The sequence below is a fragment of the Rhinoderma darwinii genome, chromosome 4 (assembly GCF_050947455.1).
Source record: "Rhinoderma darwinii isolate aRhiDar2 chromosome 4, aRhiDar2.hap1, whole genome shotgun sequence".
Taxonomy (NCBI): Eukaryota; Metazoa; Chordata; class Amphibia; order Anura; family Rhinodermatidae; genus Rhinoderma; species Rhinoderma darwinii.
Genome location: NC_134690.1, coordinates 126148055 through 126220143, shown reverse-complemented (window position 1 = coordinate 126220143; position 72089 = coordinate 126148055). Strand labels below are relative to the sequence as shown.

General features: G+C 41.4%; 1 protein-coding gene across 2 annotated transcripts; it reads right to left on the bottom strand.

Annotated features, from left to right (window-relative positions):
• Positions 1–18459: 18459 nt before the first annotated feature.
• MFSD1 (major facilitator superfamily domain containing 1) lies at positions 18460–70253 on the bottom strand. 2 transcript variants are annotated; one of them, XM_075861552.1, is made up of 17 exons: positions 70049–70252; positions 59450–59502; positions 58548–58660; positions 57696–57738; positions 56385–56452; positions 54771–54879; positions 44381–44483; positions 39755–39853; positions 39332–39443; positions 38347–38403; positions 38095–38251; positions 36675–36772; positions 36439–36551; positions 36183–36230; positions 33948–34008; positions 22397–22499; positions 18460–19955 (listed from the first exon to the last, which is right to left on the bottom strand). In XM_075861552.1, the coding sequence occupies exons 1-17, from the start codon at positions 70200–70202 to the stop codon at positions 19896–19898; spliced, it is 1551 nt and encodes a 516-aa protein (XP_075717667.1). In that variant the 5' UTR covers positions 70203–70252; the 3' UTR covers positions 18460–19895. The 2 variants fall into 2 exon arrangements, with proteins under 2 accessions (XP_075717667.1, XP_075717668.1); XM_075861553.1 differs by lacking the exons at positions 18460–19955; positions 22397–22499 and adding an exon at positions 28493–28776 and having other exon boundaries at positions 70049–70253.
• Between the last annotated feature and the right edge of the window lie 1836 nt (positions 70254–72089).

Sequence of the window (72089 nt, the reverse complement as noted above, 5' to 3'; positions counted from 1 at the left end):
CCTTCAGGGTTGTTAAAGGGCTGGTGTATTGGTGGATTTCACTTGCTTGTGTCAACCACCATTACTACCACCTTTATAATCAGGGTCACTAGGGTTATGCCTAGTTCCCCTACCTTTTCGTTATACTAACGTTAATCTACTTGCTTTGCTGCTACGTGTATACGACTGAGTAAATACAATTGTATAGTGAATAAAGGGTAATATTTATTACTAACAATCACACTTGCATATAAAATACACTAAACACATTAACCGATCACCGTATAGTATCAGTATACCCCAATATATATAACAAGTTAATATATACTGAGTATACTCACTATACGTAGTACAGTATAAACACGGTATCACAATCCTACTTTATACCACCACCCACTTACCTAAACATACATATGAATACAGTTACAATACACATGCTCACTGTTTCTGTCCCACTCCCACCTAGCTATCCCTATACACTTATTCAGTTAAAAAGGACAGCCAGGGTTAACTTAGGAACTCAGGAGGAAAAAGGGTTAACAAGGGGAAATGGGTTGCTGTATGCAAGGGCTAGCAGGTAACTAGTGTGAAAGGGTTAAACAGGTACCAGGGGATATGCAGGTCAGGCAGGGGGGAAAGGGTTGAACAGGGAAGTGTTGTGTTAGGGGGGGAGAAGTTGCATGTAGCTGCTGATACTTAGCAGTTCATCTGGTTGAAGGTTGGTGTCGACTCTCAGGAAGGAAGAGCCATGAGGCAAGAGCCCGAAGTGTGGGACAGTTTGTCCTTTTAAACCCTCCCGTGCACATCTGTGTGACATCACATGCTTATGTACGTGCATGGGGGGAGGGCATGGGCTTATGGCTCCCTCATGGAATCTCATTATCTGGTGAGGGGGATGGAAGAGCAGTTGTAACTTCCTGTTTCCTCCCCAGAATCTCGAGGGGGAAGGGAGGTAAGTTAATCACTGGGGATGTCCTGTGGTACATGAGTGTATCACAAGATACATCCCCAATTACCTCTCTGGCCCCTGCAGAGTAAGGAGACAGGAGATCAAAGGCAGCATCTCCCATCTCATTTTCTGCTAATCAAATCAGGACAATGACTAATTGCCATTGTCTTCTTTTGAGTAGATACCTACGACCAGGTCTGTGAATCTACAGACCTTGCTCCTGGGACATCAAGATCTACGTATCAGATTATATATATATATATATATATATATATATATATATATATACATATATATATACACATATACACACACACACATACAGTGAAGGAAATAAGTATTTGATCCCTTGCTGATTTTGTAAGTTTGCCCACTGTCAAAGACATGAACAGTCTAGAATTTTTAGCCTAGGTTAATTTTACCAGTGAGAGATAGATTATATATATATATATAAAAAAAAAAAAAAAAAAAAAAAAAAAAAAATCACATTGTCAAAATTATATATATTTATTTGCATTGTGCACAGAGAAATAAGTATTTGATCCCCTACCAACCATTAAGAGTTCAGCCTCCTCCAGACCAGTTACACGCTCCAAATCAACTTGGTGCCTGCATTAAAGACAGCTGTCTTACATGGTCACCTGTATAAAAGTCTCCTGTCCACAGACTCAATTAATCAGTCTGACTCTAACCTCTACAACATGGGCAAGACCAAAGAGCTTTCTAAGGATGTCAGGGACAAGATCATAGACCTGCACAAGGCTGGAATGGGCTACAAAACCATAAGTAAGACGCTGGGTGAGAAGGAGACAACTGTTGGTGCAATAGTAAGAAAATGGAAGACATACAAAATTACTGTCAATCGACATCGATCTGGGGCTCCATGCAAAATCTCACCTCGTGGGGTATCCTTGATCCTGAGGAAGGTGAGAGCTCAGCCGAAAACTACACAGGGGGGAACTTGTTAATGATCTCAAGGCAGCTGGGACCACAGTCACCAAGAAAACCATTGGTAACACATTACGCCGTAAAGGATTAAAATCCTGCAGTGCCCACAAGGTCCCCCTGCTCAAGAAGGCACATGTACAGGCCCGTCTGAAGTTTGCAAATGAACATCTGGATGATTCTGAGAGTGATTGGGAGAAGGTGCTGTGGTCAGATGAGACTAAAATTGAGCTCTTTGGCATTAACTCTACTCGCCGTGTTTGGAGGAAGAGAAATGCTGCCTATGACCCAAGGAACACCGTCCCCACTGTCAAGCATGGAGGTGGAAACATTATGTTTTGGGGGTGTGTCTCTGCTAAGGGCACAGGACTACTTCACCGCATCAATGGGAGAATGGATGGATCCATGTACCGTCAAATCCTGAGTGACAACCTCCTTCCCTCCACCAGGACATTAAAAATGGCTCGTGGCTGGGTCTTCCAGCACGACAATGACCCGAAACATACAGCCAAGGCAACAAAGGAGTGGCTCAAAAAGAAGCACATTAAGGTCATGGAGTGTCCTAGCCAGTCTCCAGACCTTAATCCCATCGAAAACTTATGGAGGGAGCTGAAGATCCGAGTTGCCAAGCGACAGCCTCGAAATCTTAATGATTTACAGATGATCTGCAAAGAGGAGTGGGCCAAAATTCCATCTAACATGTGTGCAAACCTCATCATCAACTACAAAAAATGTCTGACTGCTGTGCTTGCCAACAAGGCTTTTGCCACCAAGTATTAAGTCTTGTTTGCCAAAGGGATCAAATACTTATTTCTCTGTGCACAATGCAAATAAATATATATAATTTTGACAATGTGATTTTCTTTATATATATATATATATATATATATATATATATATATATATATATAATCTATCTCTCACTGGTAAAATTAACCTAGCCAAAAAATTCTAGACTGTTCATGTCTTTGACAGTGGGACAACATACAAAATCAGCAAGGGATCAAATACTTATTTGAAAGGGGCCATTTTTTTTGACGGCTAGCACCCTGACCCATTCATTTCAATGGGGCCAAGCACACTTCAGGTTTTTTTTTACTGTTCCATTCCGACAAAAGTAGAGCATGTCCTACTTTGGTCCGAGATTCCGTGACCATGGGGCCCATACAACTCATCGGGTCCATCAAAAAAACTGAAGGCACACGGAAGGCATCTGTGTGCCGTCCGTGTGTGACGGAGCCGCTGCCTAGCAACGGCTGGGCGGGCAGAAGTACACGTAGAGAGAGATATTGCACTGCACTAATCGGCAACCCCTTCGCTCCATCCAGTATTGATAGAGAGAAGAGGCTGCTGATCAGTGCTGGATAGATAGCGATAGAAAGGAAAATAAGTTCATACGTACCCCGGCCGTTGTTTTGGTGACGTGTCCCTCTTTTGACATCCAGTCTGACCTCCCTGGAGGACGCGGAAGTCCATGTGACCGCTGCAGCCTGTGATTGGCTGCAGCGGTCACATGGGATGAAACGTCATCCCAGAAGGCCAGACTGGAGGAGGAAGCAGGGAGTTCTGGGTAAGTGTAAACTTATTTTTTTCAGCGTTAGAGATTTTTAAAGAAAACATTAGAAATCTATATTGTGAGCACCGCCCATGGTACTCACTGTCCAGGGTGCTGAAAGAGTTACTGCCGATCAGTACAGCCTCTTCACTCTACCCAGCACTGATTGTAACTCTTTCAGCACCCTGGAGAGTGACTTCCGCTGGACAGCGAGTACCATGCGCGGCGCTCGGAAATACGGAAATGTAGAGTACACACGGGAACCACACTGATCCAATCACGGATACACGGATCCGTGAAAAACGGCCGTGAAAACGGTGATGGAAGTGTGCATGAGACCTTAGTGACCCGGTTAAAATATCTTGCAAAGTCTTGTGAGTTTGGTGCAGTAACTGAAGAAATAATCAGAGATCAGGTTATGGAGAAATGCACCTCAGAAGGAGCTTGCTAGAAGAACCTAATCTGACACTACCCAGTCTGCATGAGATTGCAGGAACCATTGAACTGTCTGAGTTAGGCCTCATGTTTTATCAGCCGTTTTTGACGGATCCGTGTGCCCGTTTTGTTATCCGTGTGTACTCCGTGTTTCCGAGCATGGTACTGTCCAGGGTGCTGAAAGAGCATGGTTGTTCAGCGCTAGTCACTGTACAGGGTGCTGAAAGAGTTAATGGGCTGCACTGATCAGCGGTAACTCTTTCAGCACCCTGGACAGTGACTAGCACTGAAGAATGACCATGCTCGACACTCGCAAAATACAATTTTAATGAAATAAAAAAAAAACAGTTCATACTTACCCAGAACTCACTGCTTTTTCCTCCTGTCCGGCCTCCTGGGATGACGTTTCATCCCATGTCACCGCTGCAGCCAATCACATGCTGTAGTGGCGGTCACATGGGATAAAAGTCATAACAGAAGGCCGGCCTCCTGGGATGACGCTTCATCCCATGTGACCGCCTCTGCAGCCTATCACAGGCTGCAGTGGCCACATGGACTGCTGCGTCATAGAGGAAGGTCGGACTGGAGGAAGAAGGACTCGTCACCAAGGCAACGACCGGGGTACGTATAAACTGCTTTTTATTTTACTTTTATCAGCAGCCTCGTCTTTATCAGTGCTGGATAGAGAGAAGTGGCTGCCGATTAGTGTAATATCTCGAATGCACTTCTGCCCGCCCGCCCGTTGCTAGGCAACGGCTCCGTCACACGCGGACGGCACACGGATGCCTTCCGCGTGCCTTCAGTTTTTTGGACGGCCCCATTGACTTGCATGGGCCTCACGGTCACGGAATCTCGGACCAAAGTATTACATGCTCTACTTTTGTCGGAACGGAGCAACGGGGCCGTCAAAGAAACTGAAGTGTGCATGGCCCCATTGAAATGAATGGGTCAGGGTGCTAGCCGTCAGAAAAACAGCTAGCACCCTGAAGGAAAAGACTGAAGTGGGCATGAAGCCTTACAGGCTTTGCATATTGAAAACAAAGAGTCTGCATCAGTTAATGTTCTCTAAACCTACCTACTATAATAGGAACTTCAGGAGTGGAAAAGCACATTTTCCAAAGATACCTAGTTCTGCAATAAATGTGGCAGAGAGGGGCACGAGTCAGGACTGCACTGTGGTACAGAATAAAGTGGGCTATGCTTGTGGAAAGATAGGTCACTTTGCTGCTGTATGCAGTGCAGCCTCAGAAAGTCAAAAGTACAAACCGGGTTAGGCCTCATGCCCACTTGGTTTTTTTCGCCAGGGTGCTATCCGTTTTTTTTAACGGATAGCACCCTGACACATTCATTTCAATGAGGCATGCACACTTCCGTTGTTTCAATGAGGCATGCACACTTCCGTGCGGCCATTCCATCAAAAATAGGACAGGTCCTACTCCTGCCTGTTTTTGACTGAACGGACTGCACACGGAAGCCATCCGTGTGCGGTCCGTGATTCATGGAACCGTCATTAGCATCCGTTCAACGGCACATGGAAGCGTATATGAGGCCTTAAAGCACAAGAGGTGAATGCAAAAGTAAATAGTATGGCTACAGGTGTAGAGACTACAACGATGCTGAAGTTGGTTTCTTATTCGTCCAGTTTCTTATTCACATTCAGTATTTTTGTTTTTTTTAAGAATATATTAAAAGGGAAAACTTATATTAATAAAATATGTTGCACCGAGCTGCCAGAGGTGAAAACACTTTAAAATGGCCTAAAAACAGAAAGAACTGGCACAAAAATGGGCATCAAAGTGGGCACTACAAAGTGTGATTTATACCCTATACCCTGAATGACGTTGGGCCACTCATTTTACACTGCCAACATAGAGGAATCAAAATCAGTCAAAATCAGCCTGGCACGAACATGTTCTGGGCATGAAAGCGGGCATCAAAGTGGGTAAACACTTTTTCCAGATTTGAATAAGTAACTGTTTTTGAAGGGTTAAATGATCTCACACTGCCAAGATATAGAGAGCAACATATAGAGAGCAATGCCCCATATCAAAATCCGTTGGGATCAGCCTGGCCCGAACAGGTTTGGGGCATAAAAGCTGGCCTCAAAGTGGGAAATTGAAAAGGTCTACAGATTTGAATAAGTAACTGGTTATTGCAATAAAATTTGTGTTTCATTTTTTTATATACTGTGCTGTGTTGCATTTTACAGCTAGGGAACTAGGGATACTAAGGATTGGCCCTGATACAAACAATTCAGAGATCAACATGCTGTCTTATTCGATCCATAAATTGAAAGAGGTAAAGACTGTTTTTCTGGATTTGGAAAGTTGAAGGATTTTCAGTTGAGCTTCACATTGACCCACATGTAAAGGCTGTTGCACAGCAAACACGCAGACTCCCCTACAGTCTAAGGACTCCTGTGGAGCAAAAGCTTGAAGAATTACTGGAACTTGATATCATTGAACCAGTGCAGGGACCTACTACATGGGTGTCTCCTTAAGGCTTTGTTCACTTCTGCATTGGGGTCACGTTCTGAACAGACACAAACCATTTTGCTTCAGGCAAAAACGACGGATCCGGTGCACAACAGACACAAACAAAAACCACGGGCACCGTATCAGTCACCATTGAAATCAATGGTGATGGAAACGGAAACCTCCGGTTTCCTTTTGTCTTTTCAGGGTCGCGTTCTGACAGAAAGCTCAGACGAAACGGGAACAGAAACTTAGTTGTTGAACCAAAGGGAAATTACATTAGGATCTGTGTAGATATGAGATGTGCTAATCAGGCTGTGCTCAGAGAAGACATCCAATACCCACTATTGAAGATGTTCTGCATGAGATGAATGGGGCAACTGTGTTCAGTAAATTGGATTTGATGTGGGGCCATCATCAAATTACATTGACTCCAGCTTCTAGGGTACTTACAACGTTTGCAAGCCATAAAAGGTCTCTTCAGATATAAGCGACTGATGTTTGGAGTATGCTCAGCACCAGAGGCCTATTAACATGTCATTCAACAAGTGCTACATGGTTGTGAAGGAACACACAATATTTGCGATATCATGCGCGTGTGTGGTTTTTGCACACACAATGATGAGCGTCTTCGTGCAGTGCTTGAACGCTTAAAGGAGAAAGGTTTAACGCCAACGAGAAAAAGTGCAAATTGCAAATGAATAAAATAACTTTCATGGGCCATGTACCGTCAGTCAGACAGAGGTATTGGTCCAGAGGACAGTAAGATCAAGGCCGTCTCAGATGCCAGGAATCCTGAAATGCCAGCAGAAGTGCGCAGCTTTCTTGGGTTAGTAAGTTACTGTGCACAGATACGGCAACGGTCAGTGAACCACTGAGACTATTAACTCACAAAGCAGCCTCATGGAAGTGGGGTCCTGCTGAACCAGGCACATTTAATGAATTAAAGAAACGGCTTTAAGTGGACAGTGTCACGATTTTTATTCATGTTTTTATTTAATAAAATCTTATATTGACTTTATTTATTTTTCCACACACAATGTTATTTTAACACTTTCTTACTTTACGGAGGGCTGCCATATTTTATTTAATCTGAGTATGTGTCTCTTAACGACACATACACAGATGGAATACGGCATCTACAGTACATAGGATAGAACGAACGTCTCCCGTTCATTGTATCTTTTATCTAACTCTATACTGCGCAAGCGCAGTTCAGCGTGACCCAGCATAGAAGCTGGTTTGTAGGGGGAAAGCCGGCACCATTATGAAGACCGGCCGCTCTGCAGGTAAGGTGTGCGTCTGTCTGTCACCGCCCCCACTGGGTCTTCCCGGCCTCATACCAGCCTGCGGCCACTACAGATAGTCGTGTACTGGATCGTACCCGGCTCCTCCCAATACCCCTGGTGGCGGTGGGACCGTGGTCATATTGGGGGTTAGTGCCTTTTTACTGTCTAACATTAAGACCCACCTTAGTAATGAACGTCGTCAAACAGATAACTGCCATTACTAAGGTGGTAATAAAGGTTTAAAAAAACAGACATAAGAAAATATTTTTATTGAAATAAAAACTCCCACACAATCTTCGCTAACTATTTTATTTAAACAAAAACCGTAGATCATCGCAGTAGTCCACCGAATCTACAACGCAGTCCAATAGGTCCAGCGGACCCCACAAAAAAAAATAAAGTTAGGCCTCCAGCACACTTCAGTGATATGCCTCAGTGTGTGATCAGTTTTCTTTTTAATGGATAGCACACTGGCCCATTAATTTCTATGGAGCCATTCACCATTCCTTTTTATTTTTCCGTTTTTTTTGCCGTTTTTGTGGGCGCTTTTAAGTTTTTGGGCGCGTAGTTAGGACTCCCACTGACTCTGATCAATTCTTTGGTGCATAAAATGTGCCAAATGTTTCCAAACGCTTCTTTTTTACGCAACACTTTTTTTAAAAAAAACTCTTGCCTTCCCATTGATGTAAATGGGAAGCTTAATCAAGCGTTTGATGATTTTTTTTACGTGTTTTGACATTTTGTGTTTGCTTTTTGGCGCATAATTAGGACTCCCATTGACTATGGGAACATTTGTCATGTTTTACATGCAAAAGAATGGACTCGACGCTTCTTTATTTACATGACGCGTTTTTAAAAAAATGCATGTGTAAAAAAAGCGCGTTGTATGTACCAACAGCACACTTTACCAATTATGTAAATGTAAAGCTTAAATCAAGCATTTTCTGATGCAGTTTTTGGCACATAAACATCATGCGCCAAAAATGTCAAATACACGCCATGTGAACCTGTCAACTGAAAAGTCATTCACCACAGGGTCTTCCCTCTACTGTTGTCATTCTGAGCCTTTTGGTGTGTCCTAGAGCTCTGCCAGCTATGTTGTAAAAAGCTCTTCCACAATGGAGCTGGACAATGATTAGCAATTTGAAGACACCTTTTCCTGGTTTGTAGCCAAAAATAGGGCGGAGGGGGGGGGAGTAAGTATCCCTTCCAAATTTACAGCAGCTGTGAATACGCTTGCATTCCCTTATTCACCTTGCTGTAATTCTGGGAAGTGCTCCCTCTGGTGGCCAATATAAGAAAACGTAAAATTATTATTTCATTTTTAATACTATCCACCATGTGGAAAAAAAAAATAAATACAGCAAAAAAACAAAAACGTAAGAAATAATACAAATAAGTAAATTTGGTGACACATTCTCTTTAACCGTACCACAACTCTAGCCTATTTTGATCCTGTTGCAGCAACTCAAATTGTCGATGCAAGCCCTGCGGGTTTAGGTGGCATCCTAGTTAAGAGGCAAGGCGCAGGTGACTACAGCCCTGTTCAGTATGCAAGCAGATCCCTTGCTGATGTCGAGACGCGTTATTGTCGAACTGAAAAAGAAGCTTTAGCTGTCATTTGGGGATGTGAAAGGTTTCACACATATCTTTATGGCCTCGAATTAGAAATTGTATCAGATCACAAGGCGTTAGGAGGTGATATATTCTACTCGATCAAAACCATCAGCCAGAATTGAAAGATGGTTTCTTCATCTTTTACCGTATCGCTTTAAAGTGAGATACCGACCAGGGCCTACAAATGCAGCAAACACATTTTCAAGATTGTCCCAAGCTTTGGCACCATCTCATAACCTAGCAGAGGAATATATTCGCTTTGTTGCTGCTAAGGCCATTCGCCATGCATTTACACCACGTGAGGTCGAAGAGTTTTCAGCAGTAGACCCTGAAATTTCACAGTTGAGAAAATGTATAAGGCAAGATACATGGAGTCATTGTGACCATGCCTATCAGAGAGTTAAACATGAGCTTACTATTGCAGGACAATTAAATCTGCAAGGAAACCGTATCCCGATGCCTCAAAATTTACGACGACACTCTACAATTAGCCCATGAGGGACATCAAGGCATTGTGTACACCAAACGGGTACGTGGGAAAGCTTGGTGGCCAGGAATTGCTAATGATGTGGAGCGTATGGTCTCCTCGTGTCAAGCCTGTCCGCTGGAGGACAGCAAACTCAAGCCAGAACCAGCCACACGTACAGCTTTACCTAAATATCTGAGATATCCCATCTGGACACCACCTTTTAGTAGTTGTGAATTATTCTTCACGTTGGCAAGAGGTAATAACTCTCACTAAAGCAACTTTGTCAACTGTAATGGATGGGTTGGAACATATCTTTGCTTCTCATGGTTTGCCTAAGTGGATTGTAAGGGTATATTCACACGCAGTGGTTTCAGACGTAATTCGAGCGTTTTACGCCTCAAATTACACCTGAAAAACGCCCCTAATACGCCTACAAACATCTGCCCATTGCTTTCAACGCGAATACGATGTTCTGTTCCCACGAGCCTTTATTTTACGCGTCGTTGTCAACATACGGCGGGTAAAATTATGGCTCGTCAAAAGAAGTGCAGGACACTTCTTTGGATGTTTTTGGAGGCGTTTTTCATTGACTCCATTGAAAAACAGCTCCAAAAACGGCCGTGAAAAACGCGAGTTGATATATATATATATATATATATAAAAAAAAAAAAAAAAAAAAATCAGGAGCTGTTTTCGCCTCAACACAGCTCCGTATTTTCAGACGTTTCTGGTCACTGCGTGTGAACATACCCTCAGTGAGAACGGCTCAGTTTACTTCCAAAGAATTTCAGGACTATCTAAATGCCATTGTACATCGTCGTACAACCCCATATTGGCCACAAGCTAATGGAGAAGTGGAACGCCAGAACCGGACCCTGTTAAAAACTTTGCAAATTGCTCATTTGGAGGGCAGAGACTGGAAAAAAAAAAAAAAAAAAAAAAAAAAAAAAAAGAACTGTGGCGTTTTCTTTTGGCTTATCGTACAACTCCACATACTACTACAGGGGCCAGTCCTGCTGAACTTCTTTGTGGTCGCAAATTCAGGACAAAATTACCATAGATTTTGGTTCCAGCTCCCACTGGTCTTGGAAGTTTTAGGGAGGTTGATAAAGAAAGATCCGTGGTCAACAGTATGTGAACCACCGATGCCATTGTCAAACTAGTGTCCTCAAACAAGAAGATAAAGTATTGCTTCAAAAAAAAACAATTAAACGGTTTAACAAACGGTCTCCATCTTTCGAGCCTGAGCCTTACATATTAAAAGGAAAAAAAGAGGCACTTAGGTGGTTCTGGAGGATTCGGATAGCAGCACAATAGTATAAGCTAAGGTTTCCGTTTGCCTTTCCGTTGAGGGGTTAAACCGACGGAACCCCTCAACGGAAGGGCAACGCTGATGTGAACAGACCCTTAAGCAGCATCCTGAAGTCTGGCCCTGATAACCTGTGTCATACACTACAAATGTACTGTACTTTGATGCAGAATTTCAGTGCATTTACTAAAGTAGACTAGTAACTCAGACTGAGCTGCAGGAACAGGCACATCCAGACTCACCATACCAACAGTGTGTGGCAGTCTCACCTCCAGTGTAGGAAATGTGTATTTAATGATGAATACATGAGTCATGCTTGATGCAACTTTGAAGCCCTGTCGCAAAAGGCCTTTCACAAATATGACAGTCTGCTCAAATGCCTAATTTTTTCAATGTATGTAAGCCGGAAAGCATACTGTGCTCTCACGAGATTTAGGCATTCAGGGTGGGCCAGTTGTCAGCGGTGGGCAGGCATAAGAAGATGCATGAACAAGACTGCCGGATTATTACCATAAAAAGGTGCAAAATGTTTGCAGAGCGTTATTTTCTGTCAGGGAGGAGTTCAGGAGAGGGTATACCGGCAGTGAACTTTTGACAGCAGTGGCCAGAGAGGGGTGAGTAGGGTTCAATAGGTGAAATGCTGATGACCGGTTCCCTTTAAGTCTTCTTAAAAAGCAGTAGTTTAATCTCTTGCCGCGCTGCTCCGCAATAGTACGTCCTGCAGAGGGGTTAGTTCCCGCATTCAGACGTACTATTGCGGAGTAGTTCCCGGCGCACCCTGTCCTAACGGACAGTGTCCGGGAACCGGGAGGTCAGCTGTCCCTGACAGCTGACACTCCAGCCTGCCGGTCAGCGGACCATCGCCGCTGATTTCGGCAATTAACCCCATAAATGCGGCGACGGATTGCCGTCGCCGCATTAAACTGGTTTGAAGCACATCGGCAGCCCCCACAAAGTGATCGTGGGGGCTACCGATGCTTGTCGTGGCAATCGGAGGTCAGACAATGACCTCCGGGTTGCCATGTACGGAAGCCTCGGAGGAACAGCCTCCTGCCGCTCCTCCGAGACTTCCTGTCAGTGTGACTGTCATGTCACAATGACAGTTCGAGTACATTACACTACGTGTGTAGTGTAATGCATTCCAGCAGCGATCAGAGCTGCAAGTCTAAGTGTCCCCTAGTGGGACAAGTGAAAAAAGTAAAAAAAAAAGATAATAAAAATGTTTTAAAAAAGTGTAAAAATAAAAGTTATAAGTTAAACACTTCATTTTTTTCCTATAATAAGTCTTACATTATAGGAAAAAAATGAACACGTTAAAAAAAGTACACATATCTGGTATCACCGCGTTCGTAACGACCCTAACTAAAAAACTATAATGTTATTTTTCCCGCACGATGAACACCCCAAAAAAAAAATCAATCAAAAAAGAACACCAGAATCGCTAATTTTTGGTCACCACCCCTCCCAAAATAGAGAATAAAAAGTGATCAAAAAGTTGCATGTACCCGAAAAGAAATACCGATAAAAACTACAACCCGTCCCGCAAAAAACAAGCCCTTACACCGCTTTTTTTTACTGAAAAATTAAAAAGTTACGGCTCTCAGAATACGGTGACAGAAAATAAATTATTTTATAAAAAAAGAGATAAAATAATAAAAAAATAATAAAATAAAAAAATAAAAAAAAAAATCGCATGTATCCCAAAATGGTACCAATGAAAACTACAGATTGTCCCGCAACAAATAAGCCCTCACGCAGCTCCGGTGGTGAAAAAATAAAGAAGTTCTGGCTCTCAGAATATGGCGATGCAAAATGTGCAGTGTTTTCTAAAAGCGGATAACATCAGACACCATTTATCAGTGCGACACCGGCCACTCATTTATGAATTATTATTTACCCCATTATTATACCCTCTTATTATGCCCTGATGTTCTCCGCACAGATTACATATGCCCCCACATTATAAACTGAAATACCAGCGAAACCCAAAACAGAAAAACTACCAAGCAAAATCTGTGCTCCAAAAGCAAAATGGCGCTCCCTCCCTTCTGAGCCTTGCAGCATCCCCAAACAGCAGTTTGCGCCCACATATACGGCATCGCGATACCCGGGAGAACCCGCTTAACGTTTTATGAGGTATTTGTCTTCAGTGGCACAAACTGGGCACAACATATTATGTACTAAAATGGCACATCAGTGCAAAATTGCAATATTCACACAATTCGCTGTGCATTAACCCCTTTGAGCACTATGACTTAATAGCACGTCATGGTGCGGGGGTGATGTATGGAGCGGGCTCACGTGCTGAGCCCGCTCCATACGCTGCGGGCGTCGGCTGTGTATTAGAGCTGACACCCAGGACTAACGGACAGGAACAGCGATCGTGCGGTTACAGAAGCCTGTAAGAATAACAATATACTGCAATACATTAGTATCGCAGCATATTTTACCCGCGATCCAATGATCGCTGGTACAAGTCCCCTAAGGGGACTAATAAAATGTGTAGAAGAATTAAAGTTATTAGTGGGGAGAAAGAAGAAAAAAAAAAAAAAGTTTCAAAAAAAAATAATCCCATCTTTATTCAAAAGTAATGTAAAAAAATAAACAGAATTGATATCGCTACGTCCATAAAAGGCCAAACTATTACAATATACCATTATTTAACTCGCACGGTGAACACCGTGAAAAACTTAAATTTAAACTGCCAAAATCGCTGTAGTTTTCGTTTTTACCGCACGGTGAAAGCTGTAAAAACGAAAACCCAAAAAAATGGAATCAGATTTTTTTCCTAGATTACTATATTTTCCATTTTTTATACAGTTTCCCAGTACTTTTTATGGTACTTTAAATGGTATCAATAGAAACTACAATTCCTCCCGCAAGAAATAAGCCCTCACATCACTCTACTGACAGAAAAAGAAAAAAAGTTATGGCTCTTGGAAGACTGGTAGTGAAAAACGAAAATAAGAAAGCAAAAAATGGATCAGTCCTGAAAGGGTTAATTCATTTCTAATGAAAAAAAATGTATGACCACATGTGGGGTATTTCCGTACCCGGGAGAAATTGTTTTATAAAAATTGGTTGTTTATTTCTCCTTTATCCCTTGTGAAAATGAGGAAATTCAACATTTTAGTGGAAAAAAATTGTGATATAAATTTTCTCCGCCTAATTCTAATAAATTCTGCAAAAGACCCGTGGAGTCTATATTCTCACTATACCCCTAGAAAAATTCCTTGAGGGGGGTTTCCAAAATGGGGCAACTTGGGGAGCTTCCACTGTTTTGGTCTCTCCAGGGCGTTACAAAGGCGGCATGGCACCGAAAAACAATCCAGCAAAATCTGTGCTCCAAAATCCAAATGGCGCTACTTCCCTTCTGAGCGCTGCTATGGGTCCAATCAGCAGTTTATTACCACATATGGGGTATTGCCGTAATCAGGAGAAAATGCTTTACAAATGTTGTGGTTCTTTTTTTCCTTTATTCCTTGTGCTTACTAAAGGCCGCTATAAAAAGTAGATAGTCTACTATTGGTGGAGGTTCGGCACCACAGGAATATTGAAATGTGGCTTCTCTCTCCTGCATATCAAGTCTTTATCAAGATTTTAAATCTATGAAGTGCTATTCCCACTATCTGGTCCTTTTGAATTAATTACTAAACTGGTACTGATTGGATTAAACTTCATTTACTATTATAAATAAATCACTACCTTGTCATCCCCTATTACTCTTTACAGAGACGCATTATATTGGGAAGTTTTAGAAAATATTTTGGACACAAGTGTTTTGCTAGCCTCCATTACATTGTTCTAGGGACTTGTTTTAGAGCATATTCATGACAACTTTTTTTCTGGGGAACTTTCCCGATGTACGTATATACAAATACTGTAATATTTAAAGTAGTTTTGTGGCTCCATATTGTCTCCTACTGTGGAGATATGCAGTGATTTGGTTTGTAGTCTGTTTTTTAACCATGTATTTTTGTATTGTCCAATAAAATTTGTAATTTTCTATAATTGGCGCTTTTTGTTCAATAGTTTCGACTCCCTTTTTCTCGTGTATTTAGTATATGATATTTGGAGTTTCTATTTCAATATTGGGGAGCTGGGAATTTTTGCACTTGCTGGTAGCTCAACCCACATGACATTATAGTCCCATGAGACATTTGTTTATAGTATACAATTGTAACCAAACATGTTTCTATCTAAAGATGGAAGCTGATCAGTTTTGCTGCAGATAAAATAGGCTGATCAGCAATGGATAGTCATATCAACTAGAGTTACACGATGCATCGTAACTATTTCGATACTGTACACCCTCAAACTGTTCAATACCGTGAATTCATGTATTTCAATACTAAGCTGTGTGGCCCCACATCTTAGTATTGAAATACATGAATGTAGTCACTGACATGATGTGATGCGACCAGCACTGCACTAATGAGTGGCGGCGCCGGACCTGAAGACCGAGTACATGGTGCCCGCCCTGTTCTGTCTTTAGTGTAGCGCTGGCCACTTTACATAATGCTGATCGCGCTGACACAGTAAGCGTGCATAATACACAGCTGCATCCCCGCTCTAACGGCAGAGATCAGAGAAACTCTGATCTCCGTTGTTATCCCTTGAATGCCACAATCAAACCTGACCACGGCATTCAAAGGGAAAACGAGACCGGGGGAACCCCTCTTTGATCGAGTCACAGGTAATCCCTCTGACTCGATGGAGGGACATACTTTATATGGATAGACATCCCAGGGTCCATTGAAGGACCACAGGGCTATCTGACGACATTTCCTGTTCGGGCATACACGAACAACTGCCTGGGTACTATCGGTTCACAGGCTAATGTACTGGCAAATAGATACATGTCCATTAACAAAAAAAAAAATATCAAGTAACATATTAATAATAAAAGTAATGTTAAATTAAAAAAAATTGTAAAATAAAAAACACAAATGAAAGTTTTTACAACATTAAAATAGAAGTCCCAATTCATAAAATATACACACATTTGGTATTGTAGTGTTAGTTTGTGCAATAACCTGCACAACAAATGTATCGTTTCATTTATGATCGGTATATGCAGTAAAAACAAACAAATACCAAGTAGAAACTGCTCCTGAAAAAAAAAAACAACGTTTCATACACCTACGTCAAGCAAAAATTGTACATTTTTATTAACGCCAGGATGCAAAAAGGAATAAAAAAAATTATTCTGTCAAGTATAGTTTTGGTATAGAGTATACAAAGTATCAGTATCGAGGTCCAAATTCTGGTACAGTGACAACTCGAACGTCATCAAAACCCTATGCAAGGATAACTTCGCAAACGCGGGGGGAGAAAAAAAAATAATATTACTTTGAAAGTCAAGAAACCCCCACAAAAAAAAAAAAAAAGTGCAAACCACTGGAAATGCTGCAAATAAAACCACCGGCATTAGTGAGAGGCCTCACTCACACATGGTTTATTACTAGTTCATTGCTTAGAATTGCAAAAACCTTGATCCATGATATAAAACCCAACAAATATATAAGTTATACCGAGACAAATAATATAAACAAAAACATTTAGAACACTTTTTAATTATACATTCAAAAATACAAAACGCAATTTCTAATAATTATGAATATATTGGTTTCATTACAAATTCTAAAGAATAAAGAAAATAACAATTTAAACTATAGAAAATATAATGTACTCTGACTCGTCTAGGCCTGTTCTGTGGCCCGACATTTATCATTGCAGCATATCCGAGGGCATTTCAGAAACGGACAAGTGTTGATTAACCACTAGAGATTATCCAAGGTTAATGTAAAGTAATTGTGCACAGCTCCAATGATGGACTTGATAGTCGAATAGTAAAACATTAATAGAGGAAACATTAAAGTCTTGCATACTATGTAACATGGGAGTTAGGCTTTTCAATAACTATTAGGTCAGTTACTTTACTAGCAGTTTTCTTAGTTATGTGGAAGTGAGGACCAGACTGCTAAAGAAATTAAATTCCTGCAGTTGCCCATCCTCCATCGACTAAAGACTGGGTATTGGCGAATAGGGCTTCAGCTACAGACCGCTATACATTTGGCAGCTGCGGGGATGCAGAACTACTTAAAAATAAAAAAGTGCAACTTCAACATAATCTCTTGAGCGGTTGTACTCTATTTGCCATAAGGGAATATTGAATATAAGAAAAAAACATTAAACTTACCAATACAGTCTGATCTAAAAATTATGCCCAAGGTAGGGTGATGAAAAAAATAAAATAAAAATGCCACCTGTTGTCCTGGTGGCCTTGTGTTGCTACAAATGGTTGTCGTTTTCTACATTTAACAGGGGCATAAATTGTAAGCAGACTATATTGGTTTTCTATTCTGATCAATTCTGTTAAAAAAAAAAAAACGTTTGATAGACTGCTATAAAATTAATTTCCTAATGTCAAGCGAAGCCATGTCCCAGCATAGTATTGTCTCAATTCTATCTATTTAATAAACATCAAAGAAAAGAAAAAAAAAACAAAAAGAAAAAAAACACACGTTATTGTAACATTAGACATACATAATATATTGCTTGTTTTACAAATTAGTACATTCTTATAAAATACAATACCTGTGACCGAAATGTGCACGGTTAACATAAATATCTTCATATAAAAAGACAATTAAAAAGTAACATAGCACCAATCATTAAATCTTATATGGACTGCGTCTTGTGCGGATCATATGCTTTTAGTGACTTTAGTGTATTTGAAAAGTAAAAATGCATTTTAAATCAATGTTTTCAGATTCGTTTTTTTCTTTTTCCCCTTCTGACAGGTTAAACACCAGAATTCTGTAGGAATCCTGTAATGTAAATGGGGATGGGTTGACCTGTCCTACATTGTTAATTTCAGTTCCCAAACCTACCAGTAGGACATGATGACTGACTCTTCTAACGGTCCTTTTACACGGCCTGATAAGAACCGTGAAAATGAATGCCGATCAACGTGGCAGCTCGTTGATCGACGCTCGCTTGCTCCTTTCACAAGGAGCAATGATCGGTTATGTATGGGGACTAGCGATCATTACTACGAGCAGTTGTCACTATACATTTCCTTTATGTCGGCAACACATCTCCCTTTTTACACAGGGAGATGTGCTGCAGACTAGCGACCCTTTTATTGGTCGCATAAACTAGCAGATCAGCCGATGAACATGGGTTTGCTCGCTCATCAGCTGATCATTGCGCAGTTTACACGTGGCAATAATCAGGGATGTGCGCTCATATGAATCCTCGTTTGCCTATTCATTGGCCAGTGTAAAGGGCCTTTATTCACCATCCATAGCCTCCGTAACGATAACAGGTACAATTTGTTTACACTGAAAAGCCGCCAGTTTTTTCATTTTTCAACCCCCAATATCTGTGCTAAGCGTCCCGTCGTGTGTGTCCCCCGTCCCCCCCCCCCCGTCACCCTTCAACACAACAAAAAGGAACATAAAAAACTCCTCTCAAGGTCCATATAAGACTCTTTAAATTCTCTTTTAAAAGTACATAAAGATAACAATAGTGCAATGATATTTTAGCAACAAGCCGGAAAGGACCAGAACAGTTAGAGCAGCATGAATGGTATTGCTTATTGTTCTGACATATGATAATGCCTAGTCACATGGAAAAACACTATAAGGATAGAACTGGGATAAGATCAGTAGTGATGATTAAATCATGTCCCTTATGAAAGTCCCTTCTACCCACATTTACATACCTGGGTGGGGTCAATAACTAGGTCTACATTAGGCCGGTAAGAATAGCATATAGAATAGCCGTGCAGTGGCTCCAGGAAATCAAACAGGTAAACATCCCATGTAGGGCTACGTTCACACTTGCCTCATGGTTTCCGATTTTATAGGATCCAGGACGGAGCCATCACAAGTTAAACTTTTTTTTTTTCCTCATTGACCTATAATTGGTTCCTTTTTTGCAGTTTTTTTTTTTATTTTTATGAACTAGATATCACAGTGCAGCATGCTACACTATTCTCACCTTCAAAAAGCAACAAAAACCTAGTGGAAAATAACGCAAGTGTGAACAGAACCTGAGAGGTAGGATGTCATCTTACCATTGATACTTACGACCCAAACATGAATTTTACATTTGAAAATAGACAAACCTAAAAGTGAATTTTAGCAGCAATAGAGTTGATCATCCGTGTGATAAAGTAGTGTATGCCATTCATACAGCATTCTTCCAATAAGGAACCTCTATCATCAGTTGAGATATATCCATTTACAGCATGGTTCATTCAATAGGAATACAAGAAGGTATTCGAGAACAGAGTGTCCCCAGATTACTTTGTATAAAGTGAGGCTGCAGGATCATTGTCAGCACCATTTATAAAGGTAGGTTTATGTTATTACTCAAATTTGCATAGAATGAAATTTCTGCACACAAATAGTTAAAGGCCCTATTACACCGGCCAATTTTGGCCGGTGCAACGAGCGCCGATCAATGAGATCGCCCGTTGATCGGCCCTCATGTGCTCCTGTCACAAGGAGCTATGTATGGGGATGAACGCTCGTTACTCTGATCGCTCGTCCCTATACATCATCATATCGGCAGCGCGTCTCCGATTACACAGGGAGATGCGCTGCCGACAACGATAATAATTTAGTTGTTTTTTTTTTTCAAAACGATACGATCAGCAGAGGACCAAGCGTTTGCTCGTTTTTCTGCTGATCTCTGCCCTGTTTACGAGCATTCTATGAATGCCTGTCTGCACTACAATTGGCCAGTGTAAAAGGGCCTTCAGTCTATCCCCATAACCAAACTAAAAGCAGCTTCTTAAATCATTTGGCACATTTTACCACACTGAAGGACAACCAGCTGATGGACAAATACTGTGTGATGTTATTTGAGAACACTTCTGTGGGCCAGAGAAGACAAGTGGCTGCAGTAATGCTCCGGCAGCTGTAATGAAACAAAGAAATAACACAAGACATGAAAATGTGGGTATCGATCATTCCCATATATTGTGAAGTCATAATTATCAGGGACCAGACATACGACAAGCGTTAGGAACCAGTTAGGCACTCCAGGAGCCAATTTACCTAGTTTAGTGGGCACAATACGACCTTTACTATGTGCACGGGTTCCTGGGGTTTGGCCAGACCTGGTAGTTAGGGCCTGTTCACATCAGCATTGGGCTTCTGTTTGGATTTCCGTTCATATGTTCCGTCAGAGGAACAATGAACGGAAACACAAACTGAAAGTATCGTTTCCGTTTGCATTACCATTGTAATTTCTTTGTGTGTTTGTCTCTGTTAAGTTTCTTTTTTCTTCTTCACAGAAATAGTGTAGTGTGCTGTGCTATGGTTTTCTGAAAAAAAACGAAACACTAGCGGAACAGAGACAATCAGCTGTTCCTTTGACGTTACAGGTAAACGGAAAGCCAAACGGAAGCCCAACGCGGACATGAACCGGCCCCAAGCGATTTAGATTTTAGTTACTTTGTTCATGTAATTCGAGCATACCAAAAAGACAGCTGCAAGTTATCTTGGACCAAGGGACGGGTCAAAAAGTTTAATGCAAGTAAATTATTGAAATGAAATCATGTTAAAAAGATTCTCATTAAGAAATGTAGTGAAGTATATTCGGAAGAATCCTTACATAATATGATCACCATTTAATTCTATATAAATATCGTCCACGGAAAGTTTCGTAACTTTCTAAAAATAAGTAAAATTGGGTAATGTATAGGCAATAATTTCCAGCTTCACATGTAGGTTATTTATGAATGTAAATTGAAAAATGAAGTAGCCACTGCTCAATACAACATCAGAACGGTGGTTCTGACAATAGCACGCTACATTCTGTGGGAGATGTCAAATTTCCTCAGATCAGCGGTTTTATCCTTACTAAACATAGGCTAGTTAGCCACTGCGAACCAAATTTGACAGGTTTCAGGCTACATCCTAACGTACTCCTAAGCAAACACACTAAAATCCCTTTAATAAGGCATTAATGGGACATAAGTGCCAGATAATTAAATATAATAGAGGACTGGATGGTCATAAAGAGGGCTATAGAATTTACTAGTAAGGGTAGAGCACACACAGGAACACTGCTCAAAAATACAATGTTAACCTATATATGATACCAGATTAATGAAATGTGACCGTATTCTGTACCTCGAACTTGTATGAAACCACACACACATCAAGTCAAAGTATTTTTTCTATTAACCCTAGACCTGCCAAGGACATTTCATACATCCTCGCAGGAAGGTACTTCAGAAGCCAAAGACTTATCGGATATGTTCCTCTAGCTCAGGTTAGAGCCGTGACCTGGTCTTGCTTGAAAGCCAAGAACCTTGTTCTAGCCGTGATCTAGCCCAAGCAGGTTTAAGTGGGAACTGTATATACTTGGAAACCTATATAGCTAAATAAACCCCAATTTAAAATTGCATGCAAAAATGGATAGGCGCATTCCTGCGATTTCCGTGTTTCTGAAACAAATGCACATTTAAAAACGTACAAGTGTATTACGTAGGAGCTCCTCACAGCTTAGTTTTGTGCAAAGAAAATTATTTATTTTTTTTGCTGCTTTAGTACGCATCTTAATTTAAGAGCTGAACTTCCATACGGTTTTTGCTTAATCATTTTTTGATGCAAAGTTGTGTGGTTCAATTATGGAGTTGGATTTTTATACACGGCATGCTGTGCGCTTTCAAAAAACGTAGATATAGGTAGCATAGTAGCTTTTAGCGGCGTGCATTAGATGTTAACACATTTGAATAGGCCCGCCAAATATTGCACGGCCTCTGTTTCAATGTTTGAGAGAGCACAAGCTCCGGTTGACAGACATTTGTGATATATATGAACTTTGCGCACCATTATCTATTATTTGACACTATTTTTGTGTGTAAAACTTTGCTTGTGCGTGAGTTTCAGGTGCAAAATTTAAGATTTATTAATTTCGGTTTGTCACAAAGTTCCGTAAAAGGTGGACATGGCTGCCAATAGCGTGTTGGGATAAATTCGACAGGTTATCTGCATTTAGGAAATATATATATAGTGTTTGGAGGAGCAGTCACTTCTTAAAAGGTGTGTAATCTCCATTATATTGGTTACTTTTTCTCAATTTCCAGTATAAAACGAGATTTTCGGTTTGTCCAGTTCTGGTGATTATGAAGATATTTGCATGTAAACATAAGCATAATTGGTATGTAAAAACCAGACACATCTTGAACTTTTATTTTTAGGATGTGCCGTGTTTCTTTTTTTACACTAGCATTACCACTGAGTATTTTAGAACATTTGCAGCTTCTCTTTATTTACACTTGGAACGTTCGGACAAGCCTTTTTATAGACACAAGTACATTTATTTACGGGGGTGATTATCATACATACCTGTGCTCCCAACCTGGAGAGATACCTAACCCTTACAGCAAACGCACTTAACGGACGAAACCTGCTTTCTGAATTTTGTCTTCGTAGTCGTGCCTTTTCAGCCCTATAAATAAAGATGTGGTAAATAGATAAAGTTAAAATATTTATGCAGAAACATTGCAAGCAGGCAAGCCAAACATTAAACCAGAATTATGCTTTTAAGGCTAAATTCACACTTGCCTTGCATAATCCGTTACTCTGATCAGTTTTTAGATCAGAATAGGGATAAAAACTGATCAGTTAAAAATTCAATTGAAATCAAAATAACGAAAGCAAACTGATTACAATCTGTTTGTATCCATTTTAGGCTTCGTTCACATCTGCGATGGGGTCCTGTTCCCACGTTCCGTCGTAACGGGATCCTGACTGACAAACGGAAACCAAAAGGTTTCAATGGTTCAATTCTGTTTGTCTCAGTAGTTGCAAGGGTTCCGTCGTTTAGACGGAATCAATAGTGTAGTCGACTAAGTTATTGATGCCGTCAAAACGCCTGCACAACTGAGACAAACGGAAACCATTGGCACCGGATCAGTCACCATTGAAACCTTTGGTTTCCGTTTGTGTCAGTCAGGGTCCCGTTCCGACGGAAAGTTCAGACGGAACAGAGCCCTAGCACAGATGTGAATGAACCTTTACGTTGACACCAATGATAAAATTAACCCATCCGTTAGACATGTGTTTTTCCGAACGGAGTTAAAGTCCTGTACTCTGCACTTTTATCTTAGTCAAAAAAAAAGGGATGACTAACATAACGGAAGCGAACGGATGCAATTAACAATCACATTTTTCAAGTGAGCTTTTTAACGGATCGGTTTTTATCTGTAGGGTATATTCACACGATTAACAAAAAACGTCTGAAAATACGGAGCGGTTTTCAAGGAAAAACAGCTAGTGATTTTCAGACTTTTTTTTATTAGCAACTCGCGTTTTTCAATGCATTTTTTACGGCCGTTATTCTATTGAGTCAATGAAAAACTGCACAAAAAAATGGCTCAAGAAGTGACATGCACTTTTTTTTTTTTTTTTTTAAACCGGCAAGTAAAAAAACGACCAGTTGGAACAGAAAGCCGTTTTTCCCATAGAAATCAATGAGCAGATTTTTGGAGGCGTTCTGCTTCCGATTTTCCAGCCCCGAAAAACGGCCAAAAATAAGCCGTGTGAACAAACCCTTATTCTTATGTAAAAACGGATCAGAGAAACAGATTATACAACGTAAGTATGAATTTAGCCTAACAAAAATCCAGTTTTAACCTACATTATAAAAAAAAAAAAAAAGTTTAAGAAATTTGCTAATACGTTTCTCTACTGCTTTTGTACAGACACAAGTTATTTCAGGTGACATTCATAAAACCAGATACTTTAAAATTTCTATTGGTTGATCTTGGAAACAGACGTCAATCGCAACTCTGCCAGACATCTGAGCTCCCAAAATGGACTGCTCCTGAACCACAGGGAAACCGTAGAATCCTGAATTTACATATGAATTAGTGAGGGAGATCCCCCCCCATAAAAAAAATAAAGTACACCAGAAGACATACAAAAAGACAACATTTTTGTTGTACTGTGTAATGTAGTAGATTGTAGTAAAATTGGTCTTGATGTTCGGCACTGACCAGAGAAAAGATCCGGTGCAGTGTCAAAGGAGAGTCCTGCTTATATGCGAAGATGTTAATCTTTGTGCACGGTTTCCTTTTTAATGAATCGCAAGAAAGCATAAAAAATTCTAGAAGATGTTAAATTGGGATTCGTTTCTTAATTCCAGAACAAGCGTCATGTTTCGGTTTTCTCTTACATGAACAGCTATAAAGCTTACAAAAAAGTTTCCCAATGCCAACTGATAGTGGGATGTTTCTGATGGTAAATGCCAAGATCAATAAGGGCATTAATGAAAACTTCTTTAGCAGAAAAATAAAGAGGGGGGGGGGGGGTTAGGGCGAACAACGCTTTTCACAACACCTCCGGGTCAATTTGTAAAAAACCTCTCAGAATAAGTGACACCTCTGCTAATTTAATCATCTCCATCATTGTGTCCATAGATGAGGGACGTTGTGACTTAAACCTTATGTACATGTTCCTTCTTCATGGACACGCTGTATGTAAATAAACATATCAATGTCTACAGCCGGGTCCCGAAGATCTGTTCTTAAGTACAAAAGTGATTCCGAAAAGCGATTCCGAAAATAAATGCATATATTATATATATTACACAATTTATATTTTTTTTGAAATCTAGAACAAAGACAAACAAACATTTGTTTTTCATTAGATTTTATTTTAACAGTGTTTTAGTAAAGTTTTAAAAGAAAGTGCATTTATATTACCAAAAAGATTTGCCTATTAGTGAAACAATTTAAAACATCAAGATAAAAATGAAAAGTAGAACAGGTAGAGAATCAAGTGCTAGCGGTGAAATAGAAGTAGGCCTCTGTATTTTAGAATAGATACATTTCCTGAGTAACATGTGTGGACCACAGAGTTTAAATAGATCAAGTGCTTCGGTTTTCACGGCTACACTTTGTATTTTCTACAATCAATGGAATACAAAACTTTACTGCTCGAGTACCAGCTAATGAAGGGGTAGTTAAACATTACAAAAATACCCGTTTTTGGGGTACCACAATGAGTATATTTAAAAATTGCTTAAACAAGAATCCCCACAATACAAAAAAAAAAAATTAAAGTTATTCTTTAAGTTATTTATTTCAGCTACTTATATAGCGCCAACATATTACTCAGCGCTGTACAGAGGTCCTCTTTTTTACTGTCCCCATTGGGGCTTACAATCTAAATTCCCTATTGGTATGATTTTGGGGTGTGGGAGGAAACCGAAGTACCCGAAGGAAACCCACGCAAAACACAGGGAGAACATACAAAATCCATTGCAGATGTTGTCCTTGGTTGGCTTTGAACCCAGGTGCTAACCACTGAGCCACTGTGTTAGGCTTCGTTCACATCTGCATTGGAGTCTCCATTAAGTGACTCCATCACAGATCCGGTCAGAAACACCAGACAAAATACTGCAGCATGTTGCGCTATTTTGTCCAGTAAGACAACAAATGTCATGGCGAAAACCCTACGGTACTGATTAAAGGTCAATGGATTCCATCAGGTACCAACGGTTTCCATCATGCAACGGATCAGGCACATCCAGTAATTTGTTGTTTTGTTCCTATGAGAGCAGAGCCAAGGAAGCAACGAACACAATGTGAATGAAGCCTTATTTATTATAGAATAAGAGGTCTTTTCAATACCATGTTTGATGTTAAGAGAAAAAAAAAAAAAAAAAAACACTCCCTCCATATGTAACCCACTGAACTGAGTAGCAGTGCATGTAAACATTGCAGTGGTGCGCGATCTGTATGTGCCACCCCCTTCCTTGTCTAGACTATGTATGATACAAACACACACTAGTAGTTGCCTGGACTGTCTGAGCTATAGATGACCTTCTACATCCGTTTATAGCCTGCGATGGGAGGCAATACTTTTGCATAATAGATTGAGGCATAATAGGAATTTGAAATTATCGAAACTATCCAATATATTTTTGGATAAAGGTTTCTGCCAACGCTAACTAATCTATTAATGACCTGATGTTAATAAAAAAAAGTATACTCTATCAAGTACCTAAAAAAGGAGGTAAAAGTAAAAGCGGAGGCAAGTATGGTGCAATTCCCTTTTTTTTTTAGATGCTCCATCATGAAAAACACAAAAAAAGAAAAGAAAAAAAGTAGAGACAAAAAACAAAGCAGGACAAGTGTGGGAAGTTGCCACAGTGCAATCCACACGACAGGAGAAACAATGAGGTATCTACAGGCTCCATTGCTCAAACTAATAAACAGGAGCGGACTCCACATCCCTGGTTACAATCCACAGGTTACCGGTTATTGCAAGTTGAAGTACATCTTGAACTTACAGGATTCAGCTTTTATAGAAACAAGTAGCAAAGGCCAGAGAAGCAATGCAAATGTCATACAAGTAGAATCCTGTATAACATATTGAAATGCACTATTAGGATGATCCAAAAGGTGCAGCAAAAAATGATATGTTCATACAAGTATACGTGTCACTCGTTTATATATTAGGCCCAGTTTACATCATGATTGTAGAGTACGTTTAAGCATGTACACCAGGAAAGCTCCCGACGTGCACGCTGAATGTGGCCATAGAGCTCCATTAGCCCGATGGAGGCCAAAATATTGTCTTTTTGGCCTCACAAGCTTTTCAATAGCTATTCATGACGTATGTGTTAAACGGACGCCATAATAGTCTGAGTGGCGAATGCCTGTGATGGATGCCTGCCAGTGGATATGCTTATCGTACATCATAAAAGGTATACATATATGTTAAACAAGTCCCATAATAGTCTATGGGTGACTGACGCCACTGGTAGGCCTCCATCACAGCCTATGTAGGGAGTCCAAAACCATGATGTGAACGGGGCCTTCTGTAGATTGCAATTCCCCACATAAATACAGCAGGTAGAATCTGATAATAAAGAGAAACCGCATGGATTTTGAGCTCCTTGCAGTTTTCTTGAGGATTTCTTTCACACTGTCGGCCCTTTAGCAGGGAGAGGTAGTTTTACATCAGCCTGCATATACAAGTCTGTAAGCACATAAAGGCTGAAACAAACAGCAGCCTACATTCTGTAAAAAGAGTGGCAGGGAAACAAAGGGGAAAAATTACATTTCCTGCTGCAATGTGACCTTATAAATCAGATGACTTCTTGGCTGATCATATATTAATGGATTACTGTTTATGCAACTCCCCAATATATACCTGTAGTTCCACACAAGGCAACTAGAACACTTTTAGGCCCGGTTATTGCATGCAGATTTTGACCTGCCTGCACTTTCTTGCCGCGGTTTTCACTGTGTTTTTCGGCCGCAGGTAAAAAAAAAAATACCACGAAAAAACCCATTCTCTGCCTCCCATTGATTTTAATGGGAGATCAGAGACAGAACCACAGGAAAAAAGAGAATGTCATTTTTATTTTTTATTTATTTTTAAATCAATGGGAGGCGGTTACAGAAGTTTTTTGGCATTGATTCAGACGCGGATTTTGAGTCAAAATGAGCGCCAAAAACTGTGCGAACAGGGCCTAAAAACGTCACCGTTCGTTGGTAGACAGGTTGCGCATGCTAAAAGTTTGTGAGTTAGACCATAACCGGCGTTTACTGGCCCAGCATTAAGAGCTCCAAAACCTTTGAGAAAAAACAATCCAAAATGTTAAGTGCCAGGAGCAAATGGCTAGGCACACCGGCTTTCTGGCTCCAGGAATTTGTCTAGCCATGATATAAGACAACTCACAAACAATATATAACTACAAGTTCAATGGTCGACAAAATTATCCCATGATCGGCTTTCTAATAAATGAATTAAAGAGAATACCTTTGTAAAATGAAGACACACATAAGCTAATCCTATTTGACCATAGATATTGGACTGCACCAAACACGGTATAGCTGAATTTAAAACATTGCACATATTAAAACATCTTCAGACAACTAGTGACTGTCCAGTCATTCTAGGCCCCACTGAATATGGAGAAGAATACTCACCTAGCCGCTGTTCATAATGGCGTGAGCTGGCAGACAGGTCGCCAGCTTTGCCTGCCCGCTCCATCCACTATCATACAGGAGAAGGGATTTCCGAGCTGAATATAGCTATCCAGCCCTGACATCTCTCAAGTGACTGGACTGTCACCTTTAACATATTGACATAGTTTTATGTAAAACGTAAAGTGCAGGAACACATAGGGAGTTGCTGCCTCAAGCAATTTCCTAATATCCGGATTTCAGGAGAGCAGCAACAACATGTGAGTTTCATGGGAACTTCAAACATTGCAAATCTGTAACAGATTACAGACAAGTTTTTTGTTTTTAACTTACATAGCCTGGGAATCTGCTTTATAAAATCCTCATTGCTGGAACTAGATCAAAGCAAGTCAAGAAATACTGCAGCAAACAGTACTATGCAACTAAAAATGAAGTGCTAAAAGGAGAAATAAGAACCCTTATAAAATCAAGTGACCCATGCGAAGTGCCTTAAGCCTTAATAAAACAATTTAAAACAAGAATTACGCAAGAGAAAAAAAAACATTGCGAGTAGCAACATAAGTGCCGTTAATAATGCCACGTAACCAGTGAGTGTGTAAACAGTCCATGACGACCATTACGGCCTAGAACAAGAACTCCTTCATTATTACTGGTGTAATAGAAAGGAATAACTCAAGTAATGTTGATTTGACTATCTGTAACAAGCTCAGAAGACACTAAGGCTCTTCGAGTTGACAGCTTGCCGCATACAGGAAGATGAGATTTTGTTATTCAGTTTCTTTTCTGCAAAAGATTATTGTAAAATATTACATTCAAAATGAGCACAAATGGCAACGCTAGAATAAAGAACCAATGGCATAATGCATGGAAACATGCTGAACACCAGCAATAAACCGCTACAACGCATATGCTAAGGAGGGGGCACATTACTATCTACCCCACAGCATTGTGGACTGCAGGACACTCCATATCTCACACATGAAAACCAGTCCAGACAAACCGTACGCGTTGTCAATATCAACGTCTCCTCTTCTGGCACAGGATACAAAACAAAAAAGGAAGATCAGTTAATTGGCTGATATGGGCAGCTTTAGGCTAGGCTTACACCACATTTTTTGAATACAGTTGAGACTTTTTTGACATCGCATATAGGGGCAACGTTTGGCAAACGCACCAGGGAATTTTCTAGCATGTGCGCCGAAGGTGAAGCCCAAAACGTGCCATTATATCCCATCGAGTGGCATAAAAACCCATAGTCCGCATGCAAAAACGAAAATAAATTTATAAAAAGAAAAATTTTCGCCCTCCGTATACTTTTTGGTGCGATGGCAGACTATAAATGAAAGTACAGCTGACTAGGATTTCCTATACAGTAAAAAACAAAAATTCTATACACCTCTGCCCAGGTGTCCTGGCATCCGTCAGGTCTATGGAGCCATTTGGAGTATTCACCGGTAGTATCTCTCAGTACATTTGCTGAACGTGTTGAGAACAGAGCCTGGCACAACTGCTAAGTACGAAAGTACTTAAAGAGTCTCTGTCACCAGATTATAAGTGCCCTATCTCCTACATAATCTGATTGGCGCTGTAATGTAGAGAACAATGGTTTTTATTTTGAAAAACGGTCATTTTTGAGCAAGTTATGAGCAATTTTAGATTTATGCTAATTAGTTTCTTAATAGACAACTGGGCGTGCTTTTACTTTCGACCAATTTAACATGAATGGAGAGAAGTGTATGACGCTGATTGGTCACTGATTGGTCAGTGTCATACACTCCTCTGTTCAACACCCACTTAGACAACTGGGCGTTTTTTAACTTTTGACCATTAAGAAACTAATTAGCATAAATGTAAACTTGCTAAAAAATTATCGTTTTAAAACAAAACAAAAACAAAAACCACTTGTTAACTACATTACAGCACCGATCAGATTATGTAGGAGATAGGCCTATACTGTCTCTTTATTTTACATGGTCAGTCAATGGCAACAGGATCAAACTGTTCCAGCAGCTATTTTTTTTCTCAGTATGCTCTAACAAATTTATCCCTCAACCATACGCCAAATACGTGGTGTGCACCCAGCCTTACTTTTTGTCTGCACTGCGTTTTCATCGGAGGCATTTTTGAGGCAATTTTGTGGTCAGTGGTGCGCTTTTCCCATCACAAACACAGCATGCTCTGGGTATGGCGTCGTTTTTCCCATAGACTTCACTATAGGACTTCAAAAATACGCCAGGAAAAAAAAAGCATGTACAAAATGACACCTTAAAAACCCATGTTACATTTTAATAAAGTGTTTTTTGATGCAGATTAAATTTTGCACATAGCACGTGGGATCTTCTAAAGCTGTCCTAATAATAATTTCCATACAGAGTGCAAAAAAGTACACAGTATATTGGGAAATAAGAAGCTAGATAAGCAGTTTGGAAATTATGATTATTTGATAGATATTAGCATTTTTTTGTATTGCTACAGCGCCCTTTTTGGTGACAACAGGAAGTGCAGCTATAATGGTTGTCAATTAGCTTCTTGGTCAAACTCTCACTTGGTTACGTCTTGCACATACTGACAAAATTACAATAGAGCAACCAATATGGCCGAGCTTCCAATTGTCACTGTTGCAAAAATGGCTACAGCAATAAAATAGAAAAATGCAAATATCTCTGGAAGTAAAACAAACAATTACCCAACTATGACTACTGCTCTAACTTATAACATATGGGCAGTTTTACACTATGGGTGAAAGGCTATGTAAACCTTTGAAAGCTATTTATTTTTATAATAAAAAGGTCAGTCAGTGTGTTTTGTGCAACTTTATAATTCGTTTTTATTAAAAATTATTTTTACTTTGAGATACAGCTGCTTTGTATCCTGTATACAGAGCAGCTGTATCGTGCGCTAAGACCTGAATCAGTCAGGTCAACGGCACTGACTGATTCAATGTCAGTGGGTCCTGCATGTCCGAGACAAGAATCAGTCAGTCCCGTGGACCTGACGGGTACAGGATTTAGCGTAAAATACAGCTGCTCTGTATATAGGTGACAGAGCAGCTGTATCTCAAAAAGTTAAAATAATTTTCAATAAAAAGGAAATACAAAGTTACACAAAATACACAGATTGATCTTTTTATTAAAAAAAAAATAATCTTTCAATGGTTTACATGGGCATTTCAATTAAACCAAGGCAAGGGGACGAGCGATCGTTACTACGATTGCTCATCCCCATACATTTCTAACGTCGGCAGCACACCTCCATGTTTACACAGGGAGATGTGCTGCCGAGGACTAGATTTCATGCTGCATGAATTATACGACCAGCCGATGAACGAGCTCGTTCACCGGCTGATCATTGCCCTGTTTACACAGGGCAACGATCGGGAACGCATATTCATATGAACACTGCTTTGCCCTATAATTGGCCTGTGTAAAAGCGCATGTAGGGACCTGTCACCCCGAAGTCACATAACAGTTTTTAGTTAGGAGTGCAGGCATCCAATTGATGCATTGATCTCAATGGGCACTGCAGGGAAACAAGGTGGTTTCTTAACAACGGACTTCTGAACACGGGGCTTTCACAACCAGCTGGTCACAGCAGAACCCACAATCTGAAAGAGGACGGTCCAAACCAGACAACCCTTTACACGGTTTTGAAGAACAAAAAATGCACAGTAACCAAGAAAACCATACAAGAGCATTAATGCTATAGTAAAATAAACAGAAGAGAAGTTTAGTAAAGTCACACCCAATATGCAAAGAAACAAGCAAAGCACAAAAATGCACCACAGATTAAATCATATTAGCTGCTAAGAGACTGGCAAAGCGTTCTAAAGTTACAATTCATGACTAGCACACAACTACAGTAAGGCCCAGTTCACATTGAGTTTTTTATGGCGCTGATAGACGCGGACACCGTATAGGAATCAGCGTTTTTTTTTCTGTGGCGGGTTTACCAGTTTGGGTGGGAAAAAAAGCAGCATGTTCATTCTTGCCACGGTTCCACCCATTGAAATCAATGTGAGGCAGAAAAAACGGGGGGGGGGGGGGGGGGGTTTGCCGGCAAAAAATTGCAGGCAGGTCAAAATATGCTGCCTGAAGGAATTTCCAGGCAGATTTTTTTTCTGCCTGCAAACTACTGAGTGAACAGGGCCTTATGCTCAAAAGCTTCACAACTAAAGAACACAGAAATTGAGTTTGCAAAAGCCTACCTTACTTTCCTATAAAATCTTTAGATTCATACACAATATAAATAGAGACAGAAAGGGACATGGACAGAGACAGATGGAGTGAAACCGGTGCAAATTTGGGGGAGAGCTATGTCTCAATATACAACTAGTATTGCAATAGCGCCCTCATGTGACCGATAAGTCCCAGTCTTGCATGCTGCCCTATTGTTACCGGTATTGTCAGCCGAATCTACGACGCTGGCCTCTAATGGAGACTCCAATGTAGATGTGAACGAGGCCTAAGAATGTTCGCTTTGGAACATCATTTTACATACGGAATTATTCAACATCAACATCAATACAATCAAGTAACTTAGTAAATATATTGTCTTCGTTATCTTGTAGGTTTCCTGAGACTCCTGTATTATAGTTCACAGCTGGAAACCGCGGACATTTGAAATATTTTGAGAAAACATTCTGCAAAGTAGCAAATTCAAATCATCTTCTAAACTAGACAGGACTTCTGCCCAACTAAGAACTTTGCTTCCCCATTGTCTCCTGCAGACCACGCATGATATTTGTACGTGTGGGGGGAAACTACAGGGCACCATTGATGCCGCTTATCACTGCGGCATACAAAAGGATCAGACGGGTAAAAACTAACCCGGCTGCCACATAGACATCAATGGAACCAGCTTGGTGGGATCTCGAAGAAAAAAAAAACAAAAAAAAAAAAAACATCTCTCTGCCTACTCAGCTTAGGTAAGGTTTGAAATTGGCGCTATGCCGTGTCAGGGTACCTATTTTCAGAATAATGGGGAAAGCCATGTGTAGCCGGGTTTGTATTTGTGGTGTTTTAATAGCGATTCCATTTATATACTTGAATGGTAGCCTTCAACACCACAGTATTTAGGTTGGGAGTGGTTTTCAATGACCGCTTTCAACAGTGGGAGCACGCGGTATAATATCTATATAACGTGCAGCACATTACAATAAATTAGTACAAGGGAGCAGAAACCAATACATTGTAGTTTCTGCTTCGGTAAAACTCTACAATGTAGCAATTTAAACAGTAAGATCGAACTACCACTATTTTATTTAGCTATAAAATACTATTTTTAAGAAAGCCAGTACTATAACAAGAGCAAAGCAGTGGCAGCGAAGTTATGAAGCATTAATAGGAGTGCCAGTCGCCTACAGACTACAGCAGCAAGCAACAATGGCAGAGACAATCACACAAAACGTTAAAGGGTTGTACAATTTTGGAAAAACCAATCTAAATGCAACCAGGCCAGATCCCTATGACACTGGTATCGGCTTTCAAACCATGGTGTGAGTGTCAGCGTCAATAAATTAGATCTTAAAGGGGTTCCGGTTTCAGCCAATAAAGCTTAATTGCTGCATAATGATACGTTACAAATTCTGGACTATATTTTGTGTATCAATTCCTCGCAGTTTTCTAGATCTCGCCTTGAAACCAATGGGTACCATTAGAATTTACTTCCAGATGACAATCTGTCCTGGTCATTCGATCATCCCGGTAGTCATCAGGGCTCGCTCAGGTAAAGCATCACCTGACCAGGACACATTTCCAGCCATAGGAAATAAGTCAAGGTTCCCATTGAATGAATGAAGCAGAGAAAAAGCAGCAACAGAAATCGATACACAAAGTATATTAGAATATTGTGTTACTTTTCATTATACAATGGAGGTTCTATTCAGAGTGCAACATTGGAGGTCTTCTTAAAATCATACTGTAAAAAATAAAAACCATTCATAGGTCAGTACTCACTCAATAGCAGCTTGTTTCTGCAGTTTTTCCCTTTCCCATGAAGACAGATTAAGGTCTCCACCTAGGATGAAGATGAGGTTTAGGAATTTACACCTGATGGCAACAATAGCGGAAGACATTTGTAGATCCAATCTGTCATTAAGATTAATTCAAGACAACCTAACCAAAAACCTCACACCAACTGAATGGCATGTGATGGGGTCCCCTATAACAATTAAACCTAGAAACGAACCAATTGGGACATATCCCTGAAAGAAATATTGTACTCAATATGAAAAGTACAAAAAATATCTTTATTAAATATAATGACAAAATAACACAATAATAGGAAAAGAGGAATGATACAACATATACGGAGACATAAACAGCAGGGTCAGATGTACAAGACCATGACCGACAGAATCAACCGTCCACTAATGACCTTAAACACGCTCAGATGATAATAAATAACACACAAGCCCAGGGGTGTATAATGTGACATATGGCACAATATTGCTAGCAAAAAAATACCAGTGTACAGAGATAATAACCTATACACAGACAGAACCTACACGATATATGATAGCATATAGAAAAAGCAATGTGCATGTGGCAATCTACATGTAATAATGCATCAAAGCCAGAACGATAAATACAGGGTGCATCTGAATAGATATGCATCCAATGGAACGTGCAATGCTGGCACAGGAAACAATGCAGATACCAATGTATATCAGAAGGTGTAATAGAACATGCAATGCTGGCACAGGAAACAATGCAGATACTAATGTATATCAGAGGTGTAGCAGCTCAGATAGCAAAAAAAGAGATAACTGCCATAGCTAGACCAGATGAACACATACCCTGAGACATGTTGAGCCTCCTGACGAAGACGGTCTATCGGGCGAAACGCGCGTCGAGGCGTCTGTTCACCCATCCAGCTCTTCTGACCCCTCACGCTCCTCAACATGTCTCAGGGTATGTGTTCATCTGGTCTAGCTATGGCAGTTATCTCTTTTTTTGCTATCTGAGCTGCTACACCTCTGATATACATTAGTATCTGCATTGTTTCCTGTGCCAGCATTGCATGTTCTATTACACCTTCTGATATACATTGGTATCTGCATTGTTTCTTGTGCCAGCATTGCACGTTCCATTGGATGCATATCTATTCAGATGCACCCTGTATTTATCGTTCTGGCTTTGATGCATTATTACATGTAGATTGCCACATGCACATTGCTTTTACTATATGCTATCATATATCGTGTAGGTTCTGTCTGTGTATAGGTTATTATCTCTGTACACTGATATCTTTTGCCAGCAATATTGTGCCATATGTCACATTATACACCCCTGGGCTTGTGTGTTATTTATTATCATTTGAGCGTGTTTAAGGTCATTAGTGGACGGTTGATTCTGTCGGTCATGGTCTTGTACATCTGACCCTGCTGTTTATGTCTCCGTATATGTTGTATCATTCCTCTTTTCCTATTATTGTGTTATTTTGTCATTATATTTAATAAAGATATTTTTTGTACTTTTCATATTGAGTACAATATTTCTTTCAGGGATATGTCCCAATTGGTTCGTTTCTAGGTTTAATTAAGATGAATTCACACTGGGCTATAGCGGTGCAGGTCAAAAGTGTCTACGACTGAATCCACGGGAAACCAACTGCTGTACTGAATGTAAAGTAATCAGATTTTTAATGTAGCATTCCAAATGAAACATAGATGGCAGGAATAGGGCAGCACTAGAGATGGGGGTTAAGAGTGGCCCTGGGACACTGCAAAACCACATTTAAAGAAAAAAAGTCTGTCTTACTACAGTTAGGCCTCATGCACACAAACGTGCTTTTGCGGCCGCAATTCCCCCGAAAATCCACAGGCGAATTGCGGCCCCATTCATTCCTATGGGGCCATGCACACGACCGTGGTTTTCATGGTCCGTGCATGGCCCAGGAGCCCGCACGTAGAAAGAACTGGCAAGTCTTATTACGGCCGTGTTCTGCGGTCCGGGCTCCTTGAAAATAATGGTCGCGGCCATGTGCACGGCCCGCGATTTGCGGGCAGCTCGCAGCTGACGCTCCGTGGCCGGCCAACCCGGAAATCACAGCCGTGCACATGGCTACGGTCGTGTGCATGAGGCCTTAGGTAACAGTACAGAAAACCCAAAAGGATGGAGTGGCATATTTTGCCCCTCTAGTAGGAAAGTCACCTAGAACAGACTATCATAGTTTTGAAGCCTACTTACCTCTAAGGCTGTTCACAAAATACAGCATGACAGCCGCTATAATGGCCACTGCAAAAAGAAAAGGACAAAACCATAAAAGAAGAGAGAAATTGCTTTATCAATCTACAGTATCAAATCTACCAATCCTACCGCTGGGACCCCCACCGATCACGAGAACAAATGTCCTTTGTGAATGAAGTGGGATATTCTGAAGCCTGAATTTTCAGGATTTGATAGGACATTTAATATTATGTAATAGATTTAATAAAATCCTCACTGCAAACGCAGGCACTAAAGAAGACTTCCAAAAATAGATATCCTCGGGAATCCAGTATGACACCAGCAAGAATGGCAATAATGGCAAGACCCAGATTCTGGATGGACTGCATGCTGCAATGGGAATAAGCAAAGAAGTGATGTCAGAACAGATTAAAAGACATTCTCATTAATGCAGTTATTTCACTTCTAATGTGTGACAGTATTGCAGATATTTACAAGTGAGTGTCAACTTACAATCCATACGCAGTGCCCAGCTGATGCTCAGGCACCACAAAGGCCACCATAGGCCACAATGCACAAGCCAGAAGAGAATAGGAGACGCCTAAAAAACTCTGTTGAAAGAAAGAGAAGCCAATATTACTGAGAGACTATCCATACGGACAGCAGCCATTTATAAGCAGCTTCAGGTAGGACAGGGGTTACAGTAGCAGCCACAGATTTTATGAATGAAGCATCAATAATGTGTGCATTTTTAAAGGTCATATAAAACGGGATTTCGCTGTCAAAGTTTTGGCTTAAAAATTTGTCTAAATACAATGGGCCCCATTTACCAAAATGGTCTGCCAAAAAAACTGCCCTTTTTGCTCACATCAACCAATCACATTGCAGCATACAGCTCATCACAGTCACTTCCATGCGCTCTGCTGCTGCAGGTAGTGTATAGAGGCAGAGAGACCTTCCTGACGTCACGATGGGGGCGTGCACATCTGACGTCAGGATGGGGCCACCACCCACCCGTACTCACAGGCAGCAGAATCCGTACACCGATAGAGTCAAACGGTGTACGGATTACTGCTAGCAGCAGGAGAAATACAAGAAATAAAATGTAGTAAAAAGGTGTCAAAGTGGCCATTTAAAACACAACACAAAAAGGAGCCCAAATTCATTAATAAATTATATTACAAAATATATTTATATTACACATGCTGCTAGAAAATAAAAAGTTGATCGAACGTTTAGTTACACTGTAATGTGTTCACGCTCAGTTTCCCTATTGTTAAATACATAAACTGTTGTACGCTGCAAAGTGGACACAGTTGAATCGGATTGTGTCATTACCCAAGCAAACAAACAAATGATCAGGGCTCACAAAAGAGGCCTAAAACTGGCCATTCGTAAAGGATTTCAGAGGGCCGATTTCTAAAACAACTTTTTGTTCATAGCTGGTGTGAAGGTTGTTGTTCTGGATGACAATACCATAAGTTAAAATGACAAATCGGCAATCAATCTCTGTCTTGGTCCGTGCTTCTATTGATGGGATGCAAATCTATCATTTGGAATGGAAGGCTTTCCAAAAAATGCACCACAAAAAGCAACCGAAAAAAAAAATACAAGACCGCACATCAACTTTTCTACAGATATTGGTCTTCAGTTGGCATCTGTCACACTTGTTCATGTCATGAAAAGGAGCGGAGAGATGCCAGTTATCCAATCTAAAATCAGGCTTTTCGGCCATCAAAAATCTCTAGTGCGTTGCTAGCTTAAGTTACAGATTGTTATATTAGATTGTTAAAAAAATATAACCAAAGCCACATATTAGGGAAAGCGGACACTCGGTGAAGAGTGTGAAAAAGAGAGTTAGGATTACTAAAACAATATTAGTAAAAATCTAAAAAAGTGGGGTTTTCTTAAAGGGAGTTCTGTCTATACTTACCATGGCAATCCAAGGATTCCACAAAGTAAAGGCCAACATGAGATGAGCAGCAAGAGTAGTCACCACAGCACACATAACCCAAATTATGTTCTTCCCGACTCGGTCAACCATGAAACCAAATATAGGTGAGAGAGGTGCAGAGATAATATACACCACACTAGAACATAAAATAATGTCGGACATGAAAACTAGTGAGAAGCAAAGCACAGTTTCTATACTGCACACAGCCCTATATGTAAAGCATAGGCATACCTGTTGATGGCTCCTGCTTGGAGAGGTGAAAACTTAAATTTTTCAATGAAGAAAACCCTAGGGAATAAAAACATGATGGGCCAAATTAATAAAGTAAAATAGACTATGTTCTAATTTTAAAGTGTAGCTGAACGTTCAACAAACTTCTGACATGTCATAATGAAGGTATCGGTGTACGGACTCAATAGAAAGTCTATGAGCCCGTAGTCCGATACATCGGATTTCCGGAAAAAGTCAAAACAGACACGAAACGGCTGAGCGCTCACACGAGCACTTCAGCTGCTTCGTTCTAGCGATTGGTGGGGGTCTCAGTGCTCGGACCCCCACCAATCCAAACTTCTGACATGTCACTATGACATGTCAGAAGTTTGTCAAATGTTTAGCTACACTTTAAAAAATTGCATTAGCTACATCCCCTTTTGCCATGTTAGGCTATGTTGACACAGAGTTTTTTGCAGGTGGAAATTCTGCCTCAAAATTCAGTTTGGAAGTTTGAGGCAGATTTTCCTCTCCCTGCACGCCGATTTTCGCTGCGTTTTTTGCCCGCGGCTTTTGAGCGTCGCTGGCATAAAACGCCACGAAATACGCTTTCTCTGCCTCCCATTGATGTCAAAGCGAGGTCAGAGGCGTAAACGCCCGAAGATAGGGCATGTCCCTTCTTTCTCCCGCGAGACGGTTTTACCGCTCGCAGGAAAAAGACGCCTCCGCTTCCCATTGAAATCAATGGGAGGCATTTTCAGGCCGTTTTTGACAAGTTTTGCGGCGCGGTTTCCACGTCAAAAAAACTCAGTGTGAACATAGCCTTAGTGTTAGGAACTTTTTAAGTAGCAGCAAAACTATGAAAATAGTGTAACATTTTTTTTTTTTCATTTAGTGCACATCTTTCGTACCATTGTTTTGTTACAGTTTGCATGCTTTTCTGGTGCATTTACTTTAATAAATATCAAGTACAATGCTAACTAGCAAATACATAACGCATACTTACTTTCCAAGGCCAATGAAAGGGAAGACAGCAACATAGTAGCAAACACATATTAAAAATATCAACCAGAGGCTGAGAGAGAAGTCCTTGACATCAGTCAGTTTAATGACTTCACCTAGGAAAAAGGAACAACATCTTTACAAAGTATTATTAAAAAAAAGAAAATAAAATGAACTTCTAAATGCTGAATTCTATTCTTTAGGACTTAAAGGGAAAGCACAGCTATATTTAGCTTCCCAGTTTTGCCTCGACTACACACTCTTAAGCGTAACAAAAAAATAGTTATTTTAACAATTCCAATATCAGTTAAAAGGAATTTTACTGAAATTCCCAAGTTTATTAAGACTGCATCATTTTACTGTAAAGTGTATGGAGGAGGGGGGGGGGGGGGGACACATTTCTAACACAGAAGGATGGAGTTCCTACCAGTTTTTCCTTGTTCCTTGTTGAGTATTTTTTCTGCTCGCTTATCCAGATAGCCAAGTACTAGAGCGCACGTCAGTGAAAACAAGCATGTTACTGCACCTGCAACAAAAAACAAAACCTAAGGAGACCTAACATCACAAATACCCGATGTATAGAACGTTTATGCGGATTATAAACTAGCAACTCACAAACTCTTCAAATTCTAAATACAGTGGAGTTCCTCTAATCTGAAATATTATAATCCAGAAATTATGATAACCTTGCATTTATCAAGACCAGAAGACCAAGTAGAGAACCAATTACTAGTTTGATTTATTAAAAATAAAAAAAAAGCTATGTGCTAGTGCTTCATTTTACACCATTTTTCTGAGTTACCCTTACAAGCAAACATATTTTTTAAATGACCATCTAATAACTCAGATGGTCAGAAGTCCCATTCATGTTGCATTAAAGGAATCTAACTGTACACAGTGAAACCCCATGCCTTTGGGCAGAACCCCCTCCCCTATATCCAGACTGAATTTGTCTGTGACCGATTTTCCCCACCATTAAAGCCTATGGAAGCTGCCCCTGTATAAAGCAGGTCACCCCCTAATCCAACTGAAAACCACATTTTTAGGTCATTTTTCAGTGGGAAACCCTTTGAAAAGACCACAAATTGGACTTGCATGCGCTGTAAATCATCTGGATGTGGCTGCGTGCCGTATCACTGGACTGAAGAGAGCAGGAGGCGGAGACTTGCTTGGAATGAAATGTGAGCAATGCCGGGGGGACTAGGAATGAGAGGGGGAGCCATGCTGGAAGACTAGGAATGAGAGGGGGAGCCATGCTGGAGGACTAGGAATGAGAGGGGGAGCCATGCTGGAGGACTAGGAATGAGAGGGGGAGCCATGCTGGAGGACTAGGAATGAGAGGGGGAGCCATGCTGGAGGACTAGGAATGAGAGGGGGAGCCATGCTGGAGGACTAGGAATGAGAGGGGGAGCCATGCTGGAGGACTAGGAATGAGAGGGGGAGCCATGCTGGAGGACTAGGAATGAGAGGGGGAGCCATGCTGGAGGACTAGGAATGAGAGGGGGAGCCATGCTGGAGGACTAGGAATGAGAGGGGGAGCCATGCTGGAGGACTAGGAATGAGAGGGGGAGCCATGCTGGAGGACTAGGAATGAGAGGGGGAGCCATGCTGGAGGACTAGGAATGAGAGGGGGAGCCATGCCGGACTAGGAATGAAAGTGCTGTTTGTGTGCTGTACATGTTTGCTCACTGCATTACACCATTTAACCTGCATTCTGTGTACTCTTTTCTTTGAGAGGACCACCCCCATAAACGACCATTTTTCTATGCAACTTCGGGTGGTCAGCGGAGGAGGTTTCTCTGTATTTAAAAAGTATTATTTAAATGCAAGCGTGACATTTGGCAAGAACAAGCTCCCCATCATTATGTTTAACCCTTTAAGGACTGAGCCATTTTGTTATTTTTCATTTTTGTTTATCACTCCGCCCCCCCCCCCCTCCTTCCAAGAGCCATAACTTTTTTTGTTTTTCCATCAATAGAGTGGTGTGAAGGCTTATTTTTTGCAGGAGGAATTGTAGTTTTCTAATGGCACCATTTAAAGTACCATATAACATACTAGGAAACTGAAAAATATGATTTGCGGGCTGAAATTGTAAATCACTGCGATTCCTACATTGTTTTTTGGGTTTTAGTTTTTATGGCTTTCACCGTGCCATAAAAACAACAACTTAACTTTATTCTGAGGCTCAATACTATTACGGTGATACCAAATGTATATTGTTTTTTATATATATTTTACTACAAAAAAACCATTGTTAAAAAACAAAAAATTGTTTTGTTTCACCACATTCGGAGAGCCATAACTTTTTTTATTTTGCCGTGGATTGAGTGGTGCGAGGGCTTATTTTTTGCGGGACGCGCTGTAGTTTTTATTGGTACATAGGACTTTTTGATCACTTTTTAATTACATTTTCTTAGAGCTGATGTGACCAAAAAAACTGCGATTTTGGGGTTTTCCATTTTTTTGTATTTTATCGCGTTCACCGTGCGAGTTGAATAGTATATTGTAACAGATCGGACTTTTACGGACATCACAACACCAAATCTGTTTATTTTTTACGTTAGTTTAGAGAAAAATGGGAGGTTTTTTGTTTTTTTAACTCAATATTTTTTTCCACTACTAATAACTTCATTAAAAACTTTTTTTACACGCCTAATTAGCCCCCCTAGTGGGATTGAAACAGCGTTCGATCGCTGGTACAGTACACCGCAAGTATAGTAATACATGCATGTAGTTAGTGCGGGGCTGCGGCTGTGTAATACAGCCATTGCCCGCTCCTGAGTCCTGACACGTGCGGTCAACATGATGTGATGCGACGAGTGCTGCACGAACGAGCACTGAAGACAGAACATGGCGGCCGCACACTGAAAAACACCCCCATGTGATGTCTTCCGCGCCTGCGCTCCCGCTCAATAGTGCAGCGCCGGCCGCATCATCTCATGCTGACCGTGCGCACTAAGGGTATGTGCACACTACCTCTTTTCACAAGTAATGGAGGCGTTTGAGCGAGTTGCTCAAAAAAAAAGTCTGAAAATCAGGGACGGTTTTCCCTTGAAAACAGCTCCGTATTTTGAGACGTTTTTGACTCTGCGTGTGAACATACCCTTATAGTCAGGAGCAGGGCAATAGATGTATTACACAGCCGTAGCCCCGCACTAACGGCGGAGATCAGAGAAACCTCTCATCTCCGCCGCTATTCTCCTGAATGCTGTGATCAAAGCGGACCGCGGCATTCAAGGGATAAATGAGAAGGGGGATACCATTCTTTTTTTTTTTTTTTAAATCAAATACTTTTTACTGCATATTTTCAACAATTACAACAACAGTCCAAGAGTTTGGACAATATTGTCCTGTTGTATAGTCACTTGAACCTGTGGGAACGGGGGGATACCCTTTGGATCGCGTCACCCTTTTGAATCCCTGTGAAGCGATCGAGGGACATACCATATATGGGCAGACAGCCCAGGGTCCATTGAAGGACCCCAGACTTGTCTTACCATATTTCCTGTTAGGGCATACTGAGGTATGTCCTAACAACTGCCTGTGTACTATCAGTAAAAATAAAATAAAAAAAGGTAAAATTTTTTTTACTAGTCTCAAAACATAAAATATACATATTCGTTATCATCGCGACCATAATAACACACTTATAGCGTAAATCATGTTTACGCTGTTATAAAAAACTACTTTCTATCACTTATTAATGTGAGGCACGAGGTATTATGAATTTTGAACCTCCATGTGCCTCACATTAATACTAATTATCCACATCATGTTCCTCACACATTAACCCATTGTTATCCATTATGACTGAGAAACATGATGGGTTTAATTACCGTTAACGTGAGGCACATGGAGGTTCAAAATTCATCACACCACGTACCTCACATCAGAAAATGTAAGAACTTTTTTTTTATTATTATTGTAGGCAAAGTATCATTTTGGTATAGAGTATCGCAATACTACACTAAGTATCGGTATCGAAGTCAAAATTCTGGTATTGTGACAACACTAATTGCGGATGTACCTGGTCGTAAAAATCACTAAAACGTGCCACATATCTGGCAGGTAATGTCGCATCAAGATATAGTCCTATTGAGGTTTGCTCCTCACTAGACACACATCAAAAAAGTGTCTCGAAAAGGAAGAATAGCCTAACAAAAACAGGATTGTAAGTTAAAATGCACTAAAAAAACCTCCACAATTTGGTGCAAAAAAAGACAAAAAAAAAAAACTAACAAAACACAACAGTCAAACTAAGTTAACCAAGAGGTGCTAAAAGAAAAAGAATAGTGACTAACATGTCTAGCAAGATGCACCAAATTTATCCAACAGATTGCGCCGCTGTGAATTATTTGGCGTATCTTCTGACAGCCTGGTCCAAGTTTATGCTGTCTAAATGTTAGACAGCATTAGTACATTTTCCCCACTATGTTAAGGATAGAGAATTGCCTAATGGGGTGGTGCATAACACAGGAATGCTTTATTTGGCTTTTTTTGAATCCCTGGGTCACGAACTGTGGCCCTGCACTAGGCATGTCACAATGTATAAGAATCTGATTACACTGCCACTAGGGTAAAATCCGACAGGTTTATGTTGCTTTTTGGTGGTCAGACTAAAAGTACCTTGCTATGCGATTCTCTCGCTTGAATAAAAATGAATAAATAAAAGCCTAAAAAAGACCTATTATATGTCAAAAGGATTCTATTAAAATAAAAATAAAAATGTCTTAACAGTCACAGCTCTGGTAAGAACAAAAGCCATGACGCTAGTGAGCACTAAAGACAAAATTTCTCCCGGAGTGTTTTTTTAAGAAACCTACCTCTCATCTCAGATTACTTATTTAAAAAAAAAAAGAAAAAAGGCATACATTTATGTGATTTTAAATAATAATAAGTCACTATATATTAGCATAGAATGTACCGAATAGTAAACGTGTCACTGTCTCTGGAGAGTTTGTGATGGATAATTCTAGTTTTCTATAGAGGCAGTTGCACATAAAAATGCATAACATGACCACATGTTTTATATTTGGAAAAAAAAAATATTTACCAATCATGAGGGTTATACCAAGCGTTGTGTGACCAGCAGAGCCCATAGCATCCTTTATCTGTTCATATACCAGTCCCATGACATTCATGTTCACAGTACTGCCCTGAAACAAAAACCAGAAAGCAGATTAAGACAGTAGTGTGCTGTATAGCTCCCACCAAGTGCCGACCTTTTGAAGAATATGGCGCAAATTACTAAACACCAGGATGCCCGGGCATAGTCTGATTTATTTAGGCTGTTTAGAAAAATCAATAGTCCTACTTGCTGCGCCCAAAAGGCAATTTCCCTTCACAAATGGTGTTTGTGTGCATAAAAGCGGTAGAAGCCCTTCACAATTATGGTGCCAGAACAGATATTTTTTAACCCCTTAAGGACGCAGCCTAGTTTGGGCCTGAAGGCGCAGAGCCCATTTTTCAAATCTGACATATTTCACTTTATGTGGTAATAACGTCAGAATGCTTAAACCTATCCAAGCGATTCTGAGATTGTTTTCTCGTGACACATTGGGCTTTATGTTAGTGGTAAAATTTGGACGATATATTCAGTGTTTATTGGTGAAAAATTGCAAAATTTAGAGAAAATTTATAAAAAATAGAATTTTTCAGAATTTAAATGCATCTGCTTGTAAAACAGATGGTTATATCACCCAAAATAGTTACTAGTTCACATTTCCATATGTCTACTTTAGATTGGCATCGTTTTTTGAACATTCTTTTATTTTTCTTGGACGTTACAAGGCTTAGAACATAAACAGCAATTTCTCATATTTTTAAGAAAATTTCAAATAGCCTTTTTTCTAAGGTACCTGTTCGGTTCCGAAGTGGCTCGGAGGGGCCTATGTATTAGAAACCCCCATAAAACACCCCATTTTGAAAACTAGACCTCTCAAAGTATTCAAAACAGCATTTAGAAAGTTTATTTAACCCTTCAGGCATTTCACAGAAATTAAAGCAAATTAGAGGTGAAATTTGTAAATTTAATTTTTCTTGCTGAATTTCAAATGTATTCAATTTTTTTCTGTAACACAGAAGGTTTTACCAGAGAAACACTACTAAATATGTATTGTCCAGATTCTGCAGTTTTTAGAAATGTCCCACATGTGGCTCTAGTGTGCTCGTGGACTGAAACACCGGCCTCAGAAGCAAAGAAGCACCTAGTGCATTTTGAGGCCTCTTTTTTTATTAGAATATATTTTAGGCAGCATGCCAGGTTTGAAGAGGTGTTGAGGTGCCAAAACAGTAGGAGTCCCCCAAAAGTGACCCCATTTCAGAAACTGCACCCCCTCAAGGAATTCATTTAGGGTTGTTGTTACCATTTTGACCGCACAGTTTTTACACAGCACGTATTTGAATTGGGCTGTGAAATTAAAAAAATGACATTTTTTTCCAATAAGATGTCATTTTTCATCAAAATGTCTTATTTTCACAGGGAACAAAATACCCCATTTTGTTGCCCAATTTCTCCTGAGTGCAGCAATACCCCATTTGGGGGCATAAACTGCCGTTTGGGCTCATGGGATGCCTCAGAAGGGAAGGAATGCTATGTGTTCTTTGGAGTCCAGATTTTGCTGGATTGGTTTTCGGTTGCCCGGTTGCATTTGCAGAGCCCCAGAGGTATCAAAGCAATGGAAACCCACCGAAAGCGACCACATTTTGGAAACTACACCCCTCAAGGAATTCATTTATGGGTAATGTGACCATTTAGACCCCATAGTTTCTTCACAGAACTTATTTGAATTGGGCTGGGAATTTTATTTCCAATAATATGTAGTTTTGGCTGAAAATTTCTTATTTTCACAAGAAATAAAATACCCCATTTTGTTGCCCAATTTGTCCTGAGTGCGGCAATACCCCATTTGTGGGGATAAACTGCCGTTTGGGCCCATGGGAGGGCTCAGAAGGAAAGGACCACCATTTGGCCTACTGGGGATTTTCTGGTGCTAAGTCATGTATGCAGAAGCCCCTGAGGTACCAGTACAGTTGAAACCCCCAAGAAGTGACCCCGTTTTAAAAACTACACCCTTAAGGCATTCATCTAGAAGTGTAGTGAGCATTTTGATCGGAGACATACACCCCATAAGCTGTAATGTGGGTTCTCCTGGGTACGGCAATACCATACATGTGGCTGTTAGCTGCCTGGGCACACAGCAGGGCTCAGAAGGGAAAGATGAGGGGTATAAGCTGTGAGGAGTGCATCAGGGTAAGTAAAACTGGGGTAGATTAAAAATCAAGGGCTGTATGATACATTTTAAAATACTTTCATACAGAGCCCTGTTTTTTCGGGACACGTGTCACATTGATATGTGTGTGATATCCCTTATCCCCCCTTATAACAGACTTTTCACCTCTTGACTTTTTCCCTTCTTGCCAGTTTGGGGAACTTCTCCTGGAAAGTTTTGCCCTGGTACGATGCTTGTGGCCCCGCTTCCAGAAGTACTGGGTGCCCCCTTCTTGGTCCCTAAAAATTTGTTTCTTGATAACCACCTCCTGAAATTCCAGGAATGTGCGCCTCTGGCCTGTACATCGACGTAGCACGTACGCATTGTACAATGCCATCTGTATGATCTGCACGGCTAACTTCTTATTCCACATCGCATGGAACTGTAGGGCTTTAGGACATGATCTGACAAGTCCACCCCTCCCATGTACCTATTGTAGCCCAGGATGCAGTCTGGTTTGGGGGTCTCTGTACTGGTACCTCGCACAGATACATGGGTACTGGTGTGGCCATGTATTGTTGTCAATACAAGGACATCTCCCTTGTCCTTGTATTTGACACACAATATGTTGCTGCTAGATTGTGACCTGCTCTCACCCCTTCTTGTTTGCCCCAGCAGAGTCTTAGGGAGGCCTCTCAGATTTCTTCTAGCAGTGCCGCATGCCGCAGGACTTCTGGAAGCGAGGCACCTGAAGAGCGGGACGCTGGTATAAAAATTATCCAGGTAGAGTTGGTAACCCTGGTCCAGCAGTGGGTGCACCAAATCCCACACAATTTTTGCATCCACTCCCAGTAAGGGGGGGGGGCATTCTGGGGGCTGAATAATGCTGTCCTTCCCTTCATATATCCTAAATCTGTAGGTATGCCCTGATGCACTCTCGAACAGCTTATACATCTTCACGCCATACCTTCCCTTCTTACCCGGCAGGTACTCGCGGAATTGAACCCTCCGTTTAAAATCTACCAAGGACTCATCAATAGAAATACTTCTCAGGGGTGTATGCTTGGGAAAACCGGGCACTGAAACGGTCTAATAGGGGTCTCCGTTTATACAAACGGTCAAAACTGGGGTCATCTCGGAGTGGGCGCTGCTCATTAGGAGAAGCGAAGTATTGCCTCGTTTTGTTTATTTTTTCAGGTTCCAGTTCAGTTCTGAAGTTGCTTTGAGAGGCCCATATATTAGAAACCCCTATGAAACACCCCATTTTAGAAACTAGACCCCTCAAAGTATTCACAAAACCATTTAGAAAGTTTATGAACCCTTTAGGTGTTCCACAGGAATTTAGAGCAAAGTAGAGGTGACATTTACATATTTATTTATTTTTGTCAGAAAATCCTTTTCATACCATTTTTTCCTAGAACACAAAAGGTTTAACCCGAAAAACGCAACTCAATATTTATTGCTCAGATTCTGCCGTTTTGAGAAATATCCCACATGTGGCCCTAGTGCGGTAATGGACTGAAGCACCGGCCTCCGAAGCAAAGGAGCACCTAGTGGATTTTGAGGCCTCTTTTTTATTAGGCACCATGTCCGGTTTGAAGAGGTCTTGTGGTGCCAAAACAGTGGAAACCCCCCAAAAGTGACCCCATTTTGGAAACTAGACCCCTTGAGGAATTCATTGTAGTTCTCATGGGGTGCATGCGGCTTTTTGATCAGCTTTTATTCTATTTTTTTACAGCGTTCACCGTGCGCTATAAATGACTTTCACTTTATTCTGCGGGGCGATACGATTACGGCGATACCAGTTGTTTATATATATTTTTTTTAAGTCTTATGGCGTTTGCACAATAAATATACTTGTAAAAAATCATTAACTTTTTGTGTTACCTTATTCTAAGAGCCAGAACTTTTATTTTTCCATCAAGAAAGCCGTGCGAGGACTTATTTTTTGCATAACGAACTGTAGTTTCGATCAGGACCATTTTTCGGTACATGCGACTTTTTGATCTCTTTTTATTCCATTTTTTGGGAGGTGAAGTGACCAAACAATTGTGATTGTGGTTCGGTTTATTATGATTTTCTTTTACGTCGTTGACCGCGCGGGATAAATAACGAAATAATTTTGTAGTTGAGGCCGTTACGGACACGGCGATACCAATTATGTAGTTTATTGTTAATAAAATTAGATAAATAAAAGGAGTGATAAGGGAAAAAAGGGAGATTTTTACTTTTAAAACTTTTATTTTTACACATCTTTTTTTAACTTTATTTTTTTATTACTTTGTCCCACTAGGGGACTTGAGGGCAGGAGGCCCTGATCGCTATTCTAATACACTGCTCTACATGCGTAGTGCAGTGTATTAGAGCTGTCAGCTACTCACTGACAGCAAGCATAGTGGGTCCTGACTTTGTCAGGACCCACTAGGCTTCAATCGATGGCATAGCCGGACGCCATTGTTAGGCGTCCGTTTGCCATAGTCACCATCACCGGCCGCTATGGTAGCTTAACCCCTAAAAAGCAGCGATCACTACTGAACGCGGCTTTTAAGGGGTTAATCAGCAGGGACACAGCGATCGGTCCCCGCTGTAGGAGCTGCGGCAACTGCTGTACGAGACAGCAGCTGTCACAGCTCCTATATGTGTCGGGAAGACGGCCGAAACGGCCGTTACTCCGGTGACGTCCTATTGGGTCATGGACGCAAACGATACAGCTACCATGACCGAATAGTACGTCCAGGAGCGGGAAGGAGTTAAAGGAATTAAAACTGGTGTAAAAGCATTAATAAACGTCTACCAATTTTGTCAAGTGGCTGCAGTTAGAACATTAAATTGAGAACACCCTCTGCATTATGGAGAGATTAATCTATAGTGCGTTGGAGTAAAATGTGTTACATTTATTAAGAGGTGCACAGCTCGTTATTGATGTGGCGCTACATGGGCTGTCCCAAAGCCAGAAAGGGTCATTTAAGCCGGCTATGAGTAGGTGTAGATTTGCACAGCCTTTTGGCTTTAAACTTAAAGAGGCTCTGTCACCAGATTCTCAAATCCCTATCTCCTATTGCATGTGATCGGCGCTGCAATGTAGAGAACAGTAACGTTTTGTTTTTTTAAAAACGTTCATTTTTGGCCAAGTTATGAGCTATTTTATATATATGCAAATGAGCTTTGAAATGGACAACTGGGCGTGTTTTTTTTTCGTATGTCCAACTGGGCGTGTATTGTGTTTTTAACTGGGCATGTTTACTTGATTTACTAACTGGGCGTTGTGAATAGAAGGGCATGATGCTGACGAATCAGTGACCAGTCAGCATCATACAATCATCTCCATTCATTTACACAGCACATGGTGTTCTTACTAGAACGATGTGCAGCCACATACACAAGTGTCCTGATAATGAATACACATGACCTCCAGCCTGAACGTCATGTGTATTCAGAATCCTGACACTTCTGAATCTTTTCTGTGAGATTTCCAGCAAGGGAAACGAAATCTCGTTTACCTCGTAATCTCGCGAGATTACGCATGGTTTGCTGGAATCTCACAGAAAAGATTCAGAAGTGTCAGGATTCTGAATACACATGACGTCCAGGCTGGAGGTCATGTGTATTCATTATCAGGACACTTGATTAACGTTAATGTCTGTGTATGTGGCTGCACATCGTGTTCTAGTAAGAACATGATGCTGCTGTGTAAATGAATGGGGAGGAGTGCATGATGCTGATTGGTCACTGATTCGTCAGCATCATACACTTCTATTCACAACGCCCAGCTAGTAAAACAAGTAAACACGCCCAGTTAAAAACACAATACACGCCCAGTTGGACATACGAAAAAAAACACACCCAGTTGTCCATTTCAAAGCTCATTTGCCTATATATAAAATAGCTCATAACTTGGCCAAAAATTAAAGTTTTTCCCAAAAAAAAAAAACATTACTGTTATCTACATTGCAGCGCCGATCACATGCAATAGGAGATAGGGATTTGAGAATCTGGTGACAGAGCCTCTTTAATTTGTCAGACCACTGTTTGCCACGCCCCCTCCCACTTATCAAGAGTGGGGAGAGGAAAGAGGCGCAAAATATAGCGCAAATATTTGCAACTTTTCTACGCCAAAATACGGGTGCAAATCAAATTTCACCCCTTCGACATTTGTTGCAAGTATACGACAAATGGATGGCACCGGCTCAGAAGCGGAGTCAGTGCCATCATCTCCGGGTGTCAGCTGTATCTTACAGCTTACATCCTGCTGTAGAGGCGGAGACCGAATTAAGCTTCAATCCCCGCCATTAACCCCTTAAATGCAGCGGTCAAAAGCAAATCGCTGCATTTAAGGCGTTTGCAGCTCATCGGCTGGTGGCTGCAACGGCAACCGGAGGCCTAATAGTGGCCTCCTTGTCTGCCTAGAACGGAAACCTTCAGGGCCCTGCCTGGAGGCAGGGCCTAAAAGGATTCTGTAGCCATCGACAAGATGGAGCAGGCGATGAGCCGGCGTCACCAGCGGTGGATGTCAGCTGCATGTTACAGCTGACATCCACCTGTAACGGCAGGAACCACAGCTAGCTCCGATCCCTGCCATTAACCCCTTCGATGCAGCGATCGAAAGCAATTGCTGCACCTTAGTGGTTTGCAGCAGATCGGCAGCTCTGCCCTGCAATCGCAGGGCTGCCGGCTGCTGCTGTGGCAAAAGGAGGCCTAACAATGGCCTTCTGCTCTGCCATTACGGAAGCGGATTAGGCCCTGCCCGGAGGCGATGCCTAATCGACTTGTAGTCAGTGAATGACTGACAGATCTAATACACTGCACTACATAGGTAGTGCAATGTATTAGAAAAAAAATCTGACAGTTGGACATTCAAGTCCCCTAGTGGGAATAAAGAAAAGTGTGTAAAAAAAAAAAAAAAGTTGTACAAAATATAATAAAAGTTTCAAGTAATAAAATAAAACAGAAATCGCCCTTTTTCCTTTATCAAGTCCTTTAATATAAATTTTTTTAAAATAAACCATACATATTTGGTATCGCCATGTCCGTACCAACCTGAACTATAAAAATATTATGTGATTTATTCCACGCGGTGAACGGAGTAAAACAAAAAAAAGCAATGCCAGAATTTCTGTTTTTTGGCCACTTTGCCCTACAAAAATAGAAATAAAAAGTAAAACGTTGCATGTATTTGAAAATGGTACCTATAAAAACTAAAGCTCCGTCAACGAAAAAAACTTTAAATAGTTATGGTTCTCAACATGGCGACAGAAAAAACATTATTTTCATAAAAGTAATTTTATTGTGCAAAAAGTTGTAAAACATTAAAAAAAAGCGCTATAAATTTGGTATCGCCGGAATCGTAATGATCCGCAGAGTAATATGTAATTTACATGGTGATCGCTGTATAAAAAATAAAACTATGCCAGATTGCTGTTTTTTGGTCACCTGGTCTCTCAAAAAATAGGATAAAAAAAGTCATCAAAAAGTCACATGTACCCTAAAATGGTACCAATTATAATTACAGCTCATCGCGCAAAAAAACAGCACTCATGCCACTACCGCTATGAAAATATAAAATTAGTTAAGGCTCTAATAAGTCAGGAAATAAAAATATGCAGTTGTGCAGGCCCGAGGTGAACATTTCTTCTGTTTCAAGAGGCGATTTATCAGGGCCCTAAAATTAGGGAACCAGGAAGGGTAGGGCCCAAACATATCTGCTGGAAGCAAGGGTGCCCATATTATACCAGGACACCACTTCCCAGCAAAATTCCCCAAACTGCAAAGGTGCAGAGTGTGGACCAAAAGGGGGATAAGTAATGACTATTTATCAGTGCGACACTGGAATGTGCAGAAATAATTGCTTCACAGCGTAACACACATCTATGGATGTTATTCTTTTTTTCACCCCATTATTATACCCCCTGACTATGCCCCTGATGTACTCTGTCCAGCTTACATGTACCCCCACATTATAAACTGAAACACCAGTAATACTCAAAACAAAACTAGTACCAAGCAAAATCCATGCTCCAAAAGCCAAATGGCGCTCCCTCCCTTCTGAACCCTACAGTGTGCCCAAACAGCAGTTTACTTCCACATATATGGCATCGGCATACCCGGGAGAACCCTTTTAACAATTTTTGGGGTGTGTGTCTCCAGTGGCACAAGCTGGGCATGACATATTTCCCACTGAAATGCCATATCTAGGGAAAAAAATTTATTTATACGTTGCACCATCCGCAGTGCATTCATTTGTGGAAAAGACCTGTGGGGTGAAAATGCTCACTACACCCCTTACTAAATGCCTTGAGGGGTGTAGTTTCCAAAACAGGGTCACTTCTCAGGGGCTTCTTTTATTATTTCACATCAGAGCCTCTGTAATTGTCAACCAATACTCTAAGTCGCCAAATTAGGCCTCAACTTCGCATGGTACGCTTTCACTCCTGAGCCTAGTCGAACGTCCAGGCAAAAGATTAGGGCCACATGTAGGGTGATTCTAAAACCAGGAAACACACCATAATAATTAGAGAGCTGTCTTTCCATGGTGGCACAAGCTGGGCACCACATATCGTCAAAATGCTCATTATACCCCTAGACATTTTCCTCGAGGGGTGTAGTTTCCCAAATGGGGTCACTTTTGGGGGATTTCCACTGTTTTGGCACCGCAAGAGCCCTTCAAATATATTCTACTAAAAAGGAGGCCCAAAATCCACTGGGTGCTCCTTTGCTTCTGAGGCCTGTGCTTCAGTCCATTACCACACTAGCGTCACGTGTGGTATGTTTCTAAAAACTGCAGACTCTGGGCAATAAGTATTGGGTTGCGTTTCCCTGGCAAAATTTTGTGTGACAAAAAAAAAAAAAAATGTTATTTGTACATTTCACCTCTAATTTGCTTTAATTCCTGTGAAATGTCTGAAGGGTTAAGAAACCTTCTAAATGATGTTTTGAATACTTTGAGGGGTGACATTTTTAAAATAGGGCGAGACTTATTGGGGGTTCCTAATATATAAGGCCCTAAAAGCCACTTCACGGCTGAACTGGTCCATGAAAATAGCCTTTTGCCATTTTCTTGAAAACGTGAGAAATTGCTAATTTCTAACGTCCTAGAAAAATAAAAAGATGTTCAAAAAAACAATGCAAATATAAAGTAGACATATGGGGGATGTTAATTAGCAACAGTTGTGTGTGTTATAACTGCCTGTCTTACAAGCAGATACATTTAAATTTAGAAAAATGCTAATTTTTCGCTAAGTTTTGGTGTTTTCACAATTAAATACTGAATGTATCGAGCAAATCTTGCCGGTAACAAAGTCCAATGTGTCACGAGAAAACAATCTCAGAATGAGGCCCGATTTACATGAGCGTGTGCGTTTTGTGCACGCAAAAAACGCGGCGTTTCGCGTGCGCAAAAGGCACTTAACAGCTGCGTGTGTCATCAGTGTATGATGCGCGGCTGCGAGATTTTCTCACAGCCGCCATCATTTTGACACTCCGTTTGGATGTTTGTAAACAGAAAAGCACGTGGTACTTTTCGGTTTACATTCAGAGAATGACAGCTGTTGCGTGAACCACGCAGTTCACACGGAAGCTTCCATGCGACCTGCATGGTTTTCACGCACCCATTGACTTCAATGGGTGCGTGATGCGCAAAAAACTCAGAAATATAGAACATGTCGTGAGTTTTACGCAGCGGACTCACGCTGCGCAAAACTCACGGACTGTCTGCACTGCCCCATAGACTAATATAGGTGCGTACGACACGCGTGAAAAGCACGAGCGTCTATTACGCTCGTCTAAATGATGCCTCACTTGGATAGGTGAAAGCATTCCGAAGTTATTACCACATAAAGTGACACGTCCGATTTGAAAAATGAGGCTCTGTCAGGAAGGTCAAAAGTGGCCAGAGCGGGAAAGGGTTAAAAAAATGTTTTTGATGACCAACCCTTTAGACATGAAAACCCTGAGCCAAATCTATTGCATCCAGGAGGAGACTAAATAAAGAGTTAGCCGCCCTCCACTTATTACACATTTATGGCTTATCCTGGGAATACAAGTGAAAAAAAACATTGAACGTTACACTTGATTCATCTATATGTAGGTCATTTATAGTTGTAAATCAGCGAAAATGCAGAAAAGTTAATACGCAGCTACTCATATAAGAGAATATTTTTTCCAGAAAACTGCACAACATTGTCCCAATACTGTAGCATCGGTAAACCAGTAATGAATGGATTCTCTGTAACTCACCACTCTGGCCATACTGAGCTGCAATCCAAACACCAGGTTCAGTTCCTTTCCTTTGAACCAACTGACTGCATATGTGTTCTGCGCAACAGCAAGCGATTCCCCACCAATACTGAAAGAAACGGTGAATATGGAAAAGTCTGCCATGGAACCAGTAATAGAACCTTTTATATTGGAAAGGAATATATGATTCTACCTTTATTGCATCCCAAATGGGCTTTGCTAATATGGAGAAAAATATGCACCACATATAACTAGAATTGCATTCCTTATCCTATATAAATAATTCAATAAGGTGCCAACAATTTAACGCAAAGAGGTTGCCTTACCAAAGATGACCTCTTTAATACGAGAGCAGGGAATATGTAGTATTAAACGGCAGCCATTCAGATAAACGTAATACATGGACAGCCCATCTTCACCAGAACAAGAAACGCTGCTGGTTAACGGTTCTGCAATTTGGCCCATAGAAGGGAGTCCCAAACAGGAGCCCCCTTTATGATGTCCATATGCCCTAACAAGGCATTTTGAGGGGCTGTCCTAATGATGCAGGAGTTATTACAGGCTGGATTAATCTCAAAATATGTGCCAGCAGCTACAGAGATGAGCCTACTGCAATATAACTCCACTGAAGCATGCCCGTCCTTACAGCCAACGCTAGGACGAGCCTGTAGAAATAAGCGAGCCCAGAACTGCTCACATACAAGTTTAGGTAACGACTCCCAGCTCTTTGCAACACAAGTAGGATGGGGCGGATTGAACAATTATTTTCTCTATTGCACCAATAGAATTTGCAGTCGCTCACCAGCACCAATATTTTAGATTAATATGTATTACAACGTGTGAGTAGACACACTGTAATATACAATTAAAACGCAGTCAGACAAACAATTTTTTAACACATTTTTTCGTCTGGGTGCTGCTCGAGTATAAAACGGACACCACCCGGAGTAAACACGGAATCATTGTAGTTTATGAGCCAATTAAGACAACATTATTGATTTCCACGGACCAGTCATCAGATATTCAAAAAGTCGCAGTATGCTCTTTGTCCGTTTTTCACATCGGAATGACCCATTGAAATCAATGGGTCTCCGTGAAAAACATTAGCTACGCGGATGTCATTGGTTCCGTTGCGCTCCGCTTTTCACGGATGGTTGCCTGGAGACACTTGCGAAGTAAAACCAGGAAGTAGAGGCAGAGCATTGTGGTCCTGAATATAAGACATGGTCCGAAACAAAAAATACGCAGGAGAAATACCTCACAATGCGCTCTATGCAGAAATAGAAAATTGTGTTTCTGCAGTCATTTGGTCATCCTGGTGGTGATTTTAGTGGGTTGGGACAATTGAGGGCATTTTTATTTTATTTTATTTTTTTTCTTCACGGACATGAAAAACAGATGGCAGACTGAAAACGGACAAACTGAAGGCAATTGCAGAAAAAAACAGATGCAAGATCATCATTTTTTTACGGACAGAACTCGGACGAGTTTTAACAAAGCTCATCGGAATAAGCCCCAACACCACACCTTTACAACTCCTATATGGAATTAGTTCCTGTGAATTTAGTGAACATATGTTATAAATAAAACATTTCTAAATTGCTCTCTTCTTACCCAAATACCAGTCGACCAGCTTCCATTAGCCAGAAAGCATTAAACAGAGCACCTGCTGCAAAGATCACCTGAAAAGTACAATTCAGACAATATGAACACATACAGTACTAAATTAAATTTAAAAAAAAACCAGTGACCCCCTCGAATCTAGTCCTTATCGTTCATTTACATCATTTTTATATCCCTTCGCTAATAAAGCAGTAACTTGTTCCCCTAAGAGATTCTCAGATTATAATCACTCCCACCAGTCTTAGGTGGTCTGACTGTATGTGGGCAGTGGAGAGATGCTACATAGTAGTGAAATTCAAGTTAGAAAACCCTGTTCACAGTACATGGCAGTCTTATGGTTTCTAAGGCATGATGTGTTTTGTTTGTGCCTGACTATGCCCTTTAATTAAAGAGTTTTTACCACAAAAACATGTGATCACTGGGGGTCCGACCACTGGGACCCCCAGCGATGAGGGGAACGGGGGACTTAAAGTACCCCGAAGAGCTCCATGAGAATGGAGTGCTGCTAACCATGCTTGGCCAGCGCTCCAGTCATTAAATGTGACTTCCACTTCCGTTCCCCCGTTCTCATCGCTGGGGGTCTAGCGGATAGGGGATACATGTGTTTGTGGGGAAACCCCTTTAAGTCGTTCATAAAAAATACGGCATTTTACGCAGCAGGTTTATCAGGTTTCCGTTGACACCGATCAACAGATCAAAATAAGTAATCCATATCGATATGGATCCTGTAAAAACAGAAACTGTGAGAACAATGTGAACAGAGCCTTAGCTGACAAGGGAGTCAGTCAGCCGTTTTTAACCCCGACAACCGCTGACATCACTAGCTAGGTATAGTGGAAACAGACCTTTGTCGACAATCTTAGTCCCTGTAGAACTGTAAAAAAAAAAAAAGAGTCTTCCACGCAGAAAATAGCTTGCAAGTCTCAGCCAAACCGGAAAGTGTCCCGAATCCTGAGCTTTAACCCCTCGCCAGTTGACCAACGGCTCTACTAGTCTTCAGGTTCATACACTGTTCCATCCAGAGCCATCCGTAAGCTGCGGAGAGGGGTTAGCGCTCAGGATGCACGACGCTTCGCAGCTCTGTGGACACTGCAAGTGAATTTGCCTACGGCACATGGGAGCATAAAACGAAGCAAGGATTGTCGACATTGGTATTTTATCTCTATACCTAACTATTGGTGTCAGCGGTTGGGGGTGAAAACGGCTGACAGTCTGCCTTTAAATACAAAAGTTTGTGTTATTACGGTTAATATATATTGTGTCTTATTAATGCGACATATGTATTGATGCACTAGTGCTTACCTGCCCTACACAGACAAACAGGCTAAATATTATAGTTCCTAACCTGTGGATAGAAAAAAAAAAAATGTAATGCAAATGATCATTTCTGCCAAAGCACTTTTTACATTTCCATCATCACGACAATAGAATACATTTGTAACACAAAGCTAAAGTCTGTATTGCCATGTAGGATATTGTCTGCGTGGCCTGGATTACGCATTTTGTGAAGTCATTAACACTCGAAAGACTGCTCGCAGAACATTATATACATCTTATATACAAATCTGCTACCCAGTTAGCACACACAATGGGAGCACATACAATGGGAGCACATACAATGGGAGCACATACAATGGGAGCACATACAATGGGAGCACATACAATGGGAGCACATACAATTTGGCAATCAGGAAAATTCAGGGTTTCCACACCCGAGGTCCCCAAGATCTCAGCTCAGGGACAAGTTGTGACTGCATAGAAATATTAATATCAATTTTAGTACACAATTAAAGCACAAGTGGCTATAGGTGTAGAGCCCATTAATATAGGTTTACTTTTCATGCTCCAGTGTTAACAATTTGTAAAGGTTTCCAGTAAAATAAATGTGCACTTTAGGGAGAATTAGAAGGAAGGGACTCCCGACAAGATGAAACATTGGGGGTAAGTGAGGAATATAAAAATCATTAGGACTTAAATTTCCTGTTGGAAAATCCCTTTAAACAGAATAGCTTGTAGCCTCTTGAGTATAAGAAAATTATGTATAGCTATTCTGCGCAGACTTTATATTCCTGCTTAAAAAAGCTAAAACTATACTGACCTCCCGAACTAGAATACCGAAAAATAGGGTAACTTTAGTTTGTAAAAACAACATACCGAATTCCAAACACCCGGTCAATGAGAAATCCTCCAAAGAAGCAAAGTACAACATTGGGCCAGGAATAAAAGGCATACAGTTGCATGAAATCCGCTGTGTTCACCTTCATGTCCTGCAGGTAAGTACAAAATAAAACCATTTGTTATAGCAAACATTTTATTTAATATAGCTCATTAACATTATTGCTAGCACTAATACCCCCAACCCCATAAAGTCTTCCTTAGGCCCCATTGCACATGTTCGTATTCAGTATCCCGAATGGCAATCAATAGGCAAGCTCCATAACACGGAGGGATCACATGGTGGAACGTGGAGTGCTTACAGGTTTACTGCTATGGAAACACCACAATGAAGGAGTGGAGGCAACGTGTGTATTTTCCCCAATATGCTACCTATAGCATCTTACAAGTACTAAACTTCTTAACCCCTTGCTATTTATCTAAAATTGTACTCAACTAGGCCTCCAGCATATACGGTTACTAAATGTTTTTGGACCTTATTCCAGACAAATAATTTGGGTGTATGTATATATATATATATATATATATATATATATATATATATATATATATATATATTAATATATATTTATTTGTACATATTTATAATATTAATACCATAACCTCACACAGGTACAAAACATGGGGTGAGATAGGAGGCAACAACTTGTTCTATCTACCCTGAGCTGGGTTACGATCCTATTTTTGGCAATTAAGAATGAATGGAAGGGCAGAATTCCCAAGCACAAGGGTAAATAAAGCCATATTTTATTAGCAGCATGAGCCCTGAATGGCACGTGTCGAACATGTATAGGAGTAATTCGGGTTAACAGTCGGCATAAATGTAATATTTCATTTTGGTGGAAAGGGAGTTGGCTGGGAAATGTAAACTAAATACTTACCAGTTGAACTTGAGTTTGCAAAGCTGCTGGGTTGTCATAGCAAAAATAACTTCCTGAAATAAAAGTAAAGAAAAAATTAGGACAGGCCATCAATATTAGATCGCAACCCCCACAAATCAGCAGTTTGAAGGGTCCACAGCCTCTTCATGGTTTACATTGGTTTAATTTCTTTTCCTACTTGCACACACCGTTACTTTCATAGTGGCTGTACGAGGTATTGCAGCACTGTCCCATTCACTTTATCTGTAATTGATGGCCTCTCCTAAGGATAGACCCCCAATTTTAATAATTCCGGATAACCCTTTTAAGATCTGTGTGTGTCCAGTGTGTACCTCACCATAATTTGAAAGTAAAGAACTAACAAAGGCTCTGGACATTGTAAGGGTCCAATCACACGTTATGGTCAAGGTGCGGTAAGAACCACATCAAAGTTCCACACTCAAAAAACGCATGAGTTTTCACAGCGATTTGGTGCAGTTTTCAATGCGGTTGAGGTAAAAAAAAAAAACAAAAAACCTAAAAAAAACAACAAAAAAAACTCTACTCTGCCTGTGATGTTTTGCAGTCTCAGGAAAAGAAACCCTCTTAGCTATTCAACGGTCATAAGGCCAAGATCCTGCCAAAACAGTTCCTCTTAGGTCCCATGCACACGAACGTGTTTTTGCGGCTGCAATTCCGCCGAAAATCCACGGGAGAATTGTGGCCCCATTCTTTTCTATGGGGCCATGCACACGACCGTAGTTTTTACGGTCCGTGCATGGCCCGGGAACCCGCACCGCAGAAAGAACGGGCATGTCCTGTTACGGACATCTTCTGCGGTCCGGGCTCATTGAAAACAATGACGGCAGCCATGTAAATGTCCCGCGATTTGCGGGCGGCCTGCGGCTGACAGTCCGGCCGACCCGAAAATCATGGCCGTGCACATGGCTACGGTCGTGTGCATGAGGCCTTGCTAACAACTAAGTGTTTTATTAAAGGGACATACTAAGAGACTACATAACACCAACTGCAGAGGTTATATAATAAGTAGAGATTTAGGCCTTGTACACACAGTGCCGATTTTGAATTCATTTTAAAACTAAATCCAGAATTGGATCCACGAGAGCAAACCTACAGTATAAGGCCTTTATAAATTTTAGTTCCTAGCTTCAGCTTAAAAAGAATACACACTAAATCTGAGTGAACAAGGACTTAACCCTTAACGACCAGCCTATTTTTAAGGTTTGTTTTTTTAAGTTCGTCTCATTCAAAGATCTTTAACTTTTTTACTTTTGCGTCGACGTTGCTGTATAAGGTCTTGTTTTTTTGCGGGATAAGTTGTAAATTTTAATAGCACCATATTGGGGTACATAGAATTTATTGATTAACTTTTAAAAAAAACAGCAATTTCGCCACACTTTTTTGCGTCCTAAATTTACGCCGTTTACCGTGTTGTATAAATAACACAACTTTATTCAGCGGGTTGTTACGATTGCAACAATACCAAATTTGTATAGTTTTTGTAGGTTTTACTACTTTTACACAGTGAAAACACTTTTTTTCAAAATTATTTGTTTTTGTGTCTCGATATTTTAAGAGCCATAACTCTTATTTTTCCGCCGATGCGGTTGTATGAGGGCTTTTTTTTTGCGGGTAGACTTGTTTTTATCAGTACCATTTTGGAGTAGATGCGACTTTTTATCACTTTTTTTTAAAGAGGCTCTGTCACCAGATTTTGCAACCCCTATCTGCTATTGCAGCAGATCGGCGCTGCAATGTAGATTACAGTAACGTTTTTATTTTTTAAAAACGAGCATTTTTGGCCAAGTTATGACCATTTTCGTATTTATGCAAATGAGGCTTGCAAAAGTCCAAGTGGGTGTGTTTAAAAGTAAAAGTCCAAGTGGGCGTGTATTAGGTGCGTACATCGGGGCGTTTTTACTACTTTTACTAGCTGGGCGTTGTGTATAGAAGTATCATCCACTTCTCTTCAGAACGCCCAGCTTCTGGGAGTGCAGACACAGCCGTGTTCTCGAGAGATCACGCTGTGACGTCACTCACAGGTCCTGCATCGTGTCAGACGAGCGAGGACACATCGGCACCAGATGATTCTGCAGCAGCATCTGCGTTAGCAGGTAAGTCGATGTAGCTACTTACCTGCAAACGCTGATGCTGCTGCAGAATCAACTGTAGCCTCTGGTGTCGATGTGTCCTCGCTCGTCTGACACGATGCAGGACCTGTGAGTGACGTCACAGCGTGATCTCTCGAGAACACGGCTGTGTCTGCACTGCCAGAAGCTGGGCGTTCTGAAGAGAAGTGGATGATACTTCTATACACAACGCCCAGCTAGTAAAAGTAGTAAACACGCCCCGATGTACGCACACAATACACGCCCAGTTGTACTTTTACTTTTCAACACGCCCAGTTGGACTTTTGCAAGCCTCATTTGCATAAATACGAAAATGGTCATAACTTGGCCAAAAATGCTCGTTTTTTAAAAATAAAAACGTTACTGTAATCTACATTGCAGCGCCGATCTGCTGCAATAGGAGATAGGGGTTGCAAAATCTGGTGACAGAGCCTCTTTAAGGCTGGATTCAAAAGAAAACAGCAATTTTTGAATGTTTTTTTTATTTATTTTTTACTACGTTCACCGTGCAGGTTAAATGATGTAATAAGTTTATAGTTGGGGTCGTTACGGACGCGGCGATACCAAATATGTATAACTTTTTTACTTTATTTTGTTTGTTAATAATAAAGCAGTTTGTAAGGGGGAAAAGTGGGTTTGGCATTTTTTTTTTTTCACTTTTTTTTTACTAGTCCCACTAGGGGACTTCACTATGCTATAATCCGATCACATTTATAATACACTGCAATACTTCTGTATTGCAGTGTATTATGCCTGTCCGTCTAAAACGGACAGGCATCTGAGAGCAGGGAGATTTAACGGCTCCCTGCGCTGTTCATTTATTCTGATGCAGCGCCGTAAGAAGGCACTAATGGGTTAAACTGGACAAGTAAACGTCAATATAGGTCTGGAGTATATGGGATGATGGCTCTCCGCATACAGGACACCCCCAGACTTAGGCTACATTCAGACAAGCATCGGCATAGAGTCTATGAAGGGATGTGTGACACGCAGTAAAATAGGACACGTCCTATTTTTTCACTGACCCTTCACACGCTCTGTTGAAACAGTCGTGTGAACAGCCCCATTGAAATACAGGAGTCTGTGTGACACGCTCGTCTGAATGAGCCCTAAACATGACCACTACACGGACTTTGGAAAAGGTTCTATCTGATCAGTAATGTATGGCTGGGTTCACACACACTATTTACGGACGTAATTCGGGCGTTTTAGCCCCGAATTACGTCCGCAAATGCGGCTCAAAAGCGTCGGCAAACATCTGCCCATTCATTTGAATGGGCTTTACGATGTTCTGTGCCGACTCTTATTTTTTTTACGCGCCGCTGTCAAAAGGCGGCGCGTAAAAAAGACGCCCGCGTAAAAGAAGTGCCTGTCACTTCTTCAGACGTAAATGGAGCCGTTTTCCATTGACACAATGGAAAAACAGCTCCAATTACGTCCATAATGGATGCAGCGAGAAAGATGCCTGCACATGCCATTACGGCTGAAATTACGGAGCGGTTTTCTCCTGAAAACAGCACCGTAATTTCAGCCGTAACGGACGCTGCCGTGTAAACATACCCTAAAAGTGCAGCCAAATTGGTTTCAGCACTGAATGGGTTTCTCAGAAGAATTTAGAAGTGAAAACCAATATGGCTGCACTTCCTATTGTCACTTACATAAATGGCTGCCACAACAAGACACAACTAATAATAGTTTGGTCATTGCTCCCAGTTCAGAACAGGCTGGGCACCCTTGTGTCTATTAGCATATAAGAAAACCATTTAGGATAGAATTTAATGTACGTTTATTAGCAGACATGCTGTACTGCAGTAATGGAGCTAGCTGCTATCACAATTACCAGTTATCTGCCTGCTCCGTCTACCACCTCGGATGTTACAGAAGCCTGTATTCTGACCCCATAAGTAGACTACATGCTGGCAAACTGCTGCCGCCAGGGCCTGTAGTGGTAGGAAGATGGGGCCTGGCAGCTGTTCACCCTTCAGTGTTAGGGTATGTGCACACACACTAAATACGTCCGTAATTGACGGACGTATTTCGGCCGCAAGTCCCGGACCGAACACAGTGCAGGGAGCCGGGCTCCTAGCATCATAGTTATGTACGATGCTAGGAGTCTCTGCCTCGCTGCAGGACAACTGTCCCGTACTGTAATCATGATTACAGTACGGGACAGTTGTCCTGCAGCGAGGCAGGGACTCCTAGCATCGTACATAAGTATGATGCTAGGAGCCCGGCTCCCTGCACTGTGTTCGGTCCGGGACTTGCGGCCGAAATACGTCCGTCGATTACGGACGTATTTAGTGTGTGTGCACATACCCTTAGGCTACATTCGCACGATCGGGACAGATTTACGAGCGTAAAAAACACGTGTAAATCTGTCCGTGTGCGTTGCATTTTGTATTAGTGTGCTTCGCGTGTGGCATGTGTTTTTCACGCACTTGATGCGTGAAACACGGACGTGCGTCCTTGTGCTGTCTGTGGTTTTCACGCACCCATTGACTTCAATGGGCGACTAGGTGTGTGAAAACGTACCAACATAGAACAAGCAGTGAGTTTCACACAACAGACACACGCTGTGTGAAAACTCACGCATGTGTGAATAGTGTGCTGTGCGTTGCTTCAACGCACCGCACATGGACGAGAATCACGCTAGTCTGAACGAGCCCTTAAAAACCTCACTGTTAGGAACGCAGCGATCTATTATTAGACTTAAAGTAGTAGAATAAGGTTGGGTTCACAGGTTGCATTTTTGAACTGTTGGATAGAAAAACGCATGCTTTTTTTGGAACATATGCATTTTTTAATTACCTATGCATTTTCCAAAGAGTATCAGCTGTAAGTATAAAGAGGGAGGGTTATCACAGCACCGGAGACATAGGATAAATGCAAAGTAATAGGTGCAAACCTCAAAGTAACCTGATCCAATGTCCCTCAAATGAAATCCACAGCAAAGAGAGACGAGGCAGCACTTCCAAAATAAATGGGAATTTATTCACTCACCAGTGCGACGTTCCAGTCCAACAGGACCCTTCTCAAGCATGGCTTGAAAAAGGTTGCACTGGTTGGTAAATTCATTCCCATTTTTTTTTGGAAGTGCTGCCTCGTCTCTCTTTTCTGTGGATTTCCGCTGTAAGGCTCCATGCACACGACCGTGCCCATAATTACAACCGATAATTATGGGCACGGCCGTCCGTGCTCCCATTATAAAGTATGGGAGCACGGTCCGTAAAATGAAAAAAAAAAAAAAATAGGACAAATATACGGGAAGGTGTCCATCGGCCATAGAAATGAATTGCTCCATAATTACAGACCGTAATTACGGGAAATTTTACGGTCGTGTGCATGGGGCCGAAGTCTATGACTAATCAATTTAAAGGCAGATTACAGCCGAAACACTTTGTAGAACGCATGGGTAATTAAACGCATGCTTTTTTTTAATGCATTTTTCTTCCCAACAGTTCAAAAACGCATCATGTGAAACCAGCTTTAGGGTTTGCTCACACAGGCCGGATATGCGGAGCAAAAGTACACAGCGTATCCGGCCTAAAACCAGAAGGGAATTTCAGCCAGAAGACTGCACCAAATTGTGCTTTTTGTGACTCAATGGTGAAAAACCCGCAACAAAACTGCAATTTATGAACGTTTTCTCAGCTGATTTTTTCCACACCGTGTTATCCCTCCATTTTGCTGCTACTGTAATACGCCGCAGATTTTCAACAATGAAACGAGTTATAAAAAAATCTGCAGTTAATCCGCCCAGTGTGGACATACACATAGGCAAAATTGACACGTCACGGACAGCCTTGAGAAATTACTAGATAAGCAAATAGAAGTGTCATTAAAGGGTATGGACAATTATCACCTAACCATAGACTTTGAATTGAATGTCAGCACACATGCTCGACCACCCCTCCATTCAATGTTCGGCACCCCTGTTCAACAATTATCACCTATCCTGTGGATTCTGGGAATACCCCTTTAAAAGGTGGAGCTAGACCTTCCGCAATCAAAATAACTTACCTCACTGTAGGTTTAGGGTGTATTTATACGAGTCGTATTTTGTCACGATGTAAATACATCCTTAGGAAACGCCACCACGTCGTAGAGATGAGGATATTGCCACCAACTTTATTGTGGATTTGTAAATGTAAAATCTGCAGAATGCTCTGATTTCTGCACGGATTTAGAAAACCCCATTCACATGTATTGTACTGCAAATAGCTGCAGATTTTTTTTTAGGGCGAAATCTGCACCCAAAATGCCCAGCAATTCTGAAACGTCTGAACGTGGTCTAAAAGCGCACTGGAATCATGTATATATCTGCCCAGCTAATCCCAGGTATTAGTAACAGACTGCCGACTCCCTGATAATCCAGTATTTACCTACATCTACCTTGTGACGTCTCGGAGAACATATGGACATTCCTAACAACAGTATTTAAACGAACACCTCGAGCACAAAAATTCCCCCATAAAACCAGTCATCCAACTATACCCAGAAGTTACTATATATATATATACACAGTGGGCACGGCTATTTAAAGGGAAGGTGTCATGAAAAAAAATGTATATATAATATTGCTTTTAGTATGTTATTAAAATAAGTTTTATTTATTTGTGTTGTTGTGTTGTACTTTTTTCTTACTTTTACTTCTCTATGGGGGCTGCTATTTTTTTTTTCATCTCTGTATCTGTCCATTAGCGACACATACAGAGATGGAATACGGCACATACATACTTATAGAGAATGCGAACAGGAGCCGTTCCATTCATTATAGCGTACGCCGTCTGTGTGGGAACGGCGCATGCGCCGTTCCCACATAGACCAAAAGCAAGGTCTTCGGCAGAGCGAAATCCGGCGCCATTTTCACGTGGACCGGAAGCCGCGGCCGGACAGTAAGATGACGATTTCCGATCGCGGCTTCGGCCTTATGCGAATAGGAGCGGAGACGGCAGCGGTGGCAGGAGCAGGTAAGTTATGTCTGTGTATGTTCGTGTTATACTGTATCTAATCCTCTTACACTGTGCATTCGCTCAGAAAATGGCGGCACACAGTGTAGGAGGTTTGAAGATTCAACCCCCCCTTCTCCTGGCACTAGCCAGGATAAAGGAGGGGGCTTGTGTGAGCACACTAGAGCGTGTGTCTACCCCAAATTGGCAGCATAAAGCAATGAGGTTGCTTTTCCACATGCCAATGCTGCAATTTTGGGAAATCACTCCCTCTAGTGACCAGCACATGGAAATGTTATAAATTAGAATCTAATTTATAATATTTCGTGACTTGTGAAAAAATTAAAACAAAAAATTTCTAGCAACACATTCCCTTTAAGACTAGCCTATGATACATCAGTCTTCAAAAAATTCCTGCATAGGGTTTTGGACAGTGGCGATTTTATGAAAACACATCATGCTATAAGTGGGGTGTTTTTTTTCTCCATAGCACTTCAAAAATACCTGGGGAAAAAAAAAAGTACAAGATAACCCTAAATAAAAAAACACATGTTAGGCACGGATCACATTGCATTTAAGTCCAACGTTTAGTATGTATGTCGGTAAATCTCACAACGTACGTGCTAAATGTGTCCATAGGGCTCCATTAGCCCAAAGGAGGCCAAAAGCATGTCCATGTGTGAATGCTCTGTATACATCATACAAAGCAGCTGTATCTCAAACAGTAAAAACAACTTTCAAATAAAAAAGGATTTAGAAAGTTGCACAAACACACTAATAAACATTTTTATTAAAAAAAAATTAAACACATGATTTCAAAGGTTTGCATAGCCTTTATATTAACTCCACAGGAATGTAGAAATCTGTATTGTATTGCGCTTGGTAAGATGTGAATGGGACAGTGGTAGCCGTATGTCCAGCAGTTTAGTACTGCGGACATACAGCGGACCACCAGAACAGCGGTTCTGGTGTCATATGAAAGGGGAAGATTCTAATATGACACCAGGATCGCAGTTCTAGCTGTGAAATAACCGGAGATATCGCCAGTGCAATACATAGTCGGGAATGGAGGCTGTATACTATAAGATCACGCGGTGTTGCTGGGAAAGGAGAGAAGCTGTATACTATATGATCCCGCTGTGTTGCTGGGAAGGGAGAGAAGCTGTATACTACATGATCACGCGGTGTTGCTGGGAAGGGAGAGAAGCAGTATACTATTTGATCCCGCTGTGTTGCTGGGAAGGGAGAGAAGCTGTATACTACATGATCCCGCTGTGTTGCTGGGAAGGGAGAGAAGCAGTATACTATCTGATCCTGCTGTGTTGCTGGGAAGGGAGAGAAGCTGTATACTATATGATCACGCTGTGTTGCTGGGAAGGGAGAGAAGCTGTATACTACATGATCATGCAGTGTTGCTGGGAAGGGAGAGAAGCTGTATACTACATGATCACACGGTGTTGCTGGGAAAGGAGAGAAGCTGTATACTATTTGATCCCGCTGTGTTGCTGGGAAGGGAGAGAAGCTGTATACTACATGATCATGCGGTGTTGCTGGGAAGGGAGAGAAGCTGTATACTATATGATCACGCGGTGTTGCTGGGAAGGGAGAGAAGCTGTATACTATATGATCACGCGGTGTTGCTGGGAAAGGAGAGAAGCTGTATACTATATGATCACGCGGTGTTGCTGGGAAAGGAGAGAAGCTGTATACTATATGATCACGCGGTGTTGCTGGGAAGGGAGAGAAGCTGTATACTATATGATCCAGCTGTGTTGCTGGGAAGGGAGAGAAGCTGTATACTATATGATCCCGCTGTGTTGCTGGGAAAGGAGAGAAGCTGTATACTATATGATCACTCTGTGTTGCTGGGAAGGGAGAGAAGCTGTATGCCGATTGGACAGCGTCATACAGAAAACATTACACCGCCCAGAGTGAAAAGAGAGTCGCCTCCTATTTGGCTATTAGAGACACATTAGCATATTTATAAAAACACTCATAACTTTGCAAATAAGGCTTCATTCACATCTGCGCTAGGACTCTGTTCCGTCTGAGCTTTCCATCGGAACAGAGTCCGGACAGACACAAACGGAAACCATAGGTTTATCTCAATGGTGACGGATCCGGTGCCAATGGTTTCCATTTGTCTCAGTGGTGTAAGGTTTCCTTCGTTTTGACGGAATAGGGCAGTCGACTACGCTATTGATTCCGTCAAAACGACTGAACCCTTGCACAACGGAGACAAACGGAAGCCATTGGCACCGGATACGTCACTATTGAAATCAATGGTGATGGAAACGGAAATGTTTTCCGTTTGTGTCTGTCAGGGCTCCGTTCCGACAGAAAGCTCAGACGGAATAGAGCCCTAGCGCAGATGTGAACAAAGCCTTATAAACGTTTTTTTTTTTTTAAACAATTCACCCTATGGTTATCAGCAGGAAAGCGCCGATTAGTTAGGAGATAGAGAATTGATAATCTGGTGACAGATCCTCTTTAAGGGTGTGTTCACACAGGGCAGATTAGCGGAGTATTTTCCACAATAGATTTTTCTGTGGCAGACTGCAGAGGAAACCAAATCTTGCACCCTCAGCAAATAACATATGGGGTTTCACAGGGGACAAACCTTAACAATGGCTCCTGACTAATGCCAAATAGACCTTTCCTATAGCCAGTCTTTGCAGTTCAGGAACCAAGGGGCTAAAGACATCAGTGGATGCCATCTGTAAGTGGCCTATGAGCAGCTGGCGAGCCTAACCACCGACGAGAACAGGCATTGCTGCTAACAGGACTGGATGCAAGTCCGGCCATAGGAACAAGCTGCCAGCTGTGTGCACGTATTTATTTTAGAGGGGATAAGGAGGCAAGCCATGCATGTCACGTGTGGGCAGCCTTACCACCCTGATAGCATGCTCATATGTGGCCTCTGGACAGCAGCGGGCACCACAGCCTGATATTTCCATTGACTGTGAGAAAACAGATGTCTAACAGAAGTATACAGCAGAGACCTGGGATACTGCCGCAAGAAATACACTTAGGAAATGCACCAGACAGCAGATAGAAACCACAATATTAGTGGGCTGCACTGGATACGCCGTATAAGTGCGGTGTGTGGGGACCCCAAATAATAACAGTCATACCAGGCATTGGAATAGTGGGCACACACATGTAATCCCTCTCCATGGGTGGTGCAGCGACTGGCGCTTTCAGTCTATTATAGAAAGTAACCAAACCTTGCTGCCAACTGCTCCGGGCACCCCCATTCCCAGCATTAGTGTGGGTCCCAGCAGTCAGACCACCACAAATCACTTTCATGGTATATCTATAAATTATTAGTGGGACAACCGCTTTACCGATTTATAAACATGTCCTGGTACCAAGCGCTTCCAAGCCAGTGTAGAACGACAACCCCCAGCAAGTGCTACTGCCTGATCTACAGATGAAGAGCCAACCTCCCCCTCCCCCCTCTCATAACAACATGTGCACACTTCCTGGTGTGATAACCGCAGACACTGCTGCTCACTCACCAAAGCCCAAAAAACACATGAGCATCAGCACCACGATCCGGTGAGCAAACCTGCTGGGGTCACAGATAGCTGGCATCTGCCGCAGTGGTGCGCTGCCGGGAAAGACATCACCGCTCCCGGGGAGCAAAGCCTCCTGCTCGTCTTCTAACGCCATGTTCCCTGCACTCCAGTCACGTGATTGCTGAGCTAATGCGATCACATGACGGTATCCCACGTGACTGGACGTAAAGGTGCGTACATTGCCGCACGGTGGAGACGCTCCACGTTCTGCCTCGTACGGTCTAGGCGGTGATGTGGACCAGGGAATGCTGAGAACTTTCACAGGAAAATCAAATGTCGCCTGTGTTTCCATGTAATAAATTATGAAACATTTCTATTTTCATGTTGCCTACGTTGTCAAAGAAAACTTCTCGTTGGGCTATGTTTGCGTACGTTTTTTTCAATTAATAAATAACGGAATGATATATTCACACAGTGCATTGACTTCAGTGGGCGTATAGGTGCGTGAAAACGCACCAATATATAACATGAAGGCATCATTTATATGAGCGTAATATACGCGCGTGCGACTCGCGTGCTTTTCACGTGTGTCGTATGCACCTATATTAGGCTATGGGGCAGAGCAGACAGTGCGTGAGTTTTGCGCAGCGCGAGTGCCTTTCTTTGTGCTCTGTTCGCGCATCACGCACCCATTGAAGTCAATGGGTGCGTGAAAACCACGCAGGTCGCACGGATGCACTTCCGTGCCAACTGCGTGGTTCGCGCAACAGCTGTCAAACTCTGGATGTAAACAGAAAAGCACCACATGCTTTTCTGTTTACAAACATCCAAATGGAGTGTCATAATGATGGCGGCTGCGCGAAAATCACGCAGCCGCGCATCATACACTGATGACACGGAGCGATTAATTGCATTTTGCGCACGCAAAACGCAGTGTTTTTTGCGTGCGCAAAACGCACGCTCGTGTAAATCAGGCCGAAGTGAGTTTCACGCAGCGAACTCTCGCTGCGTGAAAACTCACGCATGTGTGAACGGCCCCATTGAAATCAATAGGTCTGTGTGCTGCGCGTGATTTCCATGCACAGCACACGGACGTTATTCACGTTCATGTGAATGGGCCCTTTTTTGCATCAAAAGTCACTGCAAAACTATGAAATAAATATCAAATAAAAATGAATTTGACAGTGTTCACAGTTGGGAGAAAATTGATTGTTTTATGGAACTAAGGCCGGATTCACACGAGCGTGTGCGTTTTGCACGCGCAAAAAATGCGGCGTTTTGCGCGTGCAAAAGGCACTTGACAGCTCCATGTGACAGCCCCGTATGATGCGCAGCTGCGGACTTTGCGCGCAGCCGCCATCATTATGAAACTCCGTTTGGATGTTTGTAAACAGAAAAGCACGTGGTGCTTTTCTGTTTACATTCAGAGTTTGACAGCTGTTGCGCGAATCACGCAGTTCGCACGGAAGTGCTTCCGTGTGGTGCGCGTGATTTTCACGCACCCATTGACTTCAATGGGTGCGTGATGCGCAAAAAACACCCAAAGAACGGACATGTCGTGAGTTTTTCGCTGCGGACACACGCTGCGCAAAAATCACTGACAGTCTGCACTGCCCCATAGACTAATATAGGTCCGTGCGACGCGCGTGAAAATCACACGCGTTGCACGGTCGTATATCCCGTTCGTCTGAATAAGCCCTAAGGGCGGATTTACACTAACGTGTAATACGTCTGTGCAACGCGCGTGATTTTCACGCGCCTTGCACGGACCTACGTTAGTCTATGGGGCCGTGCAGACAGTCCGTGAGTTTTGCGCAGCGTGAGTCCGCTGCGTAAAACTCACGACATGTCCTATATTTCTGCGTTTTTCGCGCATCACGCACCCATTGAAGTCAATGGGTGCGTGAAAATCACGCGCACCACACGGAAGCACTTCCGTGGGACGCGCGTGATTCGCGAAACAGCAGTAAAACTGAATGGAAACAGAAAAGCACCACGTGCTTTTTTGTTTACAAACATACAAACAGAGTATCATAATGAT

Excerpts from the sequence above, each read along its gene's own strand:
- MFSD1 (XM_075861552.1), bottom strand. The coding sequence starts at position 70,202 with ATGGCGTTAGAAGACGAGCAGGAGGCTTTGCTCCCCGGGAGCGGTGAT. Across the intron at positions 36,773-38,094 it reads GGAATCCTTGGATTGCCATG|AGTTTTTTAGGCGTCTCCTA; the intron begins GTAAGTATAGAC and ends TTCTTTCAACAG. Across the intron at positions 36,552-36,674 it reads CTGGGCACTGCGTATGGATT|CATGCAGTCCATCCAGAATC; the intron begins GTAAGTTGACAC and ends TTCCCATTGCAG.